At 47.9% G+C, this 68,906-nt stretch overlaps 5 protein-coding genes and 2 pseudogenes across 10 annotated transcripts in view; 4 read left to right on the top strand and 3 right to left on the bottom strand.

Annotated features, from left to right (window-relative positions):
- Foxm1 (forkhead box M1) overlaps positions 1 to 2,004 on the top strand; it is an 8,481-nt gene extending 6,477 nt beyond the window's left edge. For all 4 annotated transcript variants that reach the window (XM_038320062.1, XM_038320061.1, XM_038320060.1 and 1 more), the window contains one exon: positions 160 to 2,004. In XM_038320062.1, the coding sequence (XP_038175990.1) occupies positions 160 to 1,361 (1,202 nt within the window). In that variant the 3' untranslated portion in view covers positions 1,362 to 2,004. The remainder of the gene's footprint in view (positions 1 to 159) is intronic.
- Positions 2,005 to 2,823: 819 nt separating this feature from the next.
- Positions 2,824 to 11,869, top strand: Tex52 (testis expressed 52). Its single transcript, XM_038319259.1, has 3 exons — positions 2,824 to 2,901; positions 6,444 to 6,994; positions 11,575 to 11,869. Exons 1-3 carry the CDS (start codon positions 2,824 to 2,826, stop codon positions 11,867 to 11,869), a joined length of 924 nt encoding a protein of 307 aa, XP_038175187.1.
- A 10,303-nt stretch (positions 11,870 to 22,172) lies between these two features.
- Positions 22,173 to 29,493, top strand: Nrip2 (nuclear receptor interacting protein 2). The gene is made up of 6 exons (XM_038319258.1): positions 22,173 to 22,506; positions 26,123 to 26,272; positions 27,506 to 27,588; positions 28,776 to 28,888; positions 29,094 to 29,146; positions 29,401 to 29,493. The coding sequence occupies exons 1-6, from the start codon at positions 22,318 to 22,320 to the stop codon at positions 29,491 to 29,493; spliced, it is 681 nt and encodes a 226-aa protein (XP_038175186.1). The 5' UTR covers positions 22,173 to 22,317.
- A 2,021-nt stretch (positions 29,494 to 31,514) lies between these two features.
- On the bottom strand, positions 31,515 to 47,865 carry Itfg2 (integrin alpha FG-GAP repeat containing 2). Of its 3 annotated transcripts, none has more exons than XR_005284376.1 (12): positions 46,440 to 46,664; positions 39,627 to 39,722; positions 38,100 to 38,141; positions 37,740 to 37,908; positions 36,601 to 36,740; positions 36,050 to 36,198; positions 35,378 to 35,475; positions 35,237 to 35,290; positions 34,877 to 34,968; positions 33,617 to 33,703; positions 32,334 to 32,507; positions 31,515 to 32,258 (listed from the first exon to the last, which is right to left on the bottom strand). XR_005284376.1 is itself a non-coding variant. In XM_038320212.1 (12 exons), exons 2-12 carry the CDS (start codon positions 39,627 to 39,629, stop codon positions 32,155 to 32,157), a joined length of 1,143 nt encoding a protein of 380 aa, XP_038176140.1. In that variant the 5' UTR covers positions 39,630 to 39,722; positions 47,526 to 47,865; the 3' UTR covers positions 31,515 to 32,154. The 3 variants fall into 3 exon arrangements, 2 of the variants coding, with proteins under 2 accessions (XP_038176140.1, XP_038176139.1); XM_038320212.1 differs by lacking the exon at positions 46,440 to 46,664 and adding an exon at positions 47,526 to 47,865 and having other exon boundaries at positions 33,586 to 33,703; XM_038320211.1 differs by having other exon boundaries at positions 33,586 to 33,703; positions 46,440 to 46,657.
- A 3,832-nt stretch (positions 47,866 to 51,697) lies between these two features.
- On the bottom strand, positions 51,698 to 60,397 carry Fkbp4 (FKBP prolyl isomerase 4). The gene is made up of 10 exons (XM_038318374.1): positions 60,131 to 60,397; positions 58,307 to 58,451; positions 57,472 to 57,614; positions 56,647 to 56,767; positions 56,084 to 56,240; positions 55,461 to 55,551; positions 55,286 to 55,369; positions 54,913 to 55,098; positions 54,168 to 54,407; positions 51,698 to 52,471 (listed from the first exon to the last, which is right to left on the bottom strand). The coding sequence occupies exons 1-10, from the start codon at positions 60,233 to 60,235 to the stop codon at positions 52,370 to 52,372; spliced, it is 1,374 nt and encodes a 457-aa protein (XP_038174302.1). The 5' UTR covers positions 60,236 to 60,397; the 3' UTR covers positions 51,698 to 52,369.
- Positions 52,762 to 52,860, top strand: LOC119808533 (annotated as a pseudogene).
- Positions 60,398 to 66,864: 6,467 nt separating the features above from the next.
- On the bottom strand, positions 66,865 to 68,016 carry LOC119807110 (annotated as a pseudogene).
- Positions 68,017 to 68,906: the final 890 nt, after the last annotated feature.

The following is a 68,906-nucleotide window of genomic DNA, read 5'->3' as shown; positions in this document are numbered from 1 at the left end:
GGGAGTGGGCCTCAGACCTGCCTGATCTGGCTCTGGGGCCTAGCTTCAGCTTCTGTCTCCAGCTTAAAGGATCTGAGTGCACAGTTAAGCAGGGCTCCTGGAGTGGGAAGTAGCGGACCCATAGCTTTGCTACCTCTGATCTCTCCTGCTTCCTACTAGGGCGGAAGATGAAGCCTCTGCTCCCACGGGTCAGCTCATACCTGGTGCCCATCCAGTTCCCAGTGAACCAGTCTCTGGTGTTACAGCCCTCGGTAAAGATGCCATTGCCTCTGGCAGCTTCACTTAGGAGCTCAGAGCTCGCTCGTCATAGCAAACGAGTCCGAATTGCACCCAAAGTACTGCTAGCCAATGAAGGGATAGCCCCACTTCCTGCTGCCGGACCAGTGAAGGAGGAGAAACCCCTGCTTGAAGAAGGGCTACTGCCTTTGCTCCCTATTCAGTCCATTAAGGAGGAAGAACTCCAGCCTGGGGAGGACTTGGCACACTTAGAGAGGCCTATCAAAGTGGAGAGCCCTCCTTTGGAAGAGTGGCCTTCTCCGTGTGCGTCACTGAAAGAGGAACTGTCCAATTCCTGGGAAGATTCTTCCTGCTCTCCCACTCCAAAGCCCAAGAAGTCCTATTGTGGGCTCCAGTCCCCAGCCCGGCGTGTCTCAGAAATGCTGGTGACCAAGCGAAGAGAGAAGAGGGAGGTGAGCCGCTCTCGGAGGAAACAGCACCTCCGGCCCCCCTGTCTGGATGAGCCTGAACTACTCTTCTCAGAGGACCCCAGCACATTACAGCCGGCCATGGAGCCCCTACTCCTGGCAGAGTCGTCAGAGCCTGTGTCCCAGCTCGACTGCCCTCAAGAGGAGGGGGTGCCTTTCAAGACCCCCGTCAAGGAGACATTGCCCATCTCCTCCACTCCTAGCAAGTCTGTGCTCTCCAGAACCCCTGAGTCCTGGAGGCTTACACCCCCAGCCAAAGTTGGGGGCTTAGATTTCAGCCCAGTACGAACCCCCCAGGGCGCCTTTGGCCCCTTGCCTGACTCCCTGGGGCTGATGGAGCTGCATACCACACCTCTGAAAAGTGTTCCCCTTTTTGACTCACCCCGGGAGCTCCTCAACTCAGAACCCTTTGACCTTGCCTCTGACCCCTTCAGCAGCTCTCCGCCTCCACATCTCGAGGTTCCCAAGCCAGGCTCCCCCGAGCCACAGGTCCCTAGCCTTTCAGCCAACCGTTCTCTCACAGAAGGCCTGGTCTTGGACACAATGAACGACAGCCTCAGCAAGATCCTTCTAGACATCAGCTTCCCTGGCCTGGAAGAGGACCCTCTGGGCCCTGACAATATCAACTGGTCTCAGTTCATCCCTGAGCTGCGATAGAGCCAAGGCCTTGTCCTTGCTACTCAAGCTGCTCACTATCCTGGCACTTGTGTGACTGGGAGGTACAAGGCTCAGTGTACCCCAAGCCCTCTAAGGGAAGCTGCCACGCGAGGCCTGAGCTGTGCCCTTTACCTAATTATGCCAAGAGATAGTCACATCGAAGCCACTGCTGGGACCTGTGCATGCAGTAGGTCTCCGGAGAGAGTCCTCAGCTCTCTCTGCTGGCACCCGAAGGGTGGGTGTGACAAAAGCAGTGGCGGACAGGAAGTGCCCCGTAGTTACCTGCTGCTCCTGGCAGGGTAACCCTTGTAAATGGTGTAAGTTCCCCAAATTGTCCTCTAATTAGAACTAAGCTTATTTCCTTAGATCATTATCTAGAGACTGCCAGGAGTGGGTGGGGTGACAAGGGCTGCACTTGGCTTCTGCTTGCAGCCTTTGGGGGAAGGACCTGCAGTGCAGTTTCTTCCGCACTTGTGGGTTCTCTAGGCATCTAGACATACAGGTTGGCTTGCCAGGATCCCGCTTCCTGCCCTTTCCTGACACCCCCATGTTTCTAAACCAGTGGTCCTGGTAGAAAAGCCTGTTGGGTTTGGGTGTGGGGGATGGGTGCTCACATGAGTCCTGTTAGGTGGTTCTCTGATAGTGTTCCTGATCATGCTGGGAAGCCAGCATTGAGAGCTCAGACTGAGGCCTGAGAAGGAGGAAGTGACCCCTGACCTGCCTGGCTTCCTTAGCTTGCACCTGAGCTTTGCAAAGAGCCACTTTAGGCTCCGATACACAAGCTAGCACAAGAACACTACTGTAACTACCTACTGAATAAAACCCAGGGTGGCACTGCTGGTCTCGAGGACTTGAATGATGAATGAGGGGCAATGGTGGAGACTGGAAGTGATGGCCAGGGCCTTTCACAGATGTTCCTCCCACACCCTTTTCTGACGCAGAAATTGTCAGTTTCGTCTGGTGTGGTTCATAGCTATAACTCGGTCCTTGAGGTGGAGAGAAGCAGGAGGACCCGCCAGGCCAGCTACATGAGATCCTGGCTCTACAGAGTCCCACCCACCTCTTCCCTGCCACCTTGTTCCATGGCCCAAACTCTGACTTGGGCTCCTGCCGATTCCTCAAGTAGCTCAGCACTTGCAGGCCTCAATTCCCCTCCCATGCTGTTCAACATTCAGGCCCCAAGCCTGAGAGCATGCGTACTTCCTCCTCCCCAAACCTCCCAGACAAGGTCCTCCTGGAGGCAGCTCCTCTTACCACATCTTGTAACCAGAACTGACAGAGCTGCCCCCTCCCTACCTCACCAGGAAGGCGTCAGGGACTGAAGAGCCTCCCAGGACAGGCAGTCTCCTCCCAGCAGCACTAGTCAGGAAGCATCACCATAGCAACCCTAGCAGCAAACAATGGCACCAGCGAGGGCTTTTCCCCAAAGCCTCCCCTCCTGGCTCTGTGGCTCAGAGGAAGAATGGCCAGCTGCTGGGGAAGATCCCTCCAAAGGCCAGGCGTGGATGATGTACCTCATGTCAGGCAGCCTTTCCTGCAGGTAGAGTGGGGCCCGCCTCTGCAGCCAGCCTTTCATGTGTCCTGAGCAACAGGCTTCTGGTACACAGACCTTCTGCCTTCATCCTCTGATATGCTGAGTTTGGAGCCTGGGGAGGAGGAGGAGAAGCCTGGCTAGCCCGGGTGGATAGGGCCTTATCTAAAGCGCTTGGAACCAGGGCTACTGTTAGCTTTTGGATTTTGGAGTGTTTGTGTGTCATAAACAGACCCAAACCTGCCCATAACATTTCTCTGTTTCATATGTATCTTATACCCAGCCTGAACGTGACTTAATGCATGCAGTATTTTTAGAATGTCTGATATTTGAGACCGATTGCAAAGGTCAAATGTGGAATTTTCTACTTGTGACACCATGCCCTTGCCCAGGGAAAAATCAGATTTTCCGGCATTTGGGATCTTGCATTTTCAGATTTCAGGGGGTCTGTTTTTGTTCTGTTGAGGCAGTCTTGCTTGTAGTCCTGGCTAGCCCGATACTGTCAGCCTACAGTAGTCCTGTCTCAGCCTTCCAAGGGCTGGTATTATAGATATGTGCCATTGGGCCAAGTTTTGGATTTGTTTGAACCTCCCTATATAGTCCCGGTTGAAGTTCATGCCTAGGCCAGGTTTTTGTCAAATCTGTGGAAATCTGCCTCTACCTCCTAACAAGTTAATACCATGTATTGCCATGCTTGGGATCGACGAGGCATGTTTGTGTCAGCTCTCAGGCCATTCCTCTGATGTGCTCTTGTAGAAAAGACTTAGAGAGTTAGGTCCAGTGAGGCACGCCTGTAATGTTAGCACTCAGTAGCTTGGTCCACCAAGGCTACACACAAGATCTTATCTCACAAAATCAAAAGGAAGGAGAAAACCTGCGAGCAAGCCAACAGGATGGTTCATGTGGTCAGGACGCTGGCCGCTGTGCCTGACACCCTGAGCTTCATCTCTAGAACCCACATGGTGGAAGAAGATGGACTCCTACACACTGCCCTCAGAACTTCACATGCTATGACATGCGTGTGTGTGCACATGCACTAGATTTTAATTTTAAGGAAATACGGTTTAGGGGATGATGCTGAGGAAACTGGTGGGGTTTTGGAGTGGGTGAGAGGGAAGAATGACTAAGAGATACTTCTGCCCTGGTCAGACTATGAGCAGGCTCTCAGCCATGTTTCCCACAGCTAAGTATGCTGAGGTTGAACACAGCTTAAATCTGAACTCTGCCACTTAGTTGAGGCCTCCTGTGAGTTCCTTACTGTAACAGGGTCTTTACATCTGAAATAGGGGCTGTGTTGCCATTTGTGTCGGTTTTCTACTGCTGTGGCAGAAGGCTAGTGATAGCTGGAGAGGAAAGGCTCACTGGGGCTCATAGAGGCTTCCTTCAGTGTGCGGCCGTTTGGCTTTGCTGCCCTAGACCTGTGGGCAACTCAGGAAGGAGAACATGGCAAAGCAGGCTGCTCACCTCATGGACACCCAGAAGCAAAGAGGCAGGGAAGGTCCAGGATCCCACTGTCTCCCTTAAAAGCATGCTGCCACTAGGTCCCCCCACCTGAGATTCTCCCGGTCAGTCCTCGGGCTGGAACCAACTCATTTAGACCAACCTTTGAGGGACACTTACACAAACCATAGCAGAACTGGATGGAGTTGTAGGGAAGGGGCACCATGTTTTGTGGCAGGAAAACACAGAAAAGATAAGGAAAGAACATTCTAGATGCTTTCTAGCCCAGCTGATCTTTCAATGAGAAATGAGGGGAAAGTGCCAGTGACAACAGGTGTAATAAGACTCTGGGATGGAAAGCTACCTGGCCCTCCTTTAGGGAGACTTCCTAGGGTGTGACCAGGAACAAGGGAAATTTATGTCGCTAGAATGGCTGGAATGGATCCTCCCCCTAGGCCTGATGTGTCTACAGGGACACATTTGAGGACATCAGAACAGAGGAGAGTGGTGAAGGAAGTTGGGGCCAATGAGATAACTCAGGGTTAAGGCATTTGCCACCAAGCCTGATACCTGAGTTCGGTTCGTAGCGGAAGGAGAGAATTGATTTCTGTAAGCTGTCCTCTGACCTCCACGCTCACACCATAACACACACACACACACACTAAATAAATAAAACCTTAAGTGTAAGTGGGACCTAGAGAGATGCTCAGCATTGAGGAGCCAGGCTCCCAGCACCTACATGGTGGCTCACACCATCTCTAACTCCAGCCCAGGGCATCCAATGCCCTCTCCTGGCCTCTGGCACCAGGCATGTATGTCATGTACAAACATGCGCATAAATTTTTAAAAAGATAAAAATTTTTTTTTTTTTTTTTTGGTTTTTCGAGACAGGGTTTCTCTGTGGCTTTGGAGCCTGTCCTGGAACTAGCTCTTGTAGACCAGGCTGGTCTCGAACTCACAGAGATCCGCCTGCCTCTGCCTCCCGAGTGCTGGGATTAAAGGCGTGCGCCACCACCGCCCGGCTAAAAAGATAAAAATTTAAACCCAAGATATATATAATTTTTGAAGAGCAGAAGTTGAGAGAGTGGGAAATCAAAGGCAGCATTAATAATTAGAAAAAAATAAGATTTGATAAATCTATGGAAATGATACGGAGGATAGTACAGTAACTTTTGGGTTGGGGCAATTATTAGTCTCATTGAAGCAAAATACCTGACAAGCAAAATTAAGGGCACCATATTTGATCATGGCAGGAGTATGTCGGCAGTCAGGAAGGTAAACGCTAGTGCTCAGCTTGCTTTCTTCTGCATGGTGGCATCAGAGTTAATGTGGTTCGTTCCACCTCAGTTAGCCTAATCTAGACAGCCCCCTTTGAGCGTGTCAGACTCGCATCCTATATGATTCTTGATCCTGTCAAGCTGGCAATGTGAAGAGAGCCAGCTTGGTTTGTGAAGCGCTTGCTATACAAGTGTTACGACCAGAGTTCAATCCCAAGAACTCGTGTAAAACTTTTTGCAGGGAACTAGAGAAACTGCTCGGTGATTAAGAGCATTTGCTGCTCTTGCAGAGGACCTGGGTTAGATTCCCAACACCTACACGGCAGCTCACGCAACCATCTTTAATTCTGTTGGGTCCTGGGGATTCTGCCCTCCAAGATTAACAAGCACACACACAGCACACATACATTCTTGTAGGCAAAACACTCATAAAATAAAAATAAATATTTTTCAGGTAATAAAGTTTTAAGTGGTAACACTTATAATCCCAGGGCTGGGGGTTGGGGTGGGGAGAGGTGGATTCTTGAGACTTGATGGCTGATGGCCAGTCAGTGTAGCCAGACCAAAAAAAAAAGCAATTCCAAGGTTGTCGCCCGATTTCCACACACATAAACATATGCACGTGCACCCACAGGAATGGTCTTATGCACGTGTATGTACGTACACCCGATGACAGCGGGAATGGCGAGACACCTTTTTGTGGAGGTCATCTGCATCCTGATGAGTCCTGGGTTGGAGGCTGGCAGCTTGTGCCTGGGAAGGAGAGCAAGGCACTTCTGCAGCATTCTACTCTGTGGGCATAGCCCTTCTAGGCTCTCTTTTGTTTCTCCCTAGATGGTTCATGCCAGAGAATCCTTCCCCACCTACCAGACTTGGACTCAGCGTGAGTTCCTCCTCCCCAGAGAGGCCAGAGACTTGCCAGGCTTCACCCAGCAAGCTTACCACAAGCTAGCCCTGAAGCAGCCACCATACACAGAGATGAAGTCTAAGGTTCGTCACCAGGCACTCTATCCTTGGAAGGATGAAACCAGGCACACCTGGGGCTTTCACACATGGCTCGATGTGGGACGTCTGCCTGCCACCTTCCCCACCAGGCCAGACGTACCCTATGACAGCAATGTCTGGCGCTGGTTGACCCATTCCAATGCCCACCGTCTCCCTACTGCACAACCTGCCATTCCTCCGCCCTCCTGGATGGGCCCACACAGCTTCCTGACCTTCATCAGCACTACCCCCATCTTCATGGACGTGAACAGAAAGAACCAAGTGATTGTGAGAACCGTGAGAGAACTGAAGGAGGTGGAGAAACTCAAGCTGAGGAGCGAACTGAGGGCCCCTCCACTCGATGCCCACGGCAATATTCTGCCCCCACCAAACTTCAAGAAGTAAGCTCTCCCCTTCCCAGGCAGTGATCCGCCCATGTTCATGTGCCCCCTCCCACCGCTCCCCAGTCCTGTTCTGGTGTCTAATTTGCATCTCCAGCTTTTCCACTCGTGGTCATCTGAGACTTTTTCTTCTGTGTAGTTGGAACCCACGGCCTTGCAAACACTAAACAAGTGTTCTGCTATGGAGCCAACTGCTTCCTGAAAGCTAGCCAGATGGTGCAGATGGAGGGGTGGGGATAACGGGGAAAGGCACTTTGTTATTTAACTAAAAATGGAGAGAAGGTACTGTGAATTTAACATCTGCTTGGCCTAGGGATACTGAGAAATGTAATTTAGTCCCTGGCTACAAGAGATAGAAGAGACACCTACCACAGCCACACTATACCTGCAAAACACCTACAGTGTGTGTGTGAGAGAGAGAGAGGTGGGTGTCATTATTATATTTATTCTATTTAAGGCAATTCAATTTATTCTATTGAGGCAGGATCTCACTATATTGTCCAGGCTGACAATGAACAATTGACTGGCAATTGTCCAGTCTCAGTCCCTTTGAGTGCTAGGATTACAGAAGCATGCCATCATGTCTGGCTGTCATTTTTTTCTTTTTAATTTAAAAATATGTGTATGAATGATTTGCCTGTATGTATGTCTGTACACCACAAGTATGTCTGGTGCCTAAGGAAGCCAGAAAACATGGTCAAGTTCCCTGGAACTAGAGTTACAGACAGTTGAAAGTGGCCATGTGAGTGCTGGGAATTGAACTTGGGTCCATTGAGAAAGCACCCAGTACTCTTAACCGCTGAGACATCTCCAGGCCTTCCCTCTTTCTTCTTTCTCTTCCTTTCTCCCTCCCTCCCTCCTCCTCTCCCTCCCTCCCTCCCTCCCTCCCTCTTTCCTTCTATTTTTCCTTTCCTCTTTTTTTTAAAACAAGGAGAATATAGAATATATTACCTGCCCAAGGCACAAGAGTATTAAACCCCCAGTAAATCTCCCCTCCTCCTTTTTACAGTTGGAGTCTAATGTGGCCAAGACTGGCCTTGAACTCATGATTCTCCTGCTTTCACCTTCAAAGTTCCAGGATTAGAGACATATACCACCACATCTGTCCAGTAAAGTTTATTATTAATAGAGGAAGCAGAAATGAAACCTGGGGTCAGATTTATCAGACCCAGAGAGTATCATTTTGACAAGTGGCTTGGATTCTCCAGACTCCTTTACCAAAAGGAGGATCAGAAACACTTACCTCACAGGATAAGTATGAACCGGGTTGTCAGGATGTAAAACAACCAAACCAGGAGCTTAGAGTACAGCTTGGAGGTGGAGTACTTGCTTATATGCCCAGGGCCTTGGAGTCTATCCTCCACACAGGAAAGAAAAGAAAGATGAGAGAAAGAAATTGAACTAAAGTTAGATCTTATCTTGTCTGGGAGGAGAGGAGGGAGGGATGGATGCACGCGGTGCTGCCTCTCCCTCCCGAGGGCTAATAGGCAGGTTGACAGTTCTTGGAGGAGAGACATTTCTTTCAAGGGTGGATCCATTGCTAAGGTGTCTGTAAGTAAGCCTACTGAAACGCAGTGGGCCACACACACTAACTGGGAACAGGAAGGGGTCCCTAGGAAAGGAAGACAAGAAAGGATAATGAGAGGGAATATGATTAAAATACGTTATATACGGGAATAAAAATACAATAAAATGCATTATGTATAATGTAATAAAAACTCTAGAAAGTTGGTATTACAGAAATTTGTGGGCAGGCAGGACTCCTTGTGAGCTGCAGTGTAGATTAGAAGGTCTTCAGAGGGTTACAGAGGAGGGGCTAGAACCATCTAGGCTCCACTGGGATGGTCTCAGAAGAGACAGACCTTAGAGGGAACTGCTTGTGTGTGTGTGTGTGTGTGTGTGTGTGTGTGTGTGTGTGTGTGTGCGCGCGCGCCAGAAAGGGGCATCAGATCCCTTGGAGCTTGAGTTACAGGATTTTGTGAGCAGCCTGGCATAGATGCTAGGATCTGAACGCTGCACTTCTGATAGAGCGCTAAGCCATTTCTTGACCACTGAGTCATTTCTTCAGCCCTAATAGAATTTTTTTCTTTTTTTGGAGACAGGGTGTTTCTAGATAACCTTGGCTGGCCTGAAACTCACAGCTGTAGGATTAAAGATATATGCCATCATACCAAGCTTTTGTCTTGGTTTTCAAGACATGGTTTCTTTGTGTTGCCTTGGCTGTCTTTGAGCTCAATTTGTAGACCAGGTTGGCCTCAAACTCACAGAGACTCACCTACCTCTGCCTCTGGAGTGCTGGGATTAAAAGCGTGCATTACCACCTCCCAGCAGAGATTTTTAATTAAAAGAAGAAGAAGAAGAAAAACAAAAAAATTGTGAAGCCTGTTAGTGCAGCTCGGGGGTAGGGCACTTGTTTAGTATGTACAAGGCCAGGTTCCACCTCCAGCTCTGCACGCAGGTGCACACATGGAGATGACTCAGTGGGTAAGCACTTGCTGCCCAAGCATAAGAACCTGAGTTCAATACCTCTTCGCCCATGTAGAAAAAACTGGGCACAACTGTGCATACTTGTAACCCCAGGGATCCTGGGAGATGGAGACAGGCAGCTTCGAGGAGCTCACTGGCCCAGCTAGCCTTGCTGAAATGTTAGGCTTCAGATTTGGTGAGAGCTCCGCCTCAAGGGAGTAAGGCAGAGAGTGAGAGAGCAGGGCACTAAGAGCTTTCTCTGGCCTGCACCAGCACCTGCACATGCCACACGCATGTACCTTACACACGTGTGTTTATAGACATACACATTCAATTTTTAAAATATGGCACCAGAGTTTGGTGACTTCTTCAGGTGAGTCACATTGAGGGCCCTGGCTCTCTCTGTCTGCACATGAAGACTATTGGTAACTAATGTGTGGCATATAGGCATCTCAGAAAGATTTGCAATCGTGAAGGACATGGTGGTGTATGCCCATAATCCTGGCAGTTGGAAGAGACTGAGGCAGGCAGGTCAGGAATTCAAGGCCACCCTTGGCTGCATAGTAAGTTGGAGGCTAGTCTGGGCTATATGAGACTTTCTTTCCGAAAAGAGGGTGGGTGGATGTTAGTTGAGTGAGCTCAGTTCGTTGACAGAGTGTTCGCCTAGCATGTATGAAGTCCTCGGTTCAGTGCCTAGCACCACATGAACTAGACATGGTCTGGGCTACATGAGATTCTGTCTTAATCCCTAGGACCCTCTGCATAGAAACTCAAGGTCTTGTACATGTTTGGCAAGGTGTCTACTAGGCTACATCTCTGGGAAACTTTACAAATTCTCCCAGGGGTGTGGGCATAGCTCAGGAATATAGCTTTTTATTTACCATGCAAGAGCTCAAAGTTCCATCTCTGCACTAACAACAGCAATAGTAATAAAAATAAAATAATAATAAATGAACAACAAAAAAAAGTTTCTGGGTCGGTTGTCATGTGTAGCTGCAGCTGAGAACCTTGAATAAAACCAAAAGCAGCCAACAGGAATATCTGCTGAACCAGGTTCAAAGCCCGCTGAAGCGCAGAAAATCTGCTGCCATTCAACCGTGCTGTTGTTCTTGTTTTTAAGTCAATTTGCTCCTGTTCAATTTAATACTACAGGCCAACACGGAAGAGGAAGTTGCCTGCTATGCTACGCTGAGTTCAGCGGTCTTCCCATCTGCTCTGCATTAGTAGAAAAGAGAAGAATGGCTGGAATTTAGATAAAAAAAAAAAAATAGACTCCGGCGTAATGGTAGAAACCTCTGGAGGAGGAAGCAAGAGGATCTCAAGATGGAGAACAGCCTGGACTACAGACTGAGAAGGAAAAAAAGAAGAAAGCCAAGAGTGGAAAATCGGACTGGGGCATAGCTCAGTAGTGGAGTGCTGGCCAAGCACGTGCAAGGCCCTGGGTTCAATCCCTAGCAACACATACATATTTAAGAAGAATCTAGGTGAGGGGCTGGAGAGATGGCTCAGCAGTTAAGAGCACTGGCTGCTACCCATATGGCAGCTCACAATTGTCTGTAACTCTAGACTAAGGGGATCTTATGCCTTCTTCTAACTTCCATTGGTACCAGACTAACAAGTGGTGTACATGGCAACATGCAGGCAAGACACTCATAAAATATTAAAATTAATAAGCACAACAAAAATATGTAACAGGGGCTGGAGAGATGGCTCAGCGGTTGGGAGAGCTGGCTTTTCTTTCAGAAGACCCAGGTTCAAATCCCAGCACCTACATGGCAGCTCACAACTGTCTGTAACTTCAGTTCCAGGGAATCTGATACCTTCACACCAATGCACATAAAATAAAGTTAAATAAATTATATAAAAATATGTAACAGAAAGCATATTTTAAAAAAAAACTTAGGTGATATACTACACAGTTGTCCAAAGGATAAAAGGTGTACAGCTAGACAGTATGGCCCACTTAATGCCACAACACAGTTAAAGTGCAGGTCAGCTGGTGTATAGCCCGATCCCCAGTAGCTGCTGGGAATCATCACCTGCCCTTCCCACCTCCCTCACCGTGCCTGGAACCCTCCCTTGACTCTGCTGTCTCTGAATCACTTTTCCAACAGGTCTCAGTTCATCTCTGATGGTGGAAGGCTTGAGCCTTGGGACCTCCAGATCCTACCCAACCCACTTCCCAATAATTTCACCAAGAACTGGCCCTGCCCAAACCCGCAGCCGCATTACCAGGAGAAGGCCCTGAAACTGGCTCGGCTGCCCAGTGTGCCCCTGAGCGAAGACATGGTGAGGGACTACCAAACCCTGATAGAGAACCGGGTTGCCATGCCCCTCTACTACCTGTCCAAGGCAAGACCTGCCAACACATCAGCGAGAAATAGGAAAAGCAGCCCTGGATATGTCTAAAAGAGCCTCCCGGTGAGAGGAGACCAGAGTGGGCCTCAGGATACACAGCCTAGCCTGCTTCAGCAAGAAGCCTCAGGAGGCTGAGGACTCTAGCTTCTAAAGAATAACCTGACATTTTCCAGCCTCATACCACCTCTGTTTCAGGTTTCTGGAGACATCCATCGCTGAAGCTCTGAATTGTTCTCTGTTTTCCTTGGCAGACTCGTAGTAGTATGGGAAGATTGGGGAAGAGAGAGGAGGTAGGGCAGCTAGAATCTCTGTAGGCTCCAGCTCTTAAGGTTAGAATAAGGAGTGGTGAGGTGTGTGTGTGTGTGTGTGTGTGTGTGTGTGTGCGCGCGCGCGCGCATCTGTGTATGCTGGGGTGAGGAAGAGGTACGGTAAGAAATGTGGGTAAGGATTTGCAGGTTGGGAATATAGCTCAGTGGTAGAGCGCTCCACTAGCAAGCAGCTAGCAAGAGTGAGGTCCTAAGTTCAATTCCCATCACACATACAAGAAAAAAGTTGTCTCTACACTCAGAATCAATACACAATGACACTAGGATTGGTTAGCGGACTTCCTAGCAGGCAGGCGGTGGTGGCACATGGAGGGCTCCCTGCAGAATTTGGTCACAGGCAGCGCTGGAGACTTAACCTGAGGAAGGTAGCTGTTCCTCAGCAGGGCAAGGGCAGAACAAGGAGACTCCAGGTGTAGGAGGCACTGAGGCCCTTGTGCTCACGGAGAAGCACTGAGGGAACCAGAAATGTTAAACACGCAGGCTTGGCTCTTCAAGGGGAGAAACGTATAACCCATTTTCCACCCAGAGGGCTGGCTAATAGCCTTGTGACCTTTGTGCTCTCTGTGTGGCTGAGACCACACCGGCTCCTCCCCAGACCCTTAAAATGAGCTTGTTTTTCTCAATTAATCCGCGGAACCCGTCTTTATGGAAGAAGATGTCACTTGTGCTTTACAAAGAGTTTTGATGTAGTCATGTCTTGAGCTTTATTGTTCACATGGATTTAGTTACCAGAAAAAAATGACGCCAAATTGTGCTGTGCTTAAATATGCCTAAAATAAACTACTTGGGGTCAGACTCCCGAAGTTTGAATCAACACCAGCTACTGAGTTGTGCTGAACCAAACTACCTTCTTGCCTTCCAAGACATAACAAAACAAAACAAAAAAACATACAAGAGGCTAAAGAGTTGGCTCAGTAGTTAAGAATGCTGATGATTCTTACAGAGGATTCAGGTTCACTTTCTAAGCACTCAGATGGTAGCTAACAACTGTTTTCACTACAGTTCTAGGGGATCTGACACTCTCTTTTAGCCTCCATAAACACCAGGCGGACTATGGTACACAGACATACAAGCTGGCAAAACACTCATACTCATAAAATAAAAATTAAATAATAAGAAAAAACCTTGTGCAAAAAGAGAAATAAAGGTTTTTGCTCTCATAAGCCTTAGGATCAAGTCGGGGGGAACAGAAAAGCAATAATAAAGTGTCAGAATTAATGATGGGCAGTAGTGGTACACCCCTTTAATCCCAGCACTCAAGAGGTAGAAGCAGGTGGATCTCTGTGAGTTCGAGGCCAGCCTGGTCTACAGAGCAAGTTTAACCAGGACAACCAGGGCCACACAGAGAAACCCTGTCTTAAAAAACAACAACAACAAAAAGAATTATCCTTTAGTGCCCAGTATTAGGAAGACTGAGGCAGGAGAGTTATTATGAATTACAGCTCAGTCTGGGTTATGGAGCAAAACCCAGTCTCAAAACACCACCACCACCACCAAACCGTAAAAATATAACATGACAGCTAATACACAGATACCTGATCCAGCTTGACTTGAGAGCAAGGACGGGTGTCAAGTCAGAGCGATCACGCGGATGTGGTACCTCAACTTGTGTGACCCTCAACATTTGGTGGTCAGATATTCTTCCTCTGAGAGACCTACAGAACCAATCCATCCAATTCCCGTGATGCACCCCCATTTTAGAGATTGGTAAACTGAGACAGAGCGTTTCTTTTTGCTGTTCTACCTCACATCTAAACCTTGTCTCAATTCTACAAATTATGTATTTCAGATTAGTACCTTCCTCTGAATTGCCCAGTAAAATGACATGAAATTCTTTTTTTTTATTCCTGGTGTCAAGGACTGACCCCCAGTTTGTACTACTGTTTAAGATAGGGTCTCTTTATGTAGACCTGGATGGACTGGAACTTGCTGTGTAGACCAGGCTGGCCTCGAGCTCACAAAGACCCTCCTGCCTCTACTGCCTGAGTTCTGGGAGTTAAGTTGTATGCCAATATGCCTGGCACAATAATTTTTTTTTTTAAACATAAGGCCTTGCTAGCCAGCGGTGGTAGTGCATGCCTTTAATCCCAGCACTAGGGAGGCAGAGGCAGGTGGATCTCTGTGAGTTCGAGGCCAGCCTGATCTACAAGAGCTAGTTCCAGACCAGGCTCCAAAGCTACAGAGAAACCCTGTTTTGAAAAACAAAAAAAAACAAAAAAAAAACAAAAAAAAAAAAAAGATAAGGCCTTGCTATGCAGCCCAGGATGGCCTCAAACTTTCTATGTGGTCTTGAACTACTTGATGCTACTGCCCCCTCCTCCAAGATCCTGGATTATAGGCACTTCCCTTGGCTTCAGAGTTCCTTTTGGATTTTTGTTTGTTGTTTTGTTTTTTCCTTTGAGACATGCCATCCCTATGTAGCTCAGGCTGGCCTCCAATCTATGATTCTTCTTCAGGCTCCTCAGTACTGGGATTAAAGGCATAGCTGCCATCCTGGTTAAGAGTTGAAACTTTTTGTTTGTTTTAATCACATTTTCTTATTTTTGTTACGTGTGTGTGTGTGTGTGTGTGTGTGTGTGTGTGTGTGTGTAAGTCAGAGGACAATTTTGGGGAATCAGTTCTCTCCTTCCATAGTGGGTTCTGGGCACTGAACTCAGGGGGACATGCACATCTACCTGCTAAGCCCAAGCTGTAAAAATCTTAACTGAGGCATCTGACTTTGACATCTCTTGCTCAGCTTGTTTGCACCCTGAGACAAGCCACCGTCCTTTTTGTACCTTGGCTTTGGCATCCACAAGTAGAGGATCAGGCCAGAGTCACTAATTCCAACTGTGAACTTGGCCTGGCTGTCTTTGGAAATCTTTTCTTCTAGTGTGGTGTCGGGGTCCGGGGCTAACCCGGACCATAAAAACATAAACTATCTCTCTCTAGACCGGCGTGGAGGAGATGGGAATAAAAACACGACACACATGGTTTCATCGGGACGGAGATTCTTTCTCAGTGGTCCTTCATGAAATCCTGAGTTCACATCCTGAAGAAATGCCTCCATTTATTCTCCAAACAGTCTTAATACCATAACTTAACTTGGGGGAACTACATTAGCATTCTGTCTCCTAGGTAACCAGGTGAATGGCTTCCAGTCACATCCACAATTACCTGTTAGCTGTCTCTAGGTTTGAATCAGCATCTCTATAAGGCATCCTCCAAATTACAAAGGAAGGAGCAAAACATCCTGACCTTTTGTTAGGTTAGTGACAGCCTGCCTGGCAGGATACGTAACCACCTCAGGTGGGGACTATGGCTTTAGAGCCTGGCTGCCACATCATATAAAAATATGGGCCTACAGTGTGGAAGCAGGGCAGTTTCTTCCCAAGATTTCAAAATTGGCACTGGGTTCCTGGGAACTTCGCTGGGCAGAAGAATTTTTGCAAGCCACATCATTCATGCCTTCAGCAGATCTGACAGGCCCACAGGAGAAGGCCTGAAATAGAATTGGCTGCCCTCAACCTTCCAGTGGCTCAAGGGAGCAGTCTGTCCAGCTCTGAATAACCCATTCTACCTAGAATATTCTGGGAATTTCCTTACGTGGCAGAGTACATAGGGTGGGTAGGTGGGGTGGTAGTTCACTGAGCCCTCAGGCTCAATTCATCCTACGAGCAGAGGCAAGATTTGTACTATTCAGCTTTAAGGAATGAATATAGAAAGGGTGTGAAGATACTTAAAGGCACAAAGGGCCTTTAAATCTCTTCTGTGGCTGGATGGTGGTGGCGCACGCCTTTAATCCCCACACTTGAGAGGCAGAGGCAGGGGAATCTGTGAATTTGAGGCCAGCCTGGTCTAAAGAGTGAGTTCTAGGACAACCAGAGCTACACAGAAAAACCTAATGACTTGAGCCCCCACCCCCACCTCTGTGGTTTGAAGAATAGGGCAGGGACTTAGAATACAGCTGCAGTGAGTTAGATGCAGATGTTAGAGTCAGAGTTCAAGGTCATCCAGGGATACATAGTGAGTTTGAGGTCACCCTGGGTTCATGAGACACTGTCTTATTATATAAACACGCACACACACACACACACACACACACACCACACACACACCACATACACACCCATGCATACATATACACCACACACACATACACACACATACATGTACACATCCACACACACACCTATTCACATATACACACACACCACACACACAGCACACCCATGTACACATACACACACATACACACCACACATATATATGCATATACATGCATGCACACACACACACATCTGTAGGGATTTAAATTAGACATAAAGAACGTTCTGATAGCCGTAAAGAGGCACTGAATCAGATTACACAGGTCAGAGGAGCAAGCCGCGTCACCTGTTGAAACCAGCGGTTGTTCAATAGAATTACAATGGAGTCTCACATGTAGGCTCAAACTTTTTAGCAGCTAGCGTCATGGATACACCTCAGAGACAAAGCACATAGTCAGTGTTCGTGGGACCCCGGGCTCTGTGTTTGACAATAGCAACAAAATAGGCTGGCAGGGCATGCTGGTGCATATCCATACTCTGCAAATGCAGGAAGCAGAGACAGGAGGATCAGCACAAGTTCAAGGTGAGTATGGTATAGAAAATAAGTGCCAGGCTATCCAGGGCTACATGGGGACATAGTCAGACCTTCAACCAGCCTAAATACATAAGTAAATACATAAAATAAAGGTGCCATGTGAAAAAAGCAAAATGAAACAGATTTATGTTATTTTGTTGAACCAAACAGACCCAAAATATTATTCATATGCAACTATGTAATTGACAGGGAAAGAACCGAGATATCTCACAGTGCTTTCTATATTGTTTTTCCAATGCAAGGTGAGCTGGATCTTAAATATCCAATAGCCATAAGGCAGAGTACAAGTCTAGAATCACCAACAGCCTAGAGATGTAGTTTGGTGGTGTTATCCCAACACACACACACACACACACACACACAGAAAGAGAATCTTCATTGTCTACTTACTAGATATGGAGTCAGCTAGAAGACCCAATTCTGGGCCATGTGTGTACTGTTTTGTTTTGGTTTTTTTTAATTTAAGTGAAACTTTTTTATTTATTTTTATTTTATGCACATTGGTATTTTGCCTTAGGTGTTAGGTCCTCTGGAACTGGACTTAAAGACAGTTGTGAGCTGCCACACGGGTGCTGGGAATTGAACTCAGGTCCTCTGGAAGAATAACCAGTATTCTTAACCACTGAGCCATCTCTCCAGCCTCCATGTGTACTGGTTTTAATAAAAATGGCACACATAGGCTCAGATATTTGAATATTTAGTCCCCAGGGAGTGGCATTATTTGAAAGGATTAGAAGGATTAGGAGGTGTCGTCTTGTTGGAGAAGTGTGTCCCTGCAGGTGGGCTTTGAGGTTTCAAAAGTCTGTGCTAGGCCCAGTCTGCCTGCAAATTAGAATGTAGCTCTCAGCTACTGTGCTCCACTGCCTGCCTGCATGCTGCCATGCTCCCCACCACTCTGCTAATGGACTAAAGCTCTGGCACTATATGCAAGCCCACAATTAAATGTTTTCTCTTAAAATAGTTGTTGTAGCCATAGCGTGTCTTCACAGCAATGGAGCAGTGGCTAAGATGGTTTGTGAGGGTGTTTCCAGAGAGGGCTAACTGAGGAAGGAAGAGCCCTGGAACAAACAGAGAGAAAAAGGAAGGAGCCTGCCAAGCAGCAGCTGTTTTCTCTCTGCTCCCTGACTGTAGAAGCAATGTGACCACCTGCCTCCCACTCCTGTAACAGTGCGCTCCAGGGCAGGATGGCCCATCTTCTCAACCATAAGCAAAACAAATCCTCCCATCTGTAAGTAGCTCTGTCAGATATCATAGGACAAGGAGGAAGAAAGTAACGAATGCTCACATCTGCATACATAATCTGTAATAATTACTTACACCAAATCTGGTGTTAGCCAAAGACACAAAACTTGATAGAAGTCCTTCAACCTGAGAGCTATGAGGTTGGAAAGCCAAGAAAACTTTACCTTGTGGTGTCTTGCTTGGCCATCACCATCACCCCAAACACAAAGCCTACTGCTCTATAGTAAGCTTAGAAGGCTTGTGAGTGTTCTATTCTCTGTGACACTGGATGGGTGGTGTCCCTCAGGTCTGTCAGAGTCAGAGGGAAGAGCAAGCTGAAATTAGGACCCCCACCTCTATGACTATTCTCTCTCTCTCTCTCTCTCTCTCTCTCTCTCTCTCTCTCTCTTCTCTCTCTCTCTCCTGTTTGTTTTGGTTTTTATTTTTTTGAGACAGGATTTCTCTGTGTAGCCCTAGCTGTCCTGACACTAGCTCTGTAAATCAGGCTGGCCTCTAACTCACAGAGATCTGCCTGCCTCTGCCTCCTGTGCCTGGTTATTTATGCCGATTATTTATTTATTTATTTATTTATTTATTTATTTATTTATTTATTTATTTGTGATGTATACAATATTCTGTCTGTGTGTATGCCTGCACACCAGAAGAGGGCACCAGACCCCATTAGAGATGGTTGTGAGCCACCATGTGGTTGCTGGGAATCGAACTCAGGACCTTTGGAAGAGCAGGCAATGCTCTTAACCTCTGAGCCATCTCTCCAGCCCCTTATGCCGATTTTTTAAGCCCTTTGTTTTCCTCTTACTTAGAGCAACTTACCGGACATTATACATTTAGTTACTTGTTGCCTGGCTTCTCCATCAGTCTCTGAATGCTAGGACTTCATCTTGGTCAACACCAGTTCTAATCAGGGTTCTCTAGAGGAACAGAGCCAAAGGAATGATCACACACACACCTACACACACACACTCTGACTGTATTAAGTCAGTTTTAAAACAGTAACAATAACAGAATCACACCTGAGAGTTGAGAACCCAGTAGTTACTCGTTCTTTGAGGCCAGTGCCTCCGTAGTCCCAGTCTGGCACCGGAAGCTGGGAAATTTCCTGGAGCCACAGGTTCCTAGTCTGCAACAAAAGCTTGGAAATGCTTCTTCTGATATCAGTGAAGCAAGCAGCAGCATTGGACAGATCAACCAGCGGCAAGAAGGAGGCTCAGCAAGCAAAGAGGGAGATACTCTTCCTTCTGCCTAGACCCTCTTTATTTGAGCGTTGTCTGAGGTGCCGCTCACGACTAGGGTGGATCTCCCCGCATTGATCAAGGCATCAGGACACTTCTGTTACATCTTCCCACTTAGGTAATTCTAATTTGTGGCAGGCTGACATCAAACTAACCATAATACCTCTGTAGCCTCTGGGCTAGCTTAATGATTTGAACACTGTAGATACTCTGTGGATACTAGCTCCTAAGTGTGAGAGAACATCATTCAGAGGAGAATCTGGCACCTCCATTTTTCTCTCAAGACTTCTGAATTTATGGGCTGGAGAGATGGCTCAGAGGTTAAGAGCACTGACTACTCTTCCGGAGGTCCTGAGTTCAATTCCCAGCAACCACATGGTGGCTCACAACCATCTGTAATGAGATCTGGTGCCCTCTTTTGGCCTCAGGCATACATGGAGTCTGAACACTGTGTATATAATAAATAAGTAAATCTTTAAAAAAAAAGACTTCTGAATTTATATCCATTGCCTTTAATATTTACATATCTCTCAAGTGTCTTGGGAGGGAAACTCTCCCTTCATCCCCATCCCTTTAGAGTGCTACAGAAGGGGCCATAGAGTTGGCTCCAGTCCTTAAGAGCACTTGTTGCCTTATGGTAGACCCGGATTCAATTCCCAGCACCTACGTAACGGTTCACAACCATCTGATCCAGGGGATCCAAAGTTCTCTTCTGACTTCTGAGGCACCAGGCACACACATGCTACACATGCATGCATGCAAGCAGGCAAATACTCATACATGTAAAATAAATCAGAAGAAGAAGAAAGAGGAGGAGGAGGAGGAGAAAGGAGGAGGGAAGCAAGGTAGCAGGATGTGGGACTGGAGAGATGACTCAGAGGTTAAAAGCAATAGCTGCTCTTTCAGAGGTCCTGAGTTCAATTCCCAGCAACCACATAGTGGCTCACAGCCATCTATAATAGGGTCTGGTGACTTCTTCTGGCATGCAGGCAATGCAGGCAGAACACTGTATACATAATAAATAAATAAACCTTAAAAAAAGCAGGGTGTTTTAGGGCACACCTTTAAATCCAGCACTCAGAGAGTCAGAGCTCAAGGCCACCATAGTCTTAATAGTGAGTCTCAGGAAAGCCAGACCTACATAGAGAGACCCTGTCTCAAAAAAAAAAAAATGCTACAGCCATGGAGAGATGTGGCACTCTTTAAAGGCTAGAATCACCACCAGGGAGACAAGAGTCCTACAGAGAGCTGCTGAAAATGTCTTTCTGTTTTTCACTGGAGATTAATTACTCCTTAGAAGTGACTGTTAAAATTGTATTAGCTTATTTTATGAATATGGATGTTTTGTCTGCATCTATATCTGTGAGACCTGTGTATTCCTGGTGCCTGAGGAAGCCAGAGGAGAGTGTCGGACCCCTGAGACTGGAGTTACAAGCACTCATGGGTCCTCTGCAAGAGCAGCTGTGCTTTTAGCTGCTGAGCCATCTCCCCAGCTCTAGAAATGATTTTCTATTGTTTGTTGGTCAGCTTATTGCCCAAGCTGACCCTGACATCTGGGCTTGAGCAATCCTCCATCTTGGCCCTCTGGGTATTTGCGGGTTTTGTAACGGCTTTTGTGTTGCTGTTTTACAGTACAGACTGAACAGGGCCTAAACTTGTTAGGAAAACATTCTACCATCGCTAGCCCTCTTTTCACTTACATGTATATGTGCATTTGTCTTTATGTGTGGAAATGTACATGCGGGTACAGGCGCCTTGGAGTCCAGAAGAGGGCATCAGATCTCCTGGAACTGGAGTTGCGGGGGGGTTTTGAGCTGTCTGACTGGGCTGCTGGGAACCACACTGCAAGAGCAATATGCATGGTTTGTGCTCTTAACCAATGACCTAGCTCTCTAGTCCCATCCCAACGCCGTTTTTTATTTATTTTTTTATTTTTACTATTATTTTTATTGAAGTTAATTTTATTTCATTTTTATTCCTATTTATTTGTGTGTGTGCCATGTATGAGCTGGGCACACACAGATGTCTGTGAGCTACCGGAAATCAGGGCAGGGAGCACTCTCAAGCCCTGAGCTGCTTCTCCAAGCTCTTCTTTTTATTTTTGAGATATCACTAGGTTGAAAGCTAGAACTCGCTCTGTAGTCTGGGCAGTCCTCGAAGCTGTGATCCTCCTGCCTCACTCTCCCAAGTGGCTGGGACTCTAGGTCTGTATACCAGGCCTGGATTGGATTCTGTCACTATAACATCGCACAACATGGCAGGGAGGAGACCAAGGCGAGTCACTGGCAAAGACACAGACTAACCCAGTGGAGGAGACATATTAGGCCCAGAACATTCTCCAGCATTCTTCTTCATTGTGTGACTCGGATTTCAGCCTCCAACAAGGAAGATCTCAGAGGTTTGTGTCACTAGAGCATTCCTGGTCTCCTTGCCATTTGAGAGAGATGTTGGGGCCACCTGACAGGGAGAGGCCATGCAAGGAAGGTCTGGAGGAGGACACTTTCTTACTGTCCCTCTCTGGCCATCACCTCCATCCCTGGCAGCGGAGGAAGAAAGAGCTGGGTGGCTGACTGTCCAGAGACCCGGAGGGGGTCAGCGGAGTCACATCCACAAATACAAAAGGGACTGGGACATGCTTGCCTGCCTCCCCATGCTTACCAAACATGCGCCCCCACACAGTGGCACTCACTCCCTCACCGATGACTTGGCACAGCCTCCTGACAGTTTACAACACACGCACTCGCCATCCGCCGCCCACTCTGAACAGGACCCCAGAGCTGGAAGATTTGCAGCCTACCAGCTGCAGGCCCTGCCGGCCCTCCCTCTCCTCCAGGGCTGGGTTTTTCCAGCCGGAACCTCGCTCCGCTCCCTCTACAGCAGTCTCTGGAAATCGGTGTCTGACGCGGCTGCTCCTGCCTATTATTTATTTATTTCTTCTCTTCCCGCTGAGACCCTCCTGTCAGAGGAGAGCTGCAGTCCGGAGACAGAGGAAGGCAGAAGCTGCCAGGAGAGCTGGGAGCAAAGAGAAGGGAGAGAGGGACTCCCAGACACCCTTGTCTGCTTATCCTAGAGGACCATGAGCACTGGGCAGGAGGCCAGGAGAGATGAGGGAGACTCCAGGAGAGGCCAGGAAGCCTCGCTTCGGGACCGAGCCCACCTGAGCCAGCAGCGCCGGCTCAAACAGGCCACCCAGTTCTTGCACAAGGACTCGGCTGACTTGCTGCCCCTGGACAGCCTCAAGAGGCTGGGCACCTCCAAGGACCTGGTGAGTCCCTTGGTCCTTTCTCTATTCTCCATGTCCTGTCTGGGGTGTGGGGAGGTGACATACAGGGTAGCGTCTCAGCCTTCAGAGTCCTCTCTCCTGTTCAGATGAGAAAGATGGTTCCAACAACTTGCAGTCCCCCCAACCCTCCCCAGCTCCTCCATTGGGAATGTTTCTTGGACTGGCGGCATTGAGGGTCCCTGGGCTTATAACTCAGCTTTCACTCTTTCCCCCCATTAGAGCCCCAAGGCTCCTCCTGGGGACAACGGAGAGTTACGCTGTTCAGTAGATGCCTAGAGGACCCGGGAATCCTGTGGAATGGGCATATGAGGACAGCAAGGCACGGAGGTTTAGTCAGCTGAGGGTTATGACTCTCTGCTTTTAGATTCCTTCAAAGCAGCCTGTGAATTTGCCTCATTCCTCAGACTTGCCCCACCCCCTTTCCTCCTCTTTCCTAGCGTCATAGTATTGAGGGTCTTCTGGGCAATCAGGGTTCACATGCTCTGACCTGGACCATCGGTCTCAATGTCTGTGTCCTCCTGTCTTTTCCTTCCAAACCATTGCAGCACTTCTGACCCCAGAGGGAAAGGGCTCTGGGGTTACCAGGAAGAGTTGAGGGGCTCAGGATCAGCTGCATGCTGTCTTTATCCCCAGAGATATATTGATTAAGAACATGGGCTTTGGAGCCACCTTGTTTGGAACCAAATTCTGACTGTAAATCAGAAAGTTATGATCAGTGCCTTGGTTTCCTCCTCTATTATAAAGGGGTAAAGTTGTGAGCATCAGTCTGGTAAGGAGAGTCACTTGGACTTCTACATCCTTAGCACGGGGACAGTGCCTGGCTAATAAAAACCCGTGGGAAATGACATTGGGACTCCTCTGGCTTTGATTCCATTTAGCTTTTGAGTTGGCTTGAATTCCATTTTGTGGGAGCCACTTCTCCCTGGGGGCAAACTCATCGCTCTGTTGCTTTGCTTGGCCTGACTTTACCTTTCTGTTCTGCTCCTCACCTGGGTTTTCTCATCCCAGCAGCTCCAAAGAGACAGGAGACAGCTGAGGAACAGGGATTGCAGGTTCCTTGGCATCCAGGGGTTTGGGCCTCAGGCTTCTCTGTATATCCCTACCACTGTCTTGTCCAGAAGTTGCCCTGTGGACACTGGCACTCAGAGTAGCTGGCCGAGCCTTTTGATGCCACGGCTCCTCACCTTTCCCCTTTGCCTTAGCACCTGCACAGATCCATAGTAGGTAGCTCCTGTGACTTCAGGGATGAAGAAGCAACAGCCTGGGAGCCTTGTCTCCCTGCTTGGGATAGCTCTGGCACACCCCTTCCAACAGTGAGGAGCATGGAGTCGCAGCAGAAAGAAGGGCATGGGAACTGCTCGGGCCCTGAACTGGCTGCACATTCTCAGAGCTAGCAACTCGCTGCCAGGGTCTCATGAGGCCGAGGGTGGAAAAACAATCCCAGGCTCCCAGGGTCAGGTGGAGGAGTGTGTGGAGCCTGGGAGACTATAGCCATTCTCCAGGAAACTTTTTAAAATTTTTTCAGAGTCTCACTATGTAGCCCTGCTGGCCTGATTGTGCTATGTATCCCAGGCTGGCTTACAACATTTTATTTATTTATTTTTTTGAGTTGATAAAAAACAGAATTGTATTTTATTCTTGAGCTAGGTTTCACTATAGAGACCAGGCTGGAATCAACTAAGTAGCTGATCGCATCTTTGTGGTGATCCTCCTGCCTCTGTCTCCTGAGTGCTGTGATTATAAGAGTGTGCTACCACACCAGACTAAAACCAACCATTTTATTTTGTGTCTTTTTCCTTTTCCTTTATTTGTAGTACTGGGTATGGCTTCTTAAGCATGCTAGACAAGTTTTCTATGACTGAGCCACCCCAAATCCCCAAGCCAAGGAGGCACTTATATGTTGAACTAGGTCCTGGGACAGAAAGATGAGCAAGACAGATCTAACTTGAAGGCCTTTCCAGGCTGTGGTGGGGGTGAAATCCAAAAATAACATCTGTGAGAATCACGACCAAATGAGCTCTGAGAAGAGGGAGGACAGAGTAATCCAGAGGCCAGTCCTGCAGGTGGAGTCAGAATGAGAATCAAGGCCGAAATACTCGATAAAGTGTAAGGAGCCATGTACTCAGCCTGACCCCATGAGAACTGGGAGGAGGGGTTTCTGCAGAGAGGTGAGCAGGAGTGGAGCCTGGGGCGAAACAGGCTAGCGGGGCAAGAGGAGTGGTGTCACTAGAGCTGGGAGACAGTGTGTGGGTTTGATGGCACACATCGTTAATCTTAGATCTTGGGAGGCAGAGGCAGGTGGATCTCTGTGAGTTCAAGGCCAGCTTAGTCTTTAGAGCTAGTTCCAGAGCAGCCAGGGCTACAGGTAAGATCTCATCATAAAACAAACAAAACAAAGACTCAGGGGCTTAGGAGAACAGCTAAGTGGCAAAGCATTTGCCCTGAAGGAGCAAGCCCCTGGGTTTAAACCCTCACACCAAAACCAAAACAAGAACAAAATTCTTGATTCAGGAGGTCTGAGGTTCTGCATATAGATAGCTTTAGAATGTCATTAAAGCTGTTGGTTAGGGCTAAGAAGTGGCTCAGAAGTCAAGAGCACTTTTCAGAGGACATGGGTTTTATTTCTAGCACACACATGGCAGTTCACAATAATCTGTAACTCCAGATCCAGCATATCTGATGCCCTCTTTTGGATTTCATGGGCACAGGCATGCATATGATACACATTCATTCATATAGGCTAAACACTTGTACACGTAAGATTATATCTATATCTATCTATAGCTACATCTGTATCTATCATCTATCTATCATCTATCTATCTATCTATCTATCTATCTATCTATCTATCTATCTATCTATCTATCATCTAATTCTATCCATCTCCCTCCCTCCCCCTATATGTATGTATGTATGTATGTATGTATGTGTGTGTCTTAAAATTCTATATATGTTGACTTCAGGACTGTGAGCAGCAGGGCTTTAGCTAAGTTAGTGTAGAAAGACAAGTCTTGGAAGCAGGGTTGTTTTTTTTTTTTTTGTGAGTGGACAAAGGTTTCAGTGGCCCAAGAGAATTGTGGGAGTGTGGCTACATCAGATATCCCTTCAAAGAAAGGAAGCTGAGCTGGCAGAACACAGGCAGTGATAGGATGGATGAGGGTGGCTGCAGATGAGAGGTCAAGAATGATGGTTCATTATTCTACCCTGAACACTCCGCTTACATCTTAAAAAAAATTACATTTGAGTCATTCGAGCCCTGCTGGCCTCAGACTTTCCACATAGCTAAGGATGACCTTGAACTTCTGATTTTCTTTCCATCGTGTCCCGAGTGCTGGGATGACCTGTTCTGTTAATGCAAGACTTGCACCATACTGGAATTAGTTATGAGCCTCTGCGTAGGTGCTAGAAATCAAACCCAGGTTCTTTAGAAAGGCAGCCAGTGCTCTTCCCTTCTGAGCCATCCCTCAGCTACTCTCTTACTGCTCCTCTGGGCTGGGGTAGAGCAAGCATCTTGTGGTTTGCAAGGTATAAAGATAGGGAAGCATGTAGTCTGGATCCTGGGCTTAGATCTGCTTTCACTATTTTGTGATGGAGCCAGCAGCCACACAGTGTGCTCCAAAGACGCCTGGTGGAGGGAAACCAGAGGCGGCTTCAGGGGGAGTCTCCCCTGGTGCAGGCACAGATCCCCAGCCACGACAGCGGCAGGACCAGTGAGACACAGCGGCCAGTTCTTCTTGTGAACTGCAAGGTAAGAGGCTTCCTGGGGTCCTTTTCCTTGCCTGCTGAGCCTGCTCTCTCTACCAGCTCTCCCTACTGCCTCAGCAGCCAAAAGGAGCGAAGTCATTTTTCTCCTTTGTCCCTGCATCCGCTTCCCTGTCTGTCTCGCCTGTCTTCTCTGAATAAGACCATCCATCAGCAGTACTATGCTCCCGTGCTTTTATCAAAGTTTATTTACATATGTGAGTCTCCTTTACTGTACCGTACACATTGGAAATGTATGCATGGGCACAAAAGGCTCATGTTCCAAGGTGAAAAAAAAACTTTTTAAAATTTATGTGTATGTTTGTGATGTCATGTGTGTGTGTGTGTGTGTGTGTGTGTGTGTGTGCGCAGTGGCCAGAGAGGCTGGTGGATCCCAGGAGCTGGAGTTGCAGGAAGTTGTGAGCTGCCCAATCTAGGGATTGAACTCAGGTCCTCTGAAAGAGTGGCAAACACTCCTAACTACTGAACCATCTCTGCAGCCCCAAAGCTCCTGCTAGTGGAACATTCCAGTAAGTGTCCACTGCCTCTCTGCCCAGAAATCTTACTTCCTAATCTCCAGCCATCCCTTGTCCACATTCTTATTTTTTAAGGCCCAACTCAGAAGCTGCCTCCTCATAGAAAGCTTTTCTCTGACCAACAGGAATCAGCTCCCTGTCCTCCCCAAGCTCTGAGGCACTCAATTCATGATCCTTTTATAGACCTTAAAATGTGGAGTCATATTTCATCTCTTTGACATTGCCGAGGATGGCACTCACCAAAGTATCTACTAGCCATACATCTTATGTAGTAGATGCTCAATAAATGTTTGGAACAAGAAAACTATTCCCTCATGTGTATGTATCCAAGTGTTCGCCCTGATGCCTGTCAGGATCCCAAGGCAGTGAGCTTGTCTTCCCGTTTCCATTCTTGGTGACCCAAATCTGAGAGTGTGCAGAACTTTGTCTTCTTAGCCTCTTCCTGACTTGCAGCCCTTTGACTAGGAGAAGGTCCCTCGACCTCCCATGGATTCCTCTAAACAAATAAGATTTCCATTCTGGCCCAGATCTTTCTCAACTCAGTGATCTCACCGTGTGGAATCCAGCTCCTTTGATTCCCTTTTGGAAACTTGTTCATTCCCTCCACCCATCTCTAAAAGGGAAGGATCAAAGGACCCAGAAAGTCAAGTGTTCAAACCTAATCCCTCCTGGGGGACTCATGGATCCGTCACTCTCATTTCTAGTGCCAGGACCAGATGCTTCGAGTGGCTGTGGACACAGGGACGCAGCACAATCAGATATCTGCCGGATGCCTCAGGCGCCTGGGGTAAGAGTGGTCAAACCAGTGGATGGCAGCCGTATTTCTTTCCCCACGTTTTGTTTTGTGATACAGGGCCTCACTATATAGCCCAGACTGGCCTCAAATTCAACAGCCTTCTGTCTCAGCCTCTTGCGTGTGGGTTTGGGTTGAGACTACAGACCACACTTGGGCTCAGGATAGGGTTTCTTTTGGGGTGATGACATATCTTCAAAAGCTCTAGTGAAGATGGTTGCACTGACAGACTACTGAATAGCATTGAATTGCACTTTTTTTTTTTGAGACAAGGTCTTACTTCCTATGTCTTGCCTCCCAAGTGCTGGGATTAAAGGTGTGTGCCATTATGCCTAGCTCGGAACTGCACTTTTATGGAGTGAATTTTGCTGGGCCTGGTGGCTTTTTGTAAGGGGCTGCTTGTTGGTTTTTGGCTGCTCAGCCCCGAAATAGTCACACAGAAACTATATTAGTTAAAACACTGCTTGGCCCATTAGCTCTAGCTAATTATTGGCTAACCCTTATATATTTATATATATTTAACCCATTTCTAGTAATCTGTGTATTGCCTAACCCTCATATCTTAACCCATTTCTAGTAATCTGTGTATTGTCACGTGGCTGTAGCTTATCGGCTAAAGTTCTGGTGTTTGTCTTCAGTGGGGCTACAAGGCTTCTCTCTGACTCCGCCTTTTTCCTCCTTTTCCTCCGAGCGTTCAGTTTAGTTCCCGCCTCCCCCATCCCCTCATCTAGCTAAATTGTGCCCTGCTATAGACCCAAAGCAGTTTTCTGCATTCATTAATGGTAACCATAGCATACAGAGGGGAATCCCACATGGGTGGCTCGAACCTGTAACATCTGGGGGTGAAGGAGAGCTAGGAACCCAAGGCCAGCTTGGTTACATAAGCTGAGTCAGCCCAACCTCTACAAGACTGTTTAAAAAAAAAAAAAAAAAAAAGCCTTCCCCCACCAAGCCAAACAGAACCTACAACCAAGTGTAAACTTGATGGCATACAAACTCTTAGTACATATTATGTTTTTAAAAGTGTGTGTGTTGGGGGGGAGTTGGTCAGGCGCCCTAGCAGGAAGGGGTTATATCTCCCCTGGCTCGGGGACTGAGAGCATGATCAGTATTGGCCTTTTAACTGTGGGGGGCTGGGATTGGGGACTGTGGTGGCTATAACCCTTGCTTTCTAACCACAGGAAGGTCACAAAAGCCCCAGGTGGGGACCTGGCACCTGGGCCACCAAGTCAGGTAGAAGAGCTGGAGCTACAGCTGGGCCAGGGGACTGTGGCATGCTCGGCCCAGGTGGTAGGTAAGCCCTCCAGCCTCTCACCTCTTCTGAGCAGAACAGAGGTAGAGGTTTGCGGCCCCTGTCAGCACACCATCCCAAGATGCTCAGATTATTACCCACCCTGCTGTTCTCAACGCTGGGGTGGACTGGGAAGGAAAGGGATGAGTACTCAGAGGAGGTCATCAGTGGTCACAGATGCAACCTAATTTTCCAATGGTTCCTGCAGACGTGGACAGCCCTGAATTTTGCCTGGGTCTGCAGACTCTACTTTCCCTCAAGGTAAGACACCCATGCTTGGTGACCCCAAAATGCTAGAAGAGGTAGAAGGCTCAGGGCGGCAGCCCAGAGCAGGCTGCTGAGAAAGACAAAGAGGTGTAAAACTTGGAACTTGCTTAATTAGCCCCAAAAGTAAAATCAAGAGAATGGGTTTCCTTCCTGAAGGGGCAGGGCATAAAAGCAAGGGGAGGCAGAAGGAAGGGGAGCATGTGTGAGCTGGCAGGGAGGTGACAACACATTCGGGGTCCCCATGGCAGTGCTGCATTGACCTGGACCGTGGAGTGCTTCGGCTGAAAGCCCCCTTCTCGGAGCTGCCCTTCCTGCCTCTGTACCAAGAGCCTGGCCAGTGACCACTGTCTCAGCCAGTCCCTAGGGCGACACTGTGCCTTAGGGGAAGAGTGGTGTGGAGTGGGACATTACTGCATCTGTCTCTTTTTCACCACCCTGATCTTGCAGTTGCCCCCCCCCCCCGCCCCCGTCTCTGCTTCTCCATAGCTGCCTTCTATCCCAGGAGTTCCTCCTGAGAGTCTCTGTGGCTTCCCCACTCTCTTATCCCTTCCGAAGAGCACAGTCAAGTTAGTTACAGAAAAGAACCTATAGCAAATGGGCTCTAAACTTTCTCCTGGCTGTGGGGGTCAAGGTTACCTGCTGCCTCCACTTTCCTGAAGCCCACCCCAAGCACTCCTCCACTGTCCTTACCCCTAGTCTCCTACCTCTACGGCTTATCGATCACAACCAGATTCCCGGCGCCCCTGGCAGCTGGCCCTCTGATCCGGCCCCCATCTGTTTATCATTGGGTGGGAGTGCTAAGCAAGTGGGGCTGTCTGTCTAGGGAGGTACAGTCCCTGAGCTGGGGGCTTTTAGTCATTACCCTTTCTGGGTTGCAGATGTCTGAGTGTCTTTCTGCCTGGGCTGGCTCTCAAACCATGGTTAGGGAAAGAGAGACAATGATATATCTAACACAAACTAGGGAGCCAGGTCTTTTACATGGGAACTAAATACTAAGCCTAGGGGAGACCAAAGAGGAGCCGGGACACAGCCTCACTTTCTTTACTTTCAAGAGCAGGCTGGCTTAGCATAAGTGCCATGGTACCTGGTCTCAATCCTGACTTTCTCATCACATTGCTTCGAGACCTATGCTCCTTCCCCAGTCTGTCTCCTGTTGCTCCTGTAGTGGCAGACCTGGCCCAGGGCAGGCCCTTAGCCTGCTTCTGCATTTGAATAAACACTGTTTCTCTAAGTCATGTTCTTCTCTGGTCTCTTCCTCCTCACCTCCAGGAGCCCATAGAATCTCCGCCCTCAGACCCACAGGCAAGTGTGAATGGCATTCCTTTCCCACGCTGGAACACAGGCTTGTGAAGTACAGTTTACATCACGTGTGCTACACACATACAATTGCAACAAATCAATATTTACCTGCATTGTGAACAAAGGACTCTGACGTTCTCCATTTTATTTTACTCCATTTCACTTAGTTCAAAAGCCCTGAGGGCTAGGGAGATGCCTTAGTGGGAAAGAGAAGAGCACTTGCCATGAAAGCATGGGAACTTGGATTCAAAGCCCAGACCCATGGAAAAGGATTCTGTTCCCACCACCCACACGGCAGCTCATACCTGTCTGTAATTCCAGTTCCAAGACTTCTGATGCCCTCACACCAACATACATGCATGCAGGCAAAAGACCAATGAGCATAAAATAATATATATATATTATATATATATGCATATATATATATGCTGCTCAGATGCTTGTGAGCCCAGCACTGTGCGGTGCAGACACAGGCAATCAGTTGTCTTACTGAGCAGCTGGCTAGATGAAGCAGAAAGCGTCAGGTCCAGAGAGAGACCCTGTCTCAAGGGAATAAAGCGGAGAGAAAATGCAGGAGACTGGACATTCTCTTTTGGCTTCTATGCTCCATTACCCATGTGTGCATGGGTAAAATGTATCTGTACCCACATATCACACACATAAACTCTAGCCAAAATCTGTCAAAGGCTTGGGCCTGGGAGGTGGTAGCACACACCTTTAATCCCAGCACCCAGGAAGCAGAGGCAGGCAAATCTCTGTGAGTTTGAGGCCAGCCTGGTCTACAGAGCGAGTTCCAGAACAGGTGCCAAAGCTACAGAGAGACTCTGTCTCGAAAAACCAAACCAAACCAAAACCAATAACAACAACAACAAAAATACAAAAACAAAACAAAACAAAAAAAACAATTTTATAATATGGCAGGGCCAGAGTGCAGCTGAATAGCAGAGTGCTTGGCTAGCATGTGCAAGGCCCTGGGCTCCACCTCTGCACACACACAGGTGCACACACAGGCACACACCACCACCACCACCACCACCACCACCACCACCACCACCACCACCACCAAAAACAATGAAAACCAAACAACCACCACCACTACTACCAAACCGAGAGCGAGATCAGCAAAATGAGAAAGCCCTGACCTGGTTGCTTCAGTAAATGGAAGAACACAGGAAGATAAGACAGGAAAATGCCCTGAAGGATGCCCGTTCAGAACTGTTAACAAACACTCTGCCAGTCCTGCAGTAACTACTGATGTCAGCTGCCTGGAGCTTTGCTGCTAAAGTGGGCACTCGCTGGGACCGGGAGAGGTGAGGGCTCATCCACTGCTCCCGCAGCCCCTCAGGCCTGAAGCTTGGTGCCCTTTCAGGCGTTGGCACCATGGAAAAGGTTTGCTGCCTCTTCTCATAAACAAGCCTGTTTTTCTGCAATCAGAGTAAGAATGTGGGGAGGGAAGCACAGGGAGCTGGGTGATTTGTAAGACTAGGATCCTGGGATGTGGGTGGCAACCACGGGGCACCCATCAGAGGCTCTCGTCACTTCATCAAAGGCTCTCAGGGGTGCCACCATCCATCCTTACATGCCAAGAACCAGGTCCTGCTCCTCTGTAATATGCACTCCCCATCCGGCCAAGATCATGGATCACTTTGGGGGTAGGGTGGGGGCTCAGAAGGATCCTTCACCAGCTAAGTGGCCAAGTCCAGCTAGGTGGGGTCCTGGGAGCTTGAGGGGGTACACTGTGGTGGTTGGTCCGGATGATAGAGAGTCTGGTGAAGCAGGGTACGGACTGCAGGGAGATCATCAGGATCTGAAGGCCAAGAAGAGATGGGTGAGAGACTGCCGGGCCTCAGGGTGTGGGGCCACTGGCTGTGCTGACACTCACCCACACCCAGCTCCTGCAGCAGGCTGTGGTACTCAGGCTCAGCCTCCAGCAGCTTCAGCAGATTAGTGGACTCCATCCGCTCAAGCTGCACATCCCAGTACACATAGATCTTCTGATTGAAAGTGACGTATACCAAGCAGGGGCTGTTGCGGCCCTCTTTGCAAGCATACTGGCCTGGGAGACGGGGGGCAAGAAGAGAAACGTCAAGACTTAGTCCTGGTGGCAGGAGGAGGGCAAGGACAAGAAGACATCTGAGGCAGCAGTATTGGCCCTTCACAGAGATCAGTCAAGATCTTTCCTATTTCTTCTCTGCTAAGAACCCAGTATAAGATGTAAAATGGTAAAACATATCACATTCTAGAAATGGGAAAGACACAGTCAGCACCCCAAAAGATGTATTTGTAGGTCTTCTCATCTTAGTGGTACTCTGGAGTAAAAGAGACAGCCCTGCTAGTGCAAAGGGCAGATTAACAAAATATAACAAAATAACTGGACAGAAAGGCTTTTCTTGGCCTGCTTCTTCCTTCCAAAGCACACACCAACCTTTCAGGTAACTGGGGTGTTTTCTAGCTCCTTCCATTTATTTTGGGGTCCTGGCGACTGAGCCCAGTTTTGTACATGTCAGTCAAGGCTCGACCACCAAACTGTACTGTCAGCCCATTGTCCCACTGTTATTTTATTAGCCAGATGTATCCCTGCCACCCAGATAGCTCCTGCAGCTTTCCAAAGTCCCGCATTTAAGATCACAGAGAATACTCTGGAAGCGTTTTCTTCAACCTGCCATGATCAGCTGAAAACACTCTCCCACAGTCATCCCATTCTTTACACATTTAGAGACGGAGCCCTCACTGTGCTTACATCTCATTCCACACTGCCAGGATGGGGCTGGAGAGATGGCTCAGCACACCGGCTCCTCTTTCAGAAGACCAGGTTCAATTCCTAACACCCAGCTATCTGTACCGTGAGTTCTGAGGATATGATACCCTCTTCTGGCTTTTGTGGGCACTGCACAGCCATGATACATGGACATACATTCAGGCAAACATTCAGACACATAAAAATAAATAAAATTTCCCATCCAAATTAGAAAACAAACTGTAAAGATGGGAGCGTGGTACCCATCCATCACCCACCAATGAAAACTAAGGAACCCATTCGAGTTTGGGCTACACTTAATGGAAACAAATCAATCACTTTCTGGCACATTTACTAAGTAAGCTTGAGTAGCTGAGCTCAGAGGCTACTGCCCCACCTGCACAGAAGGCACGGATATTTTCATCCACCTGGAAGCGGACGACAGTGCGGTTGTGATCGATGATATATGTTTGCCCATCCCAGGCACACGCTACCACCTCCTCAAGCCCATTGTCCTGAAAAAGGTCAAAGACAGGGTGCCAGAAGGGTCAGAGGCTACTTTAGAAAGAGACCTAGTCAGATGTAATAGCACACACCTGTAATCTCAGGGCTTGAGAGGCAGAGGCAGAGGCCAGCCTGGGCTACACAGAACATAGCTAGCTCCCGTGTCAGAAAAGAACAAAAGATCTGATAGTGGGGTGGTGGAGCCGTGAGCTATAAGAACCGTGAGCTTGGCCCTGGGTGGCAAACTATAAACTGGGGTAGTTCTCCCATGTGCCAAGTGCCCAACAGGGCAATCGCAATCTACTTTGCCTAATATTCAAAGCAACACTATGATGCAGACATTATTCTCAGTTTTATTTGACTTTTTGAGACAGGGTTTCTCTGTAGCTTAGGAACCTGTCCTGAAATTAGCTCTTGTAGACCAGGCTGGCCTCGAACTCACAGAGATCCACCTACCTCTGCCTCCTGAGTGCTGGGATTAAAGGCGTGCACCACCGCCGCCCGTATTCTAGTTTTATACTGGAACATTTCGTCTCAGAGGCATAATAAAGCCCAAGGTCACAGGCAGAGGAAAGAACCAAACACAGATCTGTTCTACTGGTCAAAGCCGTGGAGCACGCACCACAGTGTGAGCAATGTAGGCCCTGTCATTTGAGGGCTACACTGATAAAAAACAGACTCATGGACAAGATAAAAACACAAGACTCAGCTACATTCGTGACAAATGCCCATTTCTAGACCTATGGCCTGCTTTCTTTAGGACTATTATTTTTGGTTGAAAGGCATGGAAGTAATTTTCCAGTAGCCTCAAAGAGAAGCATTAAATTCTGTGCTATAAGGGCACACTTGAGTATAAAGAGAGGGACACATTCATTTTGTCTACGAAAAAGGTTCACTGTTGACTAGGATGTGGGCATGGGTACATTTAAATGTCTTCTCATGAGATTGGAATGATGGCTCAGTGATTAAGAACACTCGCTTTTTCTGGAGCACCTGGTCTTGATTCCTATCACCCACAAAGTGGATACCAACTGTCTCTAACTGCAGTTCTAGGGATCTGATGCCCTTTTCTGGCCTCTGTGGGCACCTGGCATACATGTGGCACACAGACATACATGCAGTCAAAACATCTATGCACATAAAAGTAAATAAATGAATCTCAAAAAGGGAAAAAGTCCACTCACCGTGACATCTAGCTTCTCCAGGGCAAAGAGCTGGTGATCCACCTGTACCGACCACAACAGCTTATCTGCTTCTTGCATCAGCTTCAGCGTCCCTGCAGGAAGAGAGGTGGTGTGTGAGTGCATGTGCTGGTGTGTGACAATGTGTGTGTGTATCTGGGGGGCTGTGCATATGTGCATGCTGGGATGTGTGTGGCTGTGTGTGGTATGTATGTGTGTGTGTATGATGTGTGTGCTGGTGGGGGTGGTGCTATGTGTGTGTGCATGTTTATGTGTGCATGTATGTATGTGCTGGGCCTTTGAGCAGACCCCTCAGGGTGTCTGCTCATGACCCGCCCGCCCCACCCAGCCCAGACTACTCACCATCTAGGGTGCACAGGGCAAAGAGGCCTGAGTTGCCAGTTTCAGGGCTATGACCTGTGGGGGATGGAGGTAGGAATGAGGGCAGGGCCCTGGGTCTCCTTTCTCCCAGAACTGCCTTGTTCAGCTCTTCCCCTTCCTTACCTTGTTTGATGTTGCCAATTAGGTGAGTGGAAACGTTCTTGTTGTGGATCCGGCCAGATGTCTGGTGCAGCACTATGTCTCGGGCAGCTGGGGTTTCCCTGTCGGCAAGAAAGAAATTGGGCCAATGGGAGACCAAGGGAGCTGAGTTCTCTAGGCCCTTTATATCCACCATCACTGCAGGAGCTTCACTTTCAGAAGCCCACCTCTGACTCGTTCTGACTCATGCAGCAAAAGGAAGGAAGGGTGATGGGGTGCCGGGAGGGAGTCCTGAGACCTGAATCCGAATGGTGGAATCTCTGCAAAGGCTGGCTCATGGTGCTCAGATGTCGTAAGGTTAAAGCCCAGGACTCCTGGTCCTAAACAGTCTTTTCTTTTTTTTTTTTTTTTTTGGTTTTTCAAGACAGGGTTTCTCTGTAGCTTTGAAGCCTGTCCTGGAACTAGCTCTTGTAGACCAGGCTGGTCTCGAACTCACAGAGATCCGCCTGCCTCTGCCTCCCGAGTGCTGGGATTAAAGGCGTGCGCCACCACCGCCCAGCTTAAACAGTCTTTTCTAATGGGGCCAAGTGCTTGGGCTGCGGCTCAGATGATGGAGCCTTGGCACCTGCACTGACCTGTCTCACCACAATGTCACCCTGCCCTTACTCTGCTGCACCCATCACTTCATCCCCTTACCTACTGTCTCCTGTGGCCTCCTCAGAGGCGGAAGGGGAGCCAGCATCCTTGTTCCAGGTACACAGCAGAACCGCGTAAGCACACCCTGGCTGTGACACAACCAGCTCAGGCACACCCAGAGGCCCTGGGGTCACAGAGAGACTGTCGACCTGCACCGAGAACAGAGTCTTAACGGGGGCAGATCAGGAAGGGAGGGAGACTCTGCTGCCAGAACCAGGGGAGACACGGCAGGGCTTCTGAGAATTAGCCTCCAGTTTGATGGAGACAGGAGGAGTTCTAAGGTCCATGAGTCTTGTCTGGCACCACCCACCCCAGACCCAGGCTCCTGCTGTGTGCCCCACAGCACACGCCTTCCCACACTGAATTCTCAGTGCAGTCTTTGCACTCTGTGCCCGTTACTAGAACTCCACCGAGACCTTTCCTAGAAATGCTGGACCTCTCTTGGCAAGGACGTTTTCCTTCTTCCCGGATGGACCCCACATTCCACAAGCCTCCTCTTGACTTTTCTCTTCACTGGCTCTTAGAGTAGGCCCCCAAACTCTGCTTCTCACCTGACCCTCCAGCATCCACTTCTTGAGGGACACCAGTTGCCCTGTCAGGTGTTCAGGTCCCTCAGCCAGCTCTTCCCAGCGGAAGGCCCGTACCACACGGTCTGTGTATCCTACCACCAGCTCGTAACACCCGTCTCCATCTGCAGGCACAGAAACAATGGATTTGGAGCCGAACCACAGCTTGGGCTATGGCTCCCTTTGCACAGCCGGCATTCCTGGCACTTTCAGTTGAGTCCAGACTTCTGGGCCATGACATCCTGTGGTAACTGCCCATTCTGGCCTGGTCTTGTGCTCGTGCCGGTTCTCACTCAAATACTACGCAGGGTCCATCATCTCCGCTGTTTCCTACATCCGTGGCACACGCTTCCTACCTAGATAACTTCTGGTCAAGCACCAGTCCCATGTTGCTAAGCTCACTCTTGACACTTTACCCAAATGCCACCTTCTAGCAAGAATGTCCCGGACAACTCTATTTAAAATCGCTACCTCATGGGTCTGGCTCAGCAGTTCAGAGTACTTGCTGCTCTTCCAGAGGACCCCAGTTAGGTTCTCAATAACTATGTCAAATGGCTCACAACTTCCCGTAATTCCAACTACAGGGGTTTGACCTTCACTCATGTGCACATACCCACACACAAACCTACACATAATTAAATACAAACAAATCTTTTAAATTGCTGTCTATACCTTGCTATCTTCAGCCCTTTGATTTATTTTATCCCAACACTTACTACCTTCTATTATAGCACTGAATGACTGATTTTCGACTGGGATGAACTCAGGCCTGGTCACGCTGGACAATGTTCTAATCCTGAGCCAAATTCCCAGCTTCATTATTTAATTTTCTTATAAAATTTATTCTGTCTCTTCCCAGAACAATCTAAGACGGTATGATTTTTTTTTTTTTTTTGCTTGCTTTATTCACTTTGTAATTCTAGAACACAGAATGGTTCCTAGCTCACACTAGGTCCCTAGCTCCTAGTTACTGAGTAGGAGCTCAGTAACTATGCCTCAAACATACAATAAATGAAAATAAAGTAAAACCAAATAAAAAGAGAAAATATACACACAACAATGTACAAAATAGACCCAACTCTCCCCTTTAACCCAGTCCCTGCTCCTCGGCTGCTTGTGCCCACCGATGTCGCTGATCAGCATGACCTTGGTGTTGGCTGGGATGTGCTGCCTGAAGACAGGACGCTGTTCTTCTCCAAGAGTCTCATGGTGCCCAGAAGCATCCAGAGCCTTGGTGGATGTCAGGTCAAATAAGTGAAGCCAGCCCTCTGCGCTGACGGCCACCACCAGGTTCTGTGAGAGAGAGAGAGAGAGAGAGAGAGAGAGAGAGAGAGAGAGAGAGAGAGAGAGAGAGAGAGGGAGGTACAGTAAAGGTGCATGAGGTCGAAGCAGATCTCAAAGGCCAGGGCCGACCTTCCCAAGGAGTCACAATGGAGGCAAGGACCTGAGCTTCTACCCTAGCCCAAGAAGCCCCGCGTCCTTACCTTTCCTTTATTACACACGTCTCCGACCCCAACACAAGTCAACTGCAAGAGAGAAAAGGAGGCTGATGGTGGCATTCCTTCCTAATCACCTAAAGCTGTGTCACGTGACCTATACGAATAGTCTTTATTTATTTATTTTTAAATATTTATTTATTTATTATGCATACAATATTCTGTCTGTGTGTATGTCTGCAGGCCAGAAGAGGGCAGCAGACCTCATTTACAGATGGTTGTGAGCCACCATGTGGTTGCCAGGAATTGAACTCAGGACCTCTGGAAGAGCAGGCAACGCTCTTAACCTCTGAGCCATGTCTCCAGCCCCCTGAATAGTCTTTATTGATAGACACGTTGAGCTATATAATTTGGTTTATTCATACAGCAATACAAAGACCCAAGCAGATAAAACTTCAGACTTAGGTAAAAATGAATAAAATCTAGCTGTGTGGTGTCCACCTGTGCTCTTCGAGCACTCAGGAGGCTGAGGCAGAAGCACTGCCATGAATTCCAGGCTAGCCAGGGCTACACAGCAAGGCAATGTCTTATAAGTCCCCCTCCCGCCCCCATCCCCAAAAAACCCCACCAAATAAGAAAATAGCCTGATTATTATTTCTAGATTATTCCAATTATCATCCCTACTTTTATTATACAGACATGTATTGCACAAGGACATTTTAGTGGACAGCACAGCACATGTCTTATGGTAGACCTATAAGATCCCATCACACAGCTGGGTGTCAAGTTAAGAGGACGAGGCAGGAGGATGCCGGCCTGAGCTACAAAGCCAGACCCCACCTCATAAAACTAAGGAAACACAGTAGCTGTGGCAGCTTATATAAATGCTGCGGTGGGCACCTGATGTTAAAAGAACCTAACAAGGCATTTCTCAGAACGCATCCTTGTTGTTAGCTGTGCATGACTACACTGCATACTATCAGACAATCTTAGGCAGCCTCCATAAAGCAGCAAGCTCATTCTACAACATGAAGGACACTATAGTTGTCTTTTCTAACCCTGTCAAACTGACACAAGCTAGAGTTATACGAGAAGAGAAACCCCAACTGAGAACATGCCTCCATCAGATTGCATGTAGGCAATTTCTTGATTAATGCTTGATGTGAGAGGGCCCAGCCCTGGCCAGGTGGTTCTGGGCTGTCTAAGAAAGCAGGCCAGCAAGCAGTTCCCTGCTCTCCTTGAGTTCGTGCTTCCAGGTTCCCGCCTGGAGAGCCTGCCCCAACTTCCGACTTCACAATAGACTATAAACTGTAAGCTGAAATAAGCTCCTTCCTCCCCAAGTTATTTTTGGCCATGACATTTATCACAGCAACAGAAAGCAAAGTAAGAAAATAGTCTTGTGAGAGAGTTGAAAGAGGGACAGATGAGAGCAATTCCTGGGATTACCCTCCCCCAGAAAACAAACTCTGAAGCAGTAACTCAGCTGAGTTGCTAGGGAATCCCATGGGACTCCTTGGCAGACCAACACAAAGGTATCCAGGCTCCTTCCCAAGCGCCGCAGAGATACAGACTGACCATTCCCTGGCAGGAGCAGGTGAGCCACGGGCGGCTGTCATCGTTCTTATACACAGACAGTTTTCCACTGGTGTCTCCCACCACTAGTTCATTTAACTGCAAATGGAGAGAGAGCAATGTTAGGAAGGAATTTTATGAAACCCCAGCAACCGCTTCTCAGCTTAGTTTGTTCTGGAAAAAACCAACATTGCTGGGCAGTGGTGGCGCATGCTTGCAATCCCAGCACTCAGGAGGCAGAGGCAGGTGGATCTCTGTGAGTTCGAGGCCAGCCTGGTCTGCAGAGTGAGTTCCAGGAAGCCAAAGTTACACAGAAAAACCCTGTCTCGAAAAACAAACAAACAAAAAACAAAACAAAAAACAAAACAAAAAAAAAACATAAAAGAAAGCCTTTGATGGCTCCAGGTGTAGCTCGGTTGGTAATGTGCTTTGCCTAAAATGCCTGAGGCCCTGGTCCTATCCCTAGTACCACATAAAACCAGGCATGGTTGCTGGGTGTGATGGCATTGCTTTGGTCCCTGTACTCCTGAGTCAGAGGCACAAGATCTGGTCTACAGTCAGGGCCACATAGTGTCTCAAAAATCAAAAGAAAAACAACAACAACAAAAACAAGAGAAAACAGGCATCGTGGCACACACCATAAAATCAGCACTGGATGCGAATGCACGGTGTCGGAAGTTTGAGGCCATTCTCAAGTTACGTAGCAAATTTAAGGCCAGCCTAATACTGTCTCTAAATAAAAAAAGGCATTGAGAGGTATGGTAGATGTGCCTGTGATCCCAGCACTCAGGAGATGGAGGCCAGAGGGCAGCAAGTTCAAGGCCAGCCTGGGTTACACAGTGAGAACATGTTTCAGGGGGAAAAAATCTTCTGAGACTGGTTGCCCAGGAGCTAGGGGTGTTTCAGCAGCAGGGCAGTTGCCTGGCACAGGTGAAGTAAAAGGAACCCAACAACAAACACATATTTTGGAACCAACACAGTCAGTTTCCTAGACCTTACTTCCGTGTGTGCACAATGGAAAAGTTCTACACAAAAGCAGTGATCCAGGTAGATCAGCTAGCAGCACAGCTCTCCGCCCAAAAATGCCTGACCTTGTACACTCACTTGTCCTTTACAAATGGGATACGTTTGAAAACAGTCCAATAGTGAACTTTGGAAAAATATTACTTCAGACTTTCTATTTTGTCAGAGGTCAAAAATACAAAGTCAGTTCCCAGGGTCCCATCTCTTTTTACAAGACCCCTAAGTTTTAATGATTTTCATTATGGGACCATAGAGGAATGGACCCGTCTCAGGGATGGGGCCTGAAGGTGTTGTTGGTGTCAGTCTCTTGGCTCTGAGGGAGGGAGGGTCCCTTCATGGAGCCTCTCCCCACCATGGCTAATCCATTTGGGGAGTCCTCATGATAACCGGGTGGCTCCAAGCCCTGCTTCTCCAGTTTCCTGATCTTCTCTTGGGAAGAAGACAATGTCTCCCCCAAAGAGAGGAAGCTAAGTTAGATTCTTAAGAGATCAATATTAATTAACAATATTAATGTGGTGGTGGATCTACAGTAAGAAGCCTCACATTGTGACATGAGTCAGTTAGAGCCAGCTATCTGAGAGCCCTCCCCAAAAAACAAAGACATTTGAGACAAACTGGGATTGACGTAATGATTTGACTTTTAAAAATGTATTTTTTAATATTTATGGGAGCTTTGTGCAAGGTTATTAAAAAAAAAAAACAAAAAAGGAAGCCGGGCAGTGGTGGCACATGCCTTTAATCCCAGCACTTGGGAGGCAGAGGCAGGAGGATCTCTGTGAGTTTGAGGCCAGCCTGGGCTATAAGAGCTAGTTCTAGGACAGGCTCCAAAGCTACAGAGAAACTCTGTCTCGAAAAACCAAAAAACAACAACAAAACAAAACAAACAACAACAACAACAACAACAACAAAAAAGGGACTAGCAGCATATATTCTGCTTATTACAGCCCTGACAGCTGAGGTCTCAATTATAGTCACCTGAGAGAACTTTTGCAGACACCATGGAGAGAGGATTCATAGTGCAACTGTTGGATTTTAACACAGATTTTTCTGATCCCATTTTTACCCACCCACCCCCTCTTCTTTGGACAAGATTTCTCTGTGTAACAGCACTGGCTGTTATGGAACTAACTCTGTAGACCAGGCTGGCTCTGAACTCACAGGGATGGGCCTGCCTCTGCCTCCTGAATGTTGGAATTAAAGGTATACACCCCACCAAACCCAGCTCTCTCTTGCTCTAAAAGATTTATTTTTATTTTATGTGTACGGGTGTTTTGGCTGCATGTATGTCTGTGCACCTTGTGCATGCCAGGTGTCCTCAGAGGTCAGAAGAGCGTGTCAGAGCCCCTGGAACTAGAGTTACCGGTAGTTGAGAGCCCGAGTGCTGGGAGTAAAACTGGGGTCCTCTGGAGGAACAGTCAGTACTCTTAGACACCAAGCCGCCTCTCCAATCGTGAATACCCTTTTCTTAAAAATTTTAAAGCAGAAACTTATGGGTCGGGGCTGGAGAGATGGCTCAGTGGTTAAGAGCATTGCCTACTCTTCCAGAGGTTCTGAGTTCAATTTCCAGCAACTACATGGTGGCTCAAAACCATCTGTAATGAGATCTGGCGCCCTCTTCTGGCCTACAGGCATACATGCAGGCAGAACACTACATAGTAAATAAATAAATCAAAAAAGAAGGAAAAAACCAAACAACTTATAGGGCCATAGCCATGTAGGGTTGCATGCCTGCCTGCTTTTCTGCATATCCATAAAAGTGCAACTTCCCCTTGCCTCTGTCCTCTCTAAGAACGCTTTCCCTAACACCTGGAGCTTTTGGAAGGCATTTCAGGCTTCCCTCCCCACCATGCAGTTGCTCGTGTGTCATGTGTCTGACCTCGTTTCCCGCTAAAATGGCATGGCCTTTCCCTTCTTTACCTCAGGCAGCTGCTGCTGTTTGACAGCTTGCCTGCCAGGTTTTTCTTTTAAGTTTTAATACAATTGTCTTTGTGCTTCCAAAACAAGTATTTTTAAAATTACATGTATTTACTTGCGTGTGTGTCTATGCACACACATATATGTGCCATGTGTATGGGTCAACTTGTAAGAAACAGCTCTCTCCTTCTACCATGTGGATCCTAGAGCCCAAACTCAGATCACCAGACTTGGTGGTAAGCGCCTTTATCTGCTGTCCCTGCTTACATTTTTTTCACGTATAAAATGCCGAGAGGAGCCTACAATGAATGGTGTGCATGCCTATAATCCCAGCACCCAGAGTTTGAGGAAGGAGGGGAGGACTGCTAATCCCAGGTCAGCCTCGGGGAGGTACACTGTGGGACTTTATCCAAGAAAGAAAACGCTCAGCCGGCCCTCCAGTTTCTAGAATGCTCAGCCATCCTCCCTTCTTGGTGAGAAGGACCTCTCAGTTTTGCAGAGCCACAGAGACAGAAAATGAACCATAAAACAGCACAGTAAGTACACTGAGCAAGCAGATGTGACCCAGTCGGGCAACCTGAGGCAGCATGCGGGAGAGGCCATTTCCAGGGTGGCTCCCGGCTTTCTAGCACTTGACAGCTTCCCATCAGATCTGATGCTCTGACAGAGCTAAGCTCTGGCTTCACCAGGCCACAGAGCGACATTAAAGAAGCCCTGAGAGAAAGTCCACCACGCTCAGCAGTGCTGAATGAGAAAGGTTTAATCTTCCTGTGATCTGCTTCAGTCTCCCAAAGACTTGCTGTGCCACATCCAGGCAGGCTTCTGTGGGTGGCCTAAAAGCATGCTTTATTCCCGGCTTCTGCCTCCATCTCAGCAGGAAATAAATGAGCTTCAAAGAACTGTAGGCTAAGGGTTTATCAGGTTTAAATCAGTCTTTGTCCTCACTCCCCAAGCCCCATATATTTGGGGACCACAAAGCATGCTTTTTTATTATAATTATTATTATTATTATTATTATTATTTTATTTCCTCTGAGACAGGGTTTCTCTGTGTAGCCCTGGCTCTCTTGGAACTCACTCTGTAGACCAGGCTGGCCTCGAACCCACAGAGATCCTCCTGCCTCTGCCTCCTGAGTGCTGGGATTAAAGACATGCACTACCACCACCTGGCCACAACCATGTTTTATTGGTAATTCTGAGACAGCGTTTCACCATGTAGTCCTGGAATCTGCTGTGCAGATCAAGGTGGCCACAGACTTGCAATGATCCTCCTTTCTCTCCCTCCTGAGTACTGAGATTACAGATGTGCACCTCGCTTAGCAGCAAATTTTTCCCTTTCTTTTTTCTATGTTGGCACGGTGGTGGGAAAGGAAGGCAGGGTCTCACACGTTCTAGACATGTGCCCAGCCACTGGGCTACACCCTCATACAATAACAATGTTTATCTACAGTCACGTGCTGCAGCTGACCATTTGTTAACTCGTCCATTTTCCCAACTTCTTCCAACTTTCCCCCTAATTACACACACAGCTCTTCAGGTGGCTGCTCAACAATCACATTTGCTTTGTCTTTCTTTAAATAGCACCGGGACCAACACTGCCAACATACAATATTTTGTTTTTCACACTAGCCTTTTGTAACAATTTTATATTGAAAACCTGAGTTTGATCCCTGGGCAGTATCCATGTGGTAGATGTGAGCACTGATTCCTGCAAGTTGTTCTTGACCTCTATACTGCACTGTGGCGCGTGTGTGGTTCTTTGACCTCTATACTGCTCACCCTGTACTTGCACATGCAAATGAGCAAGTGTAATTTTAAAATTATTGAGCGTGGGAGATGAAGAGATTGGCTTAGTGGTTTAGAGTACTTGCTGTTCTTGGAGAAAACCAGTTTTGCTTCCCAGCCTCCACACGTCAGCTCACGACCATTTGTAACTTCAGTTTCAGGTGCTCACACACACAAATCCTATTCTTAAGGATGTTATAGCAATGGTGTTCACAATGTAGGCAAGAAAAGTAAGAGCAGCAGAAAGTACAGCTGAACCTCTGTATCTGTGGGGCATTGGTTACAGGAATTCTGTAACCACAGACTAGTGTTTGTACATAACCTCTTGGACAATTTTTCTTTTCTTTTCTCTAGCCCCCCCTCTCTCTTTCTCTCTCTCTCTCTTTTTTTGAGACAGGGTTTCTCCGTGTAGTCCTGGCTGTCCCAAAACTTGCTGTGTCAAGCAGGCTGGCCTTGAACTCTGAGATCTGCCTGCCTCTGCCTCCCCAATTCTGGGACTAAAGGTGTGCCACCATGCCCAACTCAATCCTTATTCTTTTATTTATTTCTGTGGTACCAAGAATCCAATCCAGGGCTTTGTTCATGGTTAGACAAGTGTTTGGCAGCTCTGTTCTCAGATTGCTACCATATCACTTTAAATCATCACGGGGGCTATATGAATACAGACCCATGCAGCATAGAGGTGGGCCAATGCTGGGCTCTATATGTCAGGATAAATGCCATTCAGGTTTGTGTAAGCACACACTATGATGTTAGGACCACAAAGTAATCCAACAATGCATTCCTCAAAAGTATTCCCTTCACTAGGACTATACTATAGTCGCTGTTCCGTACTGTTTGTGTAATGGTGTCAATAAATGGAACTTGAACATATTCAGTACAGATCCATTCTTTTCCCTATGTGGGTCTGGTGAATCCTGGGCATGGAGCACTTGGATTGAGAGGGCCGCTAATACTGATAACTCTAATAGTTCCAGAGCTTTAACTGCGCCCAGATGTGAAACGATGGGCTCCACCTCTATAATCTGTATTTATTTATAAAAACGATGAGAAAAGGAACAATTGCCTAGGAAAGAAAAGAGTTGGTGGGAATAGCTTGTGCAGTTCAACAAACGGGTAGCACTACGAAGTCGCCAGACACTTGAGTCTATTCTGGGTGGGCACAGTAGAAGCCTGGCATGATCAATATTGATTGTAGGCTATCCGCTGCCGACTGCGGCAGCAGAGAAGTCTACCTGTTGATTCTAGTGCCGAAGCCAAGGGCAATAACAAGTGTGCAAGCATGGCAGCCTAGAGGACGGGAGGGCGGAGCCATAGGTAGAGGGCGGAGCCATAGGTAGAGGGCAGAGCCAAAAGTAGAGCGATATTATTAAACGAAATTTACTGGTATATAAAAAAAATATATGGTGGTGGTGGCGCAAGCCTTTAATCCCAGTCCTTGGGAGGCGGAGACAGGTGAATCTCTCTGAGTTCGAGGACATCCTGGTCTACAAAGCAGTTCAGTATAACCAGGGCTGTTTTAGAGAAACGCTGTCTCCAATTGGGGGCTTTGAAAGGTAGAGTTTTGAAAGAGTATATGACTAGGGGAAGCAATAATGCAGGGAACTTGATCGCTGCTTTACAAGGTGCCTACTCTGACAAATCATTGAGCTGGGCAAAAGGACCAACTATCTATTCTTTAAAATTATTAATAACAAACATAACATATGGCTTAACCCAGCAGTTAAGACACTCGCTGCTCTTCCAGAGGAATAGGGTTCGAGTCCCAGCACCCACGTGGCAGCTCACAGCTGTTTGTTACTCCACTTCTAGGGGATCCAATGGTCCTCTTCTGGTCTCCATGGACACTGCACACATGGTACATAGATGTACATGCAGAAAAACATTCTACACGTAAAATTTAAAACTTAAAAAACAAAACAAAACTGTTCCAGAGGTTCCTGTCCAATTAAGCCGCCGGCTGTGTTGCTCAGAGTCTGTCAATCAAGTTTGTCTTCCGTACGCCATGATGGCTCCAGTGCGCACGCGCACCACAAGCTACTTCCCACCTCTCGCCCCGCCCAAGTGCTGTCATTTGCAGTGCGCATGTACTCACCGCGTCGTTATCGACGTCTCCGAGGCAGATGGCGTGCGGGAAAAGGCTCCCGCTGAAGTCCAGCGCCACGCGCTGCACGTAGCTAACCGACCTCATGGCACTCTGGAGGGCTGGGGCCACCGCGCCAAACGACCCCGAGTCCTCACGACAGCCGCGCGCGGGCGCGCGTTAAAGCCACCAAACCGGAAGTGTACGTCACCGCCTGAGCCTCCAGTTCCGGCTTTCTTCGCCTAACCTTAGGGAAGGAGGCAGGCCTTCCGGGCCACGAGCCGACCTGAGGCCGGGCGGCTGCACTGTCTCCTCTTAGGGGAGTCAAACCATCAACGGTTGGTCTTATTAGTAGCTGTCATAATTAACAGTTTTGTTTCCCAACAGTTCTTTTATGAAATTACCCCAAAGGAGTTGTCAACACAATTTAATGGATTGCAACCCACATTAAAAAAAATTAAGAGGCCAGGAAAATAGCTCAGCAATTAAGAGCACTTGCTGCTTTTGCGGAGGACCCAGGATCGATTCACAGCCTTGATATGGCGCTCGCACCCATCGTTAACTCCAGCTCCAAGAGATCCGAAACCAGACGCCCTCTTCTGGCGTCCCAAACACCCACGTGATGCACAGATCACAGGCAGCAAGAAAACCATCACAAAACGTTTAAAAATGCGAATACGAAAAGACTCCAGTAGTAAATAGAATTACTTTGTGACAGCTTTGTTTCAGTTGTTTCTACTTACATATATAACATTCTGGATTATAATGAAAAAGCAGTTTTTATGTTGTGTACTCTGTAAGCAGCGCCTACCACAAAGCACGCCTCTAAAATCAACACAGCTATGTAAGCTTAAATGTTTCTTCACATGAGGAAAACACTTTCAGCAAGATTGAGTAACTTGGCTGAAAGTGGTAGACGTGAGATGTTTGATCCAAAATGCTAGGGGCTTTCCGGTCACTGTTACAGTACCTAGGAAAGTGAAAGTTGCTGGGACTCTTTGGCCCCCACGACCAGCACAAAGCCTCCCCTTTCAAGTGGTCTTACTCTAGTTTAGGTGGGATCCTTATTCTCAGGACTGGCTGCTTTGGGGTACTTACCTGTTGAGTCAGGTCCTGCCATTCTTTTGAGGTGTCTTCGTAAGACAACAGGAGTACTAAGCCAGATGTGGTCAGACTTGTCTGTAACTCCAGCACGTGGGAGGAGTAGGCAGGAGCAAGATTTCAAAGTCAGCCCTGAACTAGTTCTATGCCAACTTTGGTTACATGAGACCCTGTCTCAAAAACCAAACAAAAACAATAAAAACAAACAAAAACCACCTTCCTGGCTCTTGGGAGGTAGGCAGGAGTTCAGAAGTTTGTTGTTACCTTCAATCACATGCAATCTAGGGCCAGCCTGAAACACATGAGGCTGTCTCATTTTTTTTTAATGTGCAAGCTCAGGCTGATTTACACACGGTTTCTCAACCAAAACAAACATACACTTTGAGTATGTTGGGCCAGAGATGGCCTTTCTATGTTGAAAGTAGTGAGAGACGGCTGAAAGTGAGACCTTTCTACCAGGAGAGGGAAAATGATGGATTTGGTCTCAGTGGGGCTGACAGCTGAAAATACAAAGGAAAAATGCAAGCAGGAGGCAGTCGGAATCAGTCCTGGGGACTGCAAATCCATTCCTGGGTAAATGGTTACCAACCTCTATTGTCCGGTGAGCTGCGGGGGCGGCTAGATCCATTGGAAGGTCCAGGTCACACAGGTGTGCCTGGTGCTACAAACTCAGTTATTCATGGAGGGGTTGTATGCTCACCTACCTGCTGTCTACTTGTCAACCTTGTTCAACCCCTAAACGTCTTACTAGGTTTTTAAGGAGAAAACAAAACCAACCTTATAGTGTTTGTGCCTGCATATAAGTAATTTATTTTTTGTTGCATTTTTTTAGTTTTTTTCTTAATACTGGAATTTCAGTCGCAGTGTCTGGTTGTTTGTGCAATTGTTTTTTTCCCACAATATTTATTACAGTGTTCCACCTGCATGTATGTCTGTAGGCCAGAAGAGGGGGTCAGATCTCATTGCAGAAGGTTGAGCCACCATGTGGTTGCTGGGAACCGAACTCGGGACCTCTGGTAGAGAGCAGCCAGAGCTCTTAACCACTGAGCCATCTCTCCAGCCCCAGTTTGTACAATTGTTTATCATCATGAAGGTCATGTCATGTCATTCATAACTTTGGATGCCATGTCTTTTGCCAATCAAGAGAGCCAAATAAAGTTAGATAGGAAAGAATGTCCGTAAAAATAAAAAAAGGTATAAACTAAGTATTCTGTTATGTCTGTGCACTTGTGAGTGTGCTTGACCATCTGGACATACGTGAAAGTCAGAGGTTGATTTTGAATTGTCTTCCCCAGTTGCTTCTCCATCTTATTGAGACATGGTTTCTCACTTAACCCAGAGCTTACTTCTTCATGTAGTGTGTGTGGCCAGTGAACTGTGCACCACTTCGCTTCAGTTACAGGCATGCCTTAGGATGCCAAGTTTTCACATGGGTGGTAGGGATCTGGAAGCAGGTCTTCATGCTTGTGCAAGCATTTACACATTAAAACACCCCTAGCCCAAATCTTTGTACACCCACATCCTTTGAGTACATCACAGTGGAACACATGACTGGGCCTTGCATAGCTAAAGGGCTGGATCCCTTTTTCCAGCAATGATTTTCTTAGAAGTATTTTTTTCCCTAGTTCTTAGTGTTGTTACTTTTTCCTTCAGTTGAAATGGGACACACAATTTACTTGAGGTGCTCCCAGGGGGATGTCACAGGTGCACCATGCAGAAGGCATTAGGTCCTGTAGGTTTTGTGGGCACCATGGCAGGGACTCTCCTCTTCAGACTGATGGGAACGGGAAGAGTCTCACATTATAAAGTTGCCTTTTTAAAGAGCAGGTGAACGGTGAACAATGATGTGGGGGGCAGGAGAAGAAAGATATGCAGGAAGAAGTGACACCTCATAGGCTGGAAATATTTAGGTGGCACAGTTTACAGAACTCCATTTTAGCTTATTTCCAGACAGGAACTACTTAGAAATCTTTATTAAGCTCAGAGCAGTTGCTGCTGGACTTTCTGAGCACATTCCCTGCAGAAATGCTGAAGTGTGGGTGAGCAAGGGCCAAGTGTCTAGAAGACATGAGTAGTGTCGTCTAGACAAACTTCAGTATGTAGGATTATCTTTGGCTATAAAGACTTAAATCACTTTATCAAATCATCTTCACTAGACAGTTTTCATGTTATAATAAACAGGCCTTTTCCATTTCTACTGTTCTATAAAATACAGTAAATTTTAAGTTCTTGGACTCTCAAAGAGCTTTCCAGACAAACAGGATTTGGGATTCTTTTTACCCATGTATTGTAGAAAGGCTAAGACTTGCCCTAAATCACATGACCTCAAAGTAATTTAGGCTAGTTCAGAGAACTCATCTTCAAGGAGACATTTGTTTGACTTTTGCAAACTTTTTTTTTTTTTTTTTTTTTTAGACAGGGTCTCACCTATCTCAGGCTGGTCTTGAACTTAAGTAGCTGAAAATAACCTTGAACTTCTGATCCCTCTGCCTATACCTCCCAAGTGCACCACCATGCTAAGGTTCATGTGCTGGGGATCTAATCCAGTGCTTCATGCCTGGTTTTACTTAAGATGTGCATTGGACATTGGATCCCCTGGAGTTGGAGCTTGGGAGGACTTGCTGCTCTTGGAGAGGACCTGTGTTCAGTTCTCAGCACCCACTTGGTGGGTGGCTTACAACTACTGCTAATTCTAGTCCCAGGGAATTTAACAGCTTCTTCTGCAATCCTTGAGTACTGCACACATAGATACATGCAATTCACACATACACACTGCTTTTAAGGACTATCTCACTATTTGTCCCTGGATTCACTATGTGACCAGGCTGGTCTTGAACTTAGGGATTACCCTTGCCTTTGCCTCCTGAGTGCTGAAAATAATGGTGTGTGTCACCATGCCAGAAATAAAAACAAGTCTTTAAAATATAAAAAGTTTATGTGTGAGTGCCTCAATCTCCATATGCACCATGTGCAGTGCCTATGGAGAGTACAAGAGAGCAGTGCATCCTTTTCTCAGGGTGGGGGCCAAACCTTGGGCCTCTGTAAGAGCAAGTGCTAACTACTAAGCTGTCTCTCTAGGTCCAGTACCTAGCTTTTGACATGGATGCTGGGGATCTAAACCCAGGTACTCACTTTTGGAGTAAGCAATCTAGTAACTGAGCTGTTCTCCAAGCTTTGGTTGAGTTTCCTCATCTGTAAAATAGCCCAATCTTCTTTCTTAGGACAGTTAGATCAAAGATTGTATCACAGGGAGTCCTTGGTACAGGTCAAAGATTATACTGTTAAGTATTTAGCAATTTAGCAAGGGCTTGCTTGGTATTGTCATTAAAGTGAAGTCAAAAGTCAAAGTTAGAAATACCCAAAGGAACCAGGCTTAAAAATCAAGCCCAGCCAGCCTGGTCTACAGAGCTGGGTCCAGGACAGGCTCCAAAGCTACAGAGAAACCCTGTCTCAAAAAACCAAAAAAAAACCAAAAAAAAAAAAAAAAGAAAGAAAGAAAGAAAGAAGTTCAATGTGGCTGACATGGGCCACCTGGCTTCTTGCAAAGGTCAAAACTCAAGTTAGGTAAGAGATATGAATACAGTGTGTGCCTGATAAGACAGAGGAGGTAGATTTAAGAAGTACTTCATCAGTACTTGAATTCACATAACAAGCTAAGTGACCTTAGCCAACCAGTGACGCTGGAGCTTTTATACTTTAAGAAGCTAAGGGCTGGGCCTACAGAGATGGCTCAAGAAGTCAAGTGCACTTGCAGAAGACCTAGGTTTGATGTGCAGCACCCAATGCCCGAGGCCTCCACAGATGCCAAGTATGCACACGGTGTACAGGCAAAACACCCAAGATGACTGCCACAACAGGGGCAGCAGCACAAACCCAGCTTTTCTGATCCTAGTTTCCCCAATGTTTGTATTTCCTCTTCCTGTTATGGGGGAATAATACCAGCATTCTAATGTGGGCTGCTGAAGGGTGTATTGGGGATCCATGGTGAGGAGCTGCCCAGTTGGGAGGTGTAATCTGCACTGGAGCTCAGAGTGTGTGCACAGAGGGTCTGTAGCACATGCTGCACCTAAGTTGGATTGGAGTGTGCCCCTCTTCATTCAGCCCCTGCCCGTATGTACCCACCACACCCTACCCCAGAACTCAACATAAAGGGCTGCCTGACACCCACATTTCGTTGTTTCCACTTTATTGCTCAAGCACAGGACTTGAGGTGTGCCTGGACCTTCAGCGTGCATTAAAGAGGCTGAGGGGATGGGGACAGGGACAACCTGGATGAGGGAAACTGATAGAAGCAGAGATACTGGAAGGTGCTGTCTAGCGGTGATCACTGTGATACCAGAGGATTATCAGGGATACCATCTCAGGAGAGCAAGGTGAGAGAGCTAATGGACACAGTGGTTTTCCCATGCCCCTAGCACCTGCAGGGAGATTGCAGGCTTGGAAAACAACCGGAGAGGGAAGGGACGAGGAAAATGGCTGCCCAGGAGTCATCTCCACCCTGGTTTCATATCAGACCCCATCCCTATCACATACCCCTTCTACCTCTTGAAAAATGTAGCTAATAGAGGGAGAAATAAATTAACATTCTGATGTGTACGTGTGGAAGGATAAACACTCATGTGTAATGGGGGAAGGAGAGAGGGTTGACACCATCTAAAACTACCCCCCATTATACCCCCAGCCTGCTCTTCTCCCCTTCCCTCCAAAGTCAACATCCAAACAGATAGAAAAATAAAGGTCTAATTCACTCAAAATCTTCAGTTTTTACAAAACTAACAGGGTGGAGTAGAGAAGGAGCAGGGAGACAGGCAGCCGCAGGGGTGGGCAGGTGGTGAGGCAGGCTATGCTTCTGCTTCCACTTGGGACTGGTTCCCTGCCACATTGTTGGGCTCACCCTTCATCTCAGTGACAGTGGGATGGTCTCCAGCCACCTCTGCCTTGGCCTGTAAATGAGGAAGTAGAAGAGGCTGAATTCCCGAGTAAAAGACAGACAATCCTAACAGAAAGGCATAGATACAGTGACCCGGGAATGGTCCTCAAAGCACACATGTACACATGCACATTCTGAACTGACAACACCACTCAGCACATCACTGCTGAATGTCACAGATTTCGGATGTTTTAAACTATTGATTAAACTCAAGGCCTCGAGCATGCTGGGCAAGCACTCTATCACTGTGCTATATCCCAGACCTGCTAAACAAAAATATTTAAAAATGTTTTAATCTCATGTTTGCCTCAGTGGCATGTGTACTAAAATTGCAATGACAGAGATTAGCACAGTCCCTGAACAAGGATATCACACATTTTTTTTGAAGTTTTCCATACTTTTAAACTCATTAAAAAATATATATAGAACAACATACCAAATTCACCATTTAGTTTCACCTTTTAAATGTGCTACTAGAAAGGCAATTTATTTCATAACCTGTTTCTTTTGGAGGGTGTTAGGGACACTAAAGCAACTAACAGGTCAAGTAAGATGTGCCACATACAGGCAGTGGAATACCACACAGCAGGAAGAGAAAATGGGAAGTACGCGGGGCGGTGGTGGTGCAGAGGTGAGGCAGAGGCAGGCAGATCTCTGGGAGTTTGAGGCCAGCCTGGTCTACAAGAGTTAGTTCCAGGGCTGGTGAGATGGCTCAGAGGTTAAGAGCACTGCCTGCTCTTCCAAAGGTCCTGAGTTCAATTCCCAGCAACCACATGGTGGCTCACAGCCATCTGTAATGGGGTCTGGTGTCCTCTTCTGGCCTATAGGCATACACACAGACAGAATATTGCATACATAATAAATAAATAGATAAATATTAAAAAAAATAGTTCCAGGACAGGCTCCAAAGCTACAGAGAAACCCTGTCTTGAAAAAAGAAAAACAAACAAACAAAAAGAAAATGGGAAGTAGTAATATAAAATAAGCGTCTAGTCATTAATTAACACAAAGGGGTAAACAATGAACAGATGCACACACAGCACAGCAGTGTTGTGGATGAACTGGCAGGATCATGTGCTTCTGTGGAGCTTGAATGCTAACTACATAACTCCCCTCGACTCTGAGTGTGGAGGTGCACCCTTCAAACCCAGACTCATAAGGCAGAGGCAGGCAGGTAGCCATGAGGTCCAGGCCAGCCTGGTCTACTGAGAGAATTTTAGGCCAGTTGTCTCAAAGAAACTCAAACCATGAGAACTGGGCCCTAGTGTGTACTTCCCACGCTGTTGGCCTGGCCGGACCAGTGGGGTCAATACTGAGGACTTTCATTTCTTTCCTGTGAAGAGAGTAACATCTGGCTTCTCCAACTGCCACAGGCAGTTAAGGCCAGGCACACCTTATATGCTGAAGAGGCCAGGAAAACCCTTTTCTGTTCTTTATAGCCACTACCACTATGTGGTGGGTTGAATGAGAATAGCACCCACATGTTCAGATTTAGATGCTTGGCCCCCCAGTTTGTGGAACTCACTGGGAAGGAGAGGTGTTTGCGAGGGGCTTTCAGGTTTCTAAAGCCCATGCCATTCCAGGTTAACTCTCTGCCTGGTGCTTGTGTTTGTTGCCCGCCATGAATCTGACCCTTTGGAATTTAAGTCCTCTAAAAATTCCCATGAGTTGCCTTGGTCATGGTTGTCTCCTCACAGCAATGACCTCACCTTGTGCTCCTCCTCAGCCAGCCTCTCAAACATGTTGGCATAGAGCTTCTTTTCTCGGGCAAGCTGCCTGCGGGTCCGCTGCTGGCACACAGCCAGCTGGGCCTTGGCGGCTTTGTTGCTGGGATAGAGCTGCAGGACCTTCTGGAAGTCAGCTCGTGCCAGGTCAAAGTCATTCACGGCCAGGTGTGCCTCTCCCCGGCGGAACAGGCCCTTCTCGTTGTTGCTGTCCAGCTCCAGGGCCTAAGAGCACAGAAAGGAAGCAGCAGAGACATCAGACTCTGCAGCACCAGCTGGATCCCCAAGGGACCCCTCAGCAGGATGAGGCTCAGTGGAAATTGCTGGTGTCCAGTTAGGGGGAAAAAAAGACTGGGGCATTAAATGGGAAGGGTCATGGCTCAGGAAGAAATTAATTTAATCCAAGAGGAAGAAAGGAAATATAGCGGGTTTTCTGATGCAGGAAGAACACGGTCTCTCACATTTCCAGATACAGAAGAAATAACAAAATAAACCGACTCCCTTTAGTTTCCCCCAATCTAGCTAAGGCTTGCTCACTGTCTATATCTATTGTCTCCCACCATTAAAATGCCTGCTACTTCCACACTAGGCCTCTCTCTGGGTCTGTAACTCAGAATTCCCAACCACTGATCCCACTAACACCACCCAGTGGCTGTGGGCAATTTTCATACAGGCGGTGCACCAGCCCTGCCTGTAAATGCTGTTTCCATGTCCCCTGAAGGGATCTCACCTTGTTACAGCTTTCGATGGCAGCTGAGAAGGCCTGCAGTTTCAGGTGACACATAGCCAGATTGAGGTGTGAGGCCAGTCGCAGTGCACGGACCTTTTGCATTTCCTCACCAGAAAAGCTAGACTCATATTCCAGCCAAGACACAATCTTCTTGTACTGCAGTAAAGCTTGCTTGTACTTGCCTTCCTAGAATGGGAGAGAGGCTCAGGCACCCAGTGCAGGTTCAGCAGCCCAGGTTGCCTTACCTAGTAGCCACAAGTGACTCCTGGACACCAGATTCCCACTCTTTCCCAATGGACAAATGGACAAAGATACAATAGTGGCAGAGTACCATCTGGACAATGCTCCCTGGGGTACCTTGGCCTTGGCTCACCTTGAAGTATACAGTGCCCCTCTCTTTCACTATGTTGCTCTGCTCCAGCTTCTCCTCAGAGTTCATCTCCCAAGATTCCTTGGCCTGTCATATCCCAGAGGACAGATAGTGGTCAGCTTCCTCGGCAGCACCCACAGACCAGACTCCATGAGAGGGGACACCTCAGGCTACTCACCTTCTCAAAACTTTTCAGGTGTACTTCATACCTGAGCTCAGCATGTGGTGGGATCTGGAACTTTTCCTTCCCAACACCGCCAAAAGCATAGCTGCGGGGGTGAAAACGCCTGGGTCACCTCACAGCCTTCGTCTGCTCTGGGCTGAAAGGCTTCCTGTTTGTTTCCTGGAAAGTACCTTCCCATCTTGAGACCTGGGTCTGGCAAACATCTCCCTAACTTCTTTACTACCCAGCTGGGCGGTGGCGTAGCACTCACTACTGCTTGTCTTCCACATCTCCCTATACGCTGTTGAGATGACTTGACTCAGAGACAACGGAGCAAGATCCGCTGTGAAGCCCTAAGAACTTTCGTAAGCATGGTACACAGTGTTTCCACAAATGTTAACAATTGCATAAATTAATAGCAGATGAAAATCTAGATATTGGCAGGTAAGGGATTCAGATGAGGCCTGAATACAAGGAAATACGGACAACAGTGGGCCACACTTCCAGACCCAATGAGGCGATGGTGATAAGCGTCCTCAGAGTAGAAGCAAGCATACAGGGCTTGTGAATGCCTATCACACAGCTCACTGTGGGCGTTCAGCTATGTCCCATTGCTCTGCAAAGTGCCTGTGTCTCACCTAGGTTTGAGGTACACAATGGAATGTTCTCCTTTCTCCATGCGCTGAATGGCTGTCTCCAACCCACAGGGCAGATCTAGGCTTTCCCCTTCGCCGACTTCAAAGCAGAGCTCCCGCTGGTCAAAGAGCTGGTCATTATAGTAGCCTTCCAGTGCCACTGGCATCAAAGAGAGGCAGTACCCCAGATGTGAGAGGGCAGAGCATTGAGGAAGTTGCCACTTGGCCTCCCCCATCTCCAAATTACTGTTCATACCCAAGATAACCTGTGTCTCAGACCTGCAGGGATGCTAAGACAGTGTGGTCTAACTCCTTATTTTATGGACGAGACAAAAGACTTACAGGAAGGAAATGAATTGGTCCAAACCACCCAAGGCCTTTCATCTCTAAGCCAGGAATCATATGCAACTCTAGATTTTTCTCCCCACACCAGATTGCACTTCGTTTTTTGTCGTTTTGAGACAGGGTTTCTCTGTGTAGCCCTGGCTGTCCTTGAACTCAGGCCTTCCAAGTGCTAGGATTAAAGGCATGCGCTACCACTGCCCAGCCAGATTACACTTTCTTACCTTCTACCATAGCACCATCATTGGGCCTGGCATAGCCTTCACCACGAGTCCGTATTCTGCGGATGATCCCGCCATCTTCATCTTCTGTAAGATCTTCTCCTTTGAACTCAAATAGCTCCACCTGTGGAATGAGATATAAAGTCATCAACTCCTTTCTGCACTAACTCAGCAGTGAAACTCTGTTTTACTCCCTAGAGTTACCACTAACGGCTAGACCACATCTAGCCAGAGCACAGTTCCAGCAGCAACTGGACAGAGGCACTTCTGACGAGCTGTTGGGAGCTGCTCTAGACTACACTTTGGCAGAACATGGGCTTCACTTGGCCTCAGAAGAAAGAAAGCTCTCTATCATCCTGCTTCTTTAGCAAGGACATGAGACAATCTGGTAGGCACCATAAGTGGCCTGGCATCTCAGTGGCCTTGTGAGAATATTCTCTAATGTCCACTGATTGGTTTTCTGCTTTCAGCTGAATAGTCTTAGTTCTTCCCCTCAGCAGAGGTCACACCTCAACCCAACCTATAGGAAGGTATTTCTCCCTCCTGTGCTACAGGATGCCAATACTTCACACTACCTCTATAACCCTGATGTGTCCTGACCCCGGCTCCTTTCCAGAAGGGCTCTGGAGCCCCCTCTTCTAACCCAAAGCTTCTAGTTAGTATTGGCCACTGTGGAAGCAGCAGAGCCAGCCACTGGCCTCCTACTAAAGCTAGGCCCTCAGGCTTGGCTACATTGTCTCCAAGAGGCAGGAAGGGCTGGAGGACAGCCAGGCAATGGGGTGAGATAAGGTCTGGCTCTTTGCCTGGTGCTCTGTGGCCAGCACTTACCTCAAATACAAGTGTGGAGTTGGGGGGGATCTTTGGAGGGCTGCCTGCTGACCCATAGGCATATTCTGGCTTGCAGGTGATGTGGCATACTTCCCCCACTTTCATGGTTGCCACAGCAATATCCCAAGCTTTGATGACCTCCCCTGTAGGTAGAGGCAAACAAGACGGGCTTAGCAGGAGTCTAACTCTAGGCTCAATATTCCCAGAGAGAGCTGCGCACATCCAAGGGGGATTTTAACATCTCTAGAAACAGGACAAGCAGCAGCAGTGTTGTCGTTCCCAGCACATTAAGAGATTTCTCAACTATGCAAAGAGTTCAAGAAGTGAGACTGTCCATCCCAAAAGGAGGGAGGAGCTAAATCGATGAGATGGGGGAAGAAACCAACCAGTCCTAGAATAGTAGGAAAAAATACATGATAGATAATGGATGGATTCTTTTTTGTTGTTTTCCTTTTCAAGACAAATTTCAGAGAAATCTGTGTAGTCCTGGCTGTCCTCAAACTCAGAAATCCACCTGCCACTGCCTCCTGGGTGCTGCGACGAAAGGCATGTCACCACTGACCAGCAATAGATGGATTCTTAACTATTCCTCCTTGATCTTGGATCTGGTGTTTTTGTGTTTTTCCTGTTCTGATGACTAGTTTATGCTATTTTGCCAAGGCTATCTTGAATGTCTTTGTTCAAAGTGACTCACTTGCCTCAGCTTCTCTGGTAGCTGGGAACACAGGTAAGCACTACTGTGCCCAACTCAAGCTTGGCTGAGAACATCATTTTTGCTTGTGACAGTCATTATCAGCTTTGGAACCTACCCTGCTAGCCCACTAACCATGCCTACCTTTTCCCAAGTCAAAGGAGAATTTGTCCTTGCGATCCAGACTGGAGTCAAACTTTGTGCCATCTAAGAGCCAGCCAGTGTAGTGGACAAAGACCCGGTCCCCAATCATGGGTGTCTCTGTGCCTGTACCCTCTCTCTTGATGACCTGGGAGGAAGGGGGGGAAAAACGTGAGTACCCAGGGATGTGGGCAGAAGGGCCCTAATTGCCCCTAAGTCCCTGTAGGGCACGTAGTGGTTTCTGCTGCCCCCACTGCCTCCTGCTTCTTTATTAGTAGGTCCAAGAGCTTCAAACGACTCTGATGTTAGTGATTTAGCTTAGACTCAAGGAACTTCCCCGGCTCCCTCCAGGTTTGTCCAGACCGGTTTTGGAAAGCTTCAGATAAAATGACCTCAGTTTAAACTTTGTCTACGGTTTTGACCAAGTTGCTCAACTATCCAGAAACTGTCTGTCAAGCACTGAGGACAATTCCCATCCCCTGGAGGTGCTTGAAGAGCACACTGATAAAGCATGGATAGGAACTAGTGGGTCATCAGATCAGGGTCTGGTGTGAATAGAATGGAATCGGAGTAACGAAGAAAAGGAAGGGCCAGATTACAGAGCACAGAGGCTCTGCATCAGCCCTGGAAAATTAAGTGTTGGGAAAACAAAATTACCAGACCAGCAAGCTAAGGGGCCCTTTTTTCAGGACTAGAGTACCTCCCATGAACATATAGGCATCTGCTTCTGTTTAACATTTTTATATATGGTGACCTCGTGTGCGGGCCACTAGGTGGATGTAGAACCATCCTCTAAAGGAAGGCTGATAAGAATGTACACGGGCCTCAAAGGAGTGGAGGATAAAAACTGACCTTCTGGAAATCAGAACCTTGCAGTAAACAGAGGAGAAAGAAAGGCCACATGTTCACAGGGGAGCGGCTAGAGCTGGGGGAGAAAGCCAGGAGCATTTCTGGACCAACAAGGTTCCCTGAGGTCTCTGCTGAGCACAGGCCACACACACTAGGTACCGAGCAATGGGACGCTCCGGGGAGAAACAATGGATGCAGGGAGCGCGTGCAATGCGGGTTAGGATTTCACCGTCCTGGACTGCTGGCAGAACCTGCTCTGAACCGGCGCCCATTGTCCCGACCCAGGTCAGGGCGCCCTCCCCCTCGCTCCTCGGGCTATTTGCAGTCAGGCGATTAGTGAACCGCTGGCTCCAGGGCAAACCACCTCCCCCAAGGCCAGCACCACGAACCCCCAACTCAGGAAGGCTCAGGAGGAGAGGGAGAGGAACTACAGGTCCCGGCATGCACCGCTCCTGCTCTCCCCAGGCCGAGAAAGGGGGCACAGCATGGCCGAGTCCGTGACCTCGCTGGGTCTCGGCGATTGCAAAGGGGGTGCGGAGAGGCACAAAGGGCTCTGGGCCAGGAAACGGCTCCAGGAGCCGTTTCAGGTCCTAGCTAATGTTTAACTTTCAAGTGGGCGAGCCCTGACGCACCTTCGCCCAGGTGGCCCGCGCACGCTGCGGCCAAGGGGTCCCTAGGAGGCGAGGCCCTCGCCCCTAGGTTCGCCCCGGCCTCGTGCCCCCCGCCCGGGCCCCCCCGGCTGCGGCCCTCGCGCTCCGCCCCGCCCCTCTCAGCCGCACAGCGCAGCCGGATCAAGTTGGCGTTGCAGTAGGGGCTCTCTCCCGGGCCGGGGGCCGCACCCTCCGGGAGTGTGCAGCCACCGTGCCATCTTTAGGGCCGCAGCCCGCACTGGGATGGCAAATACCCCCATCCTCCGCCCGTACCACCCGCTTGAGGCCCACGAGTCTCCAGCCGGGGTCTCCGCGGGCCCCCTCTCACCTTGAGCACGCCCTCGTCCTGCTTGGGGCTGATGTCCACTCCTTCGAGAGGCAGGGGCGCCGATTGCGCCCCGTTTTCGGTCGCCTTCATCTCTTCGGCGGTCATGGCCGCTAGGCGCACCGTTGGCTGCGGGAGTAAGGCGAGCGCGAGCCGAGCGCTCTGGCCGCCGACCGGGGTGAGCGGTGCGGGTGGCGTGCGGCACAAGGCGGCGCTGCCCACCAAGAACCTCGCTCCAGGCTCGCGCACCGGGCTCTCCGCGCGCTCGCCGCCGGCCGCCGAGTGGGACGACGCCGAGGGGCGGGGGCGGACCGGCCCGGCCTGTGATTGGTCCCACTCGCCTCGGGGGCGGGGTCAAGAGGAACGGCACGAGCGGGCAGCGAAGGGGCGGGAGCGGGGAACTTTCTAGAGAAGCGGTTAAACGGGTTGGGGCTCTTGAGCTGAGGGCACCCGAGGGGGTTCTTTTGGTAAAATTTGTTTTTCTGGTTGATGGCTCCTAGGGGCGGCCTCCTCTCCCACTCCAGGACTCTCCATTCTCGGATTTCGATGATCACACCCTTCCCCGCGTCCTCCCTCCCTACCCCCACCCCGCCGGCGTCTAGCCGATTTTTTCCAGATCCTTCTCCATCCTCAGGACGCCCAAGCCCGGGCCTGCCTGGCGGCCCGCCCTGTTCACCCAGACCCACAGCGCAGTAGCTGGATCCAGGCAGCCAGATGAGAAGTGGCATGGGTCCGCCTCCCGCGATTAGACCTCAGACACCCGTGGGGTGGCCTTGGGGTCCTGGGCGCGGACACCTAAGCAGTGTGGAGAATAGAGGCCATGGCAGTGAAAGCGTAGGCCCAGGAAGGAGCAGCTTCAGCCCTGGTGCACAAACTGTGGGACTCGACTTTGTCTTCCCTGCAGCCTGGCAAGCCAACCGAATGAGTTGCTTTCCAAAATTCTGTGAGCAGGAGATCTTGTGAGGGATGACCCCCCCCCCCCCCCCCCGCCAAAGATTTGTAAGTGGGGTTTGCGTATCATACTAACCAGCCTTTTTTGTTAGTACTGGAGCGCCAAATGGTTTGAGCTCACGAGAGAGAGAGAGAGAGAGAGAGAGAGAGAGAGAGAGAGAGAGAGAGAGAGAGGGGGGGGGGGGGGGAGGAGAGAGGGTGGGAGGGAGAGAGGGGGAGGGAGGGAGGGAGATAGAGAGGGGGGGGAGGGAGGGGGGAGAGAAGGGGAGGAGGGAGGGAGAGAGAGAGAGGAGAGAGAGGAGAGAGAGAGAGAGAGAGAGAGAGAGAGAGAGAGAGAGACCCTTTCCCTTTTTACTAAAGGTGGACGGGAAGAGATGTTATCTTCTCAACCGCTGTTCCTAAGCGATACCTGTGGAGCTCCAAGTCTGCGTGGTTAAAACCGAAATAGTGCTGGTTTGATCGGAAGATCTGCCTGGAGAGGTCCTGAATCTGCCCAGCACTATAGTACACGGTTAATACATAGCGCCTGGTGAGTGCCACCAGATACCTATTGGCTTTGTGAATTTTCATTCCAAACTAATGAACTTTTTGTCTGTGTACTGACCTGATGTTGTTCGGTGATCCCACTTAAGAAGGCAATAGGCTATTAGACCGGGCGGGCAAGATGGCTCGGTGGGGTGGAGGTGCTTGCTGCGTGCCTGTGGACCTGCGTTTGATTCCTAACACCCACAACGTTGAGAGCACGGACTCCTTCCTACAAAGCTGTCTTCTGACATCCACCTGTGAGCCCTATTGTCCCTCCCAAATTAGTGTAATAAAATAACGCCCCCCCAAATCTTACTATATCACTGTTAGATAATTCGTTGTAGTCCTTTCCGATGGAACCTCCAGCAATTTACAGTGTTAAGAGTTTAACCAAAATCTAAGACCTCTTGTGTTATGAGAGACATCCTCCTCGTAGACTATGGAAGCGGAGTAGCTACTTCCCCCGTAGTGAAGGCTCTTGTATGGCACTGGCTTGCACATGGCAATTATCTCTCTGGTGGGCCTTTGGGTATTATCTGGCACAGCAAGCTGTGATAGAGAAGCTAAGTTTCACTGTAGTAAGCTTGTATCTTTTCCTTGAGAATGGTATTGTAGGCTTAATGCCTTTATTGCCTTTATTTATTTATTGCTTTTTTTTGAGACAGGGTTTCTCTGTAGCTTTTGTAGACCAGGCTGGCCACGAACTCGCAGAGGTCCGCCTGCCTCTGCCAATCCCGAGTGTTGGGATTAAAGGCGTGGGCACCACCACCCGGTTTGGCCTAATGCCTTTGAGTTCACGCACGGTCAACATTGCCTGCACACTGCTTGAACAGGCATCTTAATACAGTGGACGAAACACGTGGTTAGCAATAAAGAAAGAAAGAAAGAAAGAAAGAAAGAAAGAAAGAAAGAAAGAAAGAAAGAAAGAGGTACAGCTGGGTAAAATGAGGCAGGCTGCCTTATTTGTAAGCCTCCATTTCTTGTTGTGAGCCCTGTAAATAGGCTGACTTGATGGTTACAAAAGACGGAATGCCTCTGTGTTTCTGTGTGGTGCTGGCTTCCGGTGTTGAATGAATAAGTGATGGTTATCATTGTAATGTGATGTGTGGGGGGATGGAGGTGAGCACAGTGGTAAGAGGGAGGGTAAAGTATGGAGAGGTGAGGACAGGCCTCCAGTGAGAGGACCGCCCCCTATGTGATCTAGCAGCGGATGAGAGGCTGGCACACAGGCACTGAGGTCTTGAGTCCCATGGCAGGGTCATGTGCTTCTGGAGTTTTTCCTTATTGTGTATGTCACTTTTTTTCTTTAAAATTTTTTAAACTTATTTTTTAAGCTTATTTTACATGTGAGGGTGTTTGCCTGTGTGTCTGTCTGTGTACGTGCGCATGCGTGCCTATGGAGACCAAAAGAAGGCTCTGGCTCCCCCAGGCTGGTCTGAGCTGTCATGTAAGTGCTGGGAAGTGAATCCAGGTCCTCTGGAAGAATAGCTGGCCTCAGCTCAAATGTGTACTCTTCCTAGGAGGCAAGCAGGTGTTTTCTTCTCCTTCCTTCTCTTCACCCTTTTCTTCCCTGGCTCATTTAAGTAGTATTCGCATTGTGTGAGCATGCATCCATATGTTTGTAGGTATTTTTCTCTATCCCTTTCCACCATAGAATTTTTTTACTGGTATGTATGTATGGTGTGTGGTGTGTGTGTGTGTGTTTCAGTATGTATGTCCTACAGCACATGTATGGAGGCCAGAAGACAGTTCCCACCTTCCACCTTAACATGGAGTCCAGGGATTGAACTCAAGTCATCAGGTTTGCACCAAAAAGTGCTTTCAGTGGATGAGCCCTCTCAGCAGTGGATGAGCCCTCTCAGCAGTCTAGCCGCTCTTTTTTTTAATTTTTTTTTCTTCAGGACAGTATTTCTCTACATAGTCATGGCAGCCCTGGAGCTCACTATATAGACCAGGATGGCCTTGAACTCACAGCTGTCTACTTGCCTCTGTGTCTTGAGCGCTGGGATCAAAGGTGCACCTTCTGAGACAGGATCTCACCGAACTCAGCACTCACTGATTGGCTGCTCAAGAGCTCTGGGATCCTCCTGTTTCTTCTCAAACAGGAAGTTTCTCCCAGGTCTCTATTCTTTTGTTCAAACCTAGTTTCTCTATAGGATTTTATCTAGATATCTCACGTAGAGAACAACACTTTTTCAGTGTCTTCTATTGAAACTGTAATTTTGTATTTTTGAAGAATGACAACACGGAAGAGAGAACCCAGTAAGAACAACAGAAAAGGATTCTTGAAAGAAACAGAAGTGGAAGCTAGAAAACATGGAACAGATCTTCCCAGAATGAAATTCAAGGTGCTAAAGATGATGAAAAAACTCTTAAAAGAAGAAAACAAAGTGAAATGCAAACAGGAGTCAGGTGGGAGACTCCGCCTGTCTGCCCCTGGGCTTGTAGCACCGAAGGTTTTGTGTATTTTCCAGGTTGGAAGTCTTGCTTGTCTTTTGGGTTTCCAGTCAGCATACAAAGTAATGGGCTTCATTGTGGCCTTTGATATACAGATATCACACTCTTTTGTTCTTATCTCCCACTGCTCTTGCTTCTCTCCCCATTCTCTGTCCTCTTCCTTTTCGCAGATGGTTTCCCTTTCTGCTCTCTTCTCTTGTGTGCACACGTTTATACACTTAGACTCCACCCACGAGAGAAGACGTAGTATTTGTTCAAGTCTGGCTTATTTTGCTTAGCATAGTCTTTGGTTTTGCCACTCTTCCTGTATGGCCGAGCAGCAGTCCAGCGTGTGCATGTCACATTTTGAAGCATACTGTTGCTGGAGCCGTGGGCTACTCCCAGCTTAGGGGCTGTGAAAAGTGCAGCAGTGAGTGTAAGCCTCACACCCTGCCTTAGGTTCGGCACCTGGTCTTTTGTTTTGCTGCTGCTTTAAATGTCTCCAAAGCCTTTGTTTGCTGCTGGTACAGAAAATGAATTTTATGTGTTGGAGAGATGTTTCAGCTCTTAAAAGCGAGGCTCATAACCAAAATATCAAGCTGCATTTTACTTGTTTTATGTGAAATTTTCGTAACAAAACTTACTGTATAACCATTACCACAATTTTTATGTTTTGGAAGTGAGATCTCACCATGTATCCCAGAGTGGCCTCAAACTTAAAAATCCTTATGTCTCTGTCTTCCACATGCTTGACTTAAAGGTCTGTGCTACTATGCCTGGTCATCCCCACGTGGGCAGCACAACCACACCAACCACACCTTTTTTTTTTTAACACAAGAATTTTCTATAGCACAGACTTGCCTTGAAATTTCTAAATGTGGTCAAGGGTGACCTTGAACTTCTGATTCCCCTGCTTCTACCTCCTAACTTCTGGGATTACAGGTGTGTACCACCATACCTGGCTTCTTATTGTTTTGCCATAGGGTCTTGTTGGTCTCAAACTCTTAGTCCCCCCCTTGCTCCCTGAATGATGATAAGTGCCCATGACCACAATTCTGTTTTAAGTAACAAAGTTGTGGTAATTTGCTGTCTCTGTTGTACATACAGCATCCAGGCTTTAGCAAAGGATTTGTACTGAGTTAGACTCTCAGTCTATTTTGTTTAGTTCTACCATACGCAGTGAAAGGAAGGAGGGATGTTGCAGGTGCTGGGAACAACAGAGAGCCACCCCAGGATGTACCTGAGCATCTGTGCACATCAGAGGACGAGAGTTAGGTGAACAAGAGAGTTAGGTGAATAAATTTGCTGTAGGAGTCGAAGGGGAGAGTCATGAGGCGGCATCTGGTAGATGTTAGGAGCTGAGAAAGTGGCCTCTGAGGCACGCAGGTTGTATTATTCCCTATACAGAATTTCCTGTGTAAGAGGTGCAGCATTCCAAGATGGATGATGGGCTGTCTCTGTATTTGTCTTGGGCACCTCAATTGCATAGGAGCTTTCACTGCCTCTGTGCCCTTGGTTCCTGTTAGGTCTCCAACCTGGGACAAAGGGCTAGCTGAGATTCCTGTTAACATATCAGAGCAGACACTGCGGCCAAGTTCTCCCAGCATTTCTCAGTCCCTGCCTGTTAGGGGTTCTGGTTGCCATACCCTGACCACTACCTGAACTCTCCAGCCCAGCTACTAGGCTAGGCTTCTCTCCTCCTAGCTCCTCTGGCCCCTATATAACTGGCCAGTTTTAGCAGCGTGTGTCTCTTGGCCAGTCTCTTGACCCAGACTGCCCTTTTTGGTCAGAGGCTCCTCTTTTGATCTTCCTCCTCTGTCGTCACGGGCTGGCTCAGTCTGGCCCTTCTCTCTACCTGCTTTCTCCTTTCTGTTCTAGTGAACCCCCCGCCCCTTCGGGGCAGCCATGTCCTCCTTTTATTTCTTTTTTTCATTCACTTCACAGATAATGCCTCCAGTCCCAACTGCTATCCCTGTGTTAGGTGTTAGGCAAGTTTCTAGACAATTAGACCTGCTTCTTCTCAACCAGTAGGAGGCAAATGAGATCACATGACCTGCCGAAGGTGGGTAGATCCTAATTGGTATCTGGATTTCTGTCAAAAGCTAAAACTCCCAGAACACAAGAGACACGCTATCCTACCAGAAGGGGCTGAGTTTAAATAGAAAAGAACTAGTGGTTAAGTATAGGGTCTTAACATATAAGCGCCAATCACAGTGAACTGTGTCTGCCTTCTTAAAGCAGCGGAGATGTAACAGTGATGGCAGGGTACAGGGAGGAACATGGGAGGATCCACTGTCTGCTGTTTAGTGGGGTAGGGTCTTCCTTCAACGACAGAGCCAACTGACACCCTAAACCCAGGAACAGTGAGCTAACAAAACTGGGCCACCAACTAGTCATCCCAACTTGTCTCCAACTGTTGCCCCGGTAACTATAGCACAAGCCAAGGGAGAGCCCAGACATTTCTAAATGGCTCTCAGACTGCTACACAGGTGCTGTTATTTAGTCCAAAGGTGGATAACGTGCAAGCTGGAGGGTAGAGGAGGATGGGGAAGAGTTGATTCGAGAAGAACAGAGAGCTGTTCTCTAGTCCACCTAATTTTTGAGTTAGTTGCTTAGTGTGATATGTTTCTCCTTTCATGTTTGTCTTAAAAATATATTCAATGATTTGTTTTCAAACAAAAAGAAATCAGTCTTTTTTCCCCCATTGCTGCTTTTCTGTCTTCTCTGAAAAAGTTTCCAACTCTTTCTGGAAAGCTTAAATCCAAGACCAGTAGTAAACTGATTTGGGTTTGTAGCTCTTAGAGGTTGACACTAGTCTGTGATAGTCACCATGCACTTTTAACAGCCACACGACAACAGTATATTTTTGGTGTGTGAAAGCCTTTAAGAGAACAGGAAGAAGTCTCGTGTAGTTTGTGGTCAGTTAGTTTAGATAGCTTCCTTTGCTTGAGCCTGGGGGAGCAAGCAGACAGAAGCTGGCGATGCTGGCAACGTCATCTGATAAGAGCAGTGAGTGTGTAGGTCTACACTGGAAAGGAAGACTGAGGGAGTGTGAATCCACCCAAGGATGAGTGCCTAGTTCATCTTGGAGGAAGAAAATGTCTTCTTCATTCCATGTGTTGCAATGATCAGACCCAGCATTTGTCTGGGATGATTACATGTCTAATGGTAAACTCATCCCTCATCAGTTTCCCACAGAGTACTCCACATGTTTCTATGTCACGGGCAGTGTTAGCATTAGGGAACTGGGAAACTTGGTTTAGCTTCAAGGTACTCTACCTACAATGTCATCCACTGTTGATGGGAACATTTCTGTGCCGCTCAGCACTCCTGGTCTGAAAGACCTGTCTACCACTGGTGACTTAGCTATCCTCAGCTGTGTTATGGTCCGAAGCCTGTGGATAACAGCCAGGTTGTGAATGCTTCTGAGGCCTTTCTAAATCAGGCCCCAGCGGCCCTCTGGCTCTGGCTCTATCTTGCTAAGCTCTTGCACAATTTTTAGTCACTCTTTTTCCGGCTCCTGGTTCTGGATCATCTCCTCAAAGGCATGGAACTGTTTCTGTTCTAACTGGTGCAGCCTTTGCTCTGGGAAAATTCTAACGCTTCCTTCTTTATATATTTTTTACATTCTTGGGTGTGTGTATCTAAACTGCTTTTGGCTCTTCTACCTGGGGAAAAGCAAGTTCTTTCATTTCTTGACTGTATCTTCTCAGGAATGACAGCTGATTTGTAATCCCGATATCTGGGGACTTTGCTCTATGAAGGACTTGATGTACTTGCTATAGAGGATAAAGGCATATTCAATGTTGCTTTCTTCAGAGTAAACGGATGCCATGTAGATGACTTGAACTCCAGAGTGGAAGTATTGACTACTGGGTGCAATATTGAATTCTTCTGAATTTTACTGCATTCTCAAGCTGGGGAAAGATCTTAACCCTATCTTTGGGTGGAAGGGTGATATTTCCATGGTCAGGCATCAGGACCAAAAGCTTTGGAGTCACAGACTACAACTATATCAGAAGAGTGTGTTGTTTCGAGCTCCATGTTTGAAGACAGGTATGGTATCTCCTGACACGGGTAGTGTCAGTCACAGATACAAACCATACAGTAATATGGTTTGTCTGGGTTGCTGAAGCTACAAAGCATGTGTGTCCAATATGAGAAACTGGTCACTGGTCACTGGTCACTGGTCATTTGAGATGATCCAAATTTGTTTATGGACAACTATATGGAAACTCCAAAGTTCTAACAGATGCTGATGGGTTTGGAGGGAGAATTATGTCATAAAGTAGGCAGTAGCCAGTAGAAAGGTCAAATTCCTAGCCAGAAAATGGAATTGGGAGAAGAGAATGGCAGACGAGCTGCAGCTATCCTGAATGGCTGAGCCTAGCAGGTGAAAGCCTGCAAGGCAGGTATATGACAATCCCTCTATCCTCCCTTCTTAGATTAGGGAGATCATCTCAGTGTTTTTTATGTGTTCCTTAACAAACTTACTTTTAATTTGCAGGTTATATTTTCATGTGGTTCCCCACACGGGACAGATCATGGTCTTAAGGAGCAAGACAGCCCTGGGAACAAAGTGCCAAGTGTGGGGTGAGGTACTAAGGGAGTAAGCCCTTCAGGAGACTGATGTCTTGAGGAGAGATGGGAAAGGAGGTACTTGAACTGAGTCTTGGAAGATGATAGGTGTTTCCTAGTGCACAAAGCCAGGAAGGGCATCCAAGGCAGGCAGAGCACAGCACTACAATGAGCTTGATTATTTAAAGAAATAGGAAGTTTGTCCTGTACCAGAGTTCTTCACTTTATCCCAAAGTTCTCTCCTTTGAAGTGGACTAGTCTATATTTTCAGTATCAAAGTCTTTTATCC

The sequence above is a fragment of the Arvicola amphibius genome, chromosome 2, assembly GCF_903992535.2.
Source record: "Arvicola amphibius chromosome 2, mArvAmp1.2, whole genome shotgun sequence".
NCBI lineage: Eukaryota > Metazoa > Chordata > Mammalia > Rodentia > Cricetidae > Arvicola > Arvicola amphibius.
The sequence above is the reverse complement of the archived record's forward strand: the minus strand, read 5'-3'. Positions and strand labels throughout refer to the sequence as shown.

Coding starts and splice junctions, on each gene's coding strand:
- Tex52 (XM_038319259.1), top strand. CDS start 2,824: ATGGCCAGCTGCTGGGGAAGATCCCTCCAAAGGCCAGGCGTGGATGAT. Junction 2,902..6,443: donor TCAGGCAGCCTTTCCTGCAG/GTAGAGTGGGGC, acceptor GTTTCTCCCTAG/ATGGTTCATGCCAGAGAATC. Junction 6,995..11,574: donor CCCCCACCAAACTTCAAGAA/GTAAGCTCTCCC, acceptor CTTTTCCAACAG/GTCTCAGTTCATCTCTGATG.
- Nrip2 (XM_038319258.1), top strand. CDS start 22,318: ATGAGCACTGGGCAGGAGGCCAGGAGAGATGAGGGAGACTCCAGGAGA. Junction 27,589..28,775: donor GGATGCCTCAGGCGCCTGGG/GTAAGAGTGGTC, acceptor TTCTAACCACAG/GAAGGTCACAAAAGCCCCAG. Junction 29,147..29,400: donor AGACTCTACTTTCCCTCAAG/GTAAGACACCCA, acceptor TCCCCATGGCAG/TGCTGCATTGACCTGGACCG.
- Itfg2 (XM_038320211.1), bottom strand. CDS start 46,535: ATGAGGTCGGTTAGCTACGTGCAGCGCGTGGCGCTGGACTTCAGCGGG. Junction 35,476..36,049: donor GAGGCCACAGGAGACAGTAG/GTAAGGGGATGA, acceptor TCTTGCCGACAG/GGAAACCCCAGCTGCCCGAG. Junction 32,259..32,333: donor GCTGCAGGAGCTGGGTGTGG/GTGAGTGTCAGC, acceptor CTTGGCCTTCAG/ATCCTGATGATCTCCCTGCA.
- Fkbp4 (XM_038318374.1), bottom strand. CDS start 60,235: ATGACCGCCGAAGAGATGAAGGCGACCGAAAACGGGGCGCAATCGGCG. Junction 56,241..56,646: donor TGATGGTGCTATGGTAGAAG/GTAAGAAAGTGT, acceptor CTTTGATGCCAG/TGGCACTGGAAGGCTACTAT. Junction 55,099..55,285: donor GGGGCACTGTATACTTCAAG/GTGAGCCAAGGC, acceptor CTCCCATTCTAG/GAAGGCAAGTACAAGCAAGC.